This window comes from Aegilops tauschii, chromosome 6, assembly GCF_002575655.3.
Source record: "Aegilops tauschii subsp. strangulata cultivar AL8/78 chromosome 6, Aet v6.0, whole genome shotgun sequence".
Taxonomy (NCBI): Eukaryota; Viridiplantae; Streptophyta; class Magnoliopsida; order Poales; family Poaceae; genus Aegilops; species Aegilops tauschii.
Genome location: NC_053040.3, coordinates 340,477,734 through 340,549,822, shown reverse-complemented (window position 1 = coordinate 340,549,822; position 72,089 = coordinate 340,477,734). Strand labels below are relative to the sequence as shown.

The following is a 72,089-nucleotide window of genomic DNA, read 5'->3' as shown; positions in this document are numbered from 1 at the left end:
CACTAGCATGTGTAGGAGTTGATTGAGACATGTTTGTGTTTCCTACCATGCTATGCCTGCTATGCTTAGAGTCGTGTCAGGTCTGGTTCATCTGGGAGATGGGCTAGAGGGAAATGGTTGTGTCGGTGATGAGAGTGAAGTGTTGAACATGTTTTGGTAAAGGTATCGATGAGAGGCCAGGTAGGATTACATGGTGGGTTGTTTCATTGGAACCGTCCCTAAGAATTCGGATCTGTATGTGTGATTTAAGATCAGCTACTACCACACATTGGGCCCTGAAATATGACCCCGCTCGACTTATTAACCCCCTTGTCCTCTGTCCAGGAGTTGCAAGTAGTTTCTGGTGTTTGTAGTTTACTAGAGGCCGTGTGCAGCGCTGACCCTCGGGGTGGGCTGTGATGCGGCAGGTACGTGGCCAGGTGTACCGGGACGCCCGTTTGGTGCCTCGGGAACCCTGCACACATTGTTCGGGGCCGTAGTGGAAACCTCGGTCGGACTCCCTGTGATGGAACCTGAATAGGCGATAAACCTGGACTAGGGACTTGTGTGGTTAGTCAGGTCGTGGTCTACACCCACGTTGGCTTTCGCTTGAAGTCTGCCAAGCACATGTCAAGTGCAGACGCTAAGTGGTGGAAACATGTGTGAAGAAGTACACCCCTGCAGGGTTAACATCATCTATTCGAATAGCCACTTCCACGGTAAAGGACTACTTGGTTGCCTATATAGTTCATAGACAAGTTAATGGATACTCCTAAAAGCCTCAAGACAAGTGTGAGTGCTATGGATGGCCTTCTCATAGGGAGACGGTAATGAATCCATAGTAGTGTATTGACGTGGTGATTAGTGGACTCGTGTGTGAAAAATCATTTACAAGATACTGTCAATCGTAGGGTAGAATAGCCAAGAGTCAAAGCTGGCTTGCTGCAATAAACTCCACTACCCTTGTTGACAATGTTTCATGTATGGTAGGATCTGATGTAAGTCTTGCTGAGTACCTTTGTACTCATGTTTGCTTAATAAACTGTTGCAGAGGAGAACACTGCCCCCTCCGATGGGTTCTATGTAGATCTCGACGTTGACGAGTAACTTGCCGCCCAGGTGGTGACCCTGAGCTTGTGAAGGGCCTTTGTAGATAGACAGGCTTCGTCAAGCCTTCTTTCTTTCTAGTTGTCTGTACTCAGACAAGTTTTCTTTCGCATGTGCTTGTATGTTTGTATGACTTGAGTGTCGGGTCGTGTGACCCCTACCTGTATGGATATGTTATGTATGGCTCTCCAGAGCCTTTTAAAATAAAGTACTTTGAGTTGTAGAGTTTTGTTGTGATGCCATGTTGTATTTGCACATATCGAGCATATTGTGTGTATGTGTTGAAATGCTTGGTATGTGTGGGATCCGACAACCTAGTTGTTTATTCTTGGTAGACTCTCTTATGGGGAAATGTCTCCTGGTGCTTCCACTGAGCCATGGTAGCTTGCTACTGCTCCGGAACACTTAGGCTGGCCGGCATGTGTCCTTCTTCGTTCCTGTGTCTGTCCCTTCGGGGAAATGTCACACGTTGTTCCTTTAAGTCCTTGTAGCTTGCTACGACTTGGGTTCATACAATGATGACCGACACGTTCGTTGCTGGGTCATGTATGCCTGTCCTTGTAAGTTAGTGCCACTTTGGATTCATGACTAGTCATGTCGGCCCAGGTTCTCTGTCATATGGATGCTAGCGACACTATCATATACGTGAGCCAAAAGGCGCAAACGGTCCCGGGCCAGGTAAGGTGGCACCAATGGGAATACCGTGCGTGAGGCCGCAAAGTGATATGATGTGTTACATGCTAGATCGGTGTGACCTAGGATTGGGGTCCTGACAGGCATTTGTAAATCAGATCTAAAAGGGGGCATCAATCTTTGTTGTGCGTTTGAACATGCTATATATTCATATGCATGTCTAACTATTTTTTGCAATCAAGGAGATTATATCTAGAACCATGCATGAACTGAGGTTAGTTGCATATTTTTTAATATATACCCGTGTACAACGTATATTCAAATGTACCCCCTCCATTCCAAAATAATCGTGGTTTTAGGATTTTCAAGAGTCAAGATTTGTGAAGTTTGGCAAATACTGAAAGTTCAATTCAAGAGAACCGAAAACGTTAATGCTTCTGCTCCCAAATATTGAACGAAGCGCCAAATAAGCCTTTGGTCACCCGAGACCGCGCGAGACTAATGTTTGCTGGTAGGAAATTACTGTCCTGACTCTGGCCCATGTAGCCTATCGGCCCGATGTCCAAAGGTATAAACCGGGGGTAGGTCTGTAACTTCACCAAGACGCCAGTCTCAACTGCCTCCGAGAAGCATTCACATGCCGTGGGCGCCTAAACACCCATGCACTCGGTCGAAATCTATCCCGCCCACCATTTGGGACACCTGAGCTTACTGTCCTACACCCAACCCGCAATATGTTCGAAATTTTAGATGGGGGCAAAGTTTGTAACTTTCCCAAAAATTTCAAACAAGCGCGTCCCAAACCGAAACATTGTTCCCCCTTAGTTCACCCTCCCTCGGTTTCCCCATTCATACTCTGTGGGCGCCAAAACGCCCTCTCCACCAGCCGCGAAACCCCAGCCTCCTCCGTCCTCCACCCCATTGCGCCCAATCCACCGCCGCCCTCCTCCATCACGCCAAAGCTGGTACCCCGACATCGTCATCCAACGCAACCGCAACCGCAATGCCCTCAAGGACTTAGTAGCTGAAGTCGAGGCAGAGTTGCCTCCACGACGTCGATGCCGACGTGCGCCGTACCAGAACCACTTCGACCACACCGTCATGTGCCTCACCGCTGCCGCTCCACTGTCGCAACCGTCCACCGCACTAGAGCTGTTCCCGCTACGCCGTCGTTCTCCGCCTCGGATCTAGTTCCCCGCCGCCGAGAGACGGCCATCGCACCACACTCAACAACTTGGCCATGGGTTCGTCCAAGGCTCCACCGTCCTCCACAACTTCTCGTTTCCAGTGAAACACAAGAATATTGTTGGAAAAACAGAAGGAGGACACAGCACTGCTAGCAGAGAGAGGTACTCCTCTTCCCTTATTCGTGCAAATCCTACATCTCTGCTCACACCGTATTCATCCCACGAAAGAAACTAGTTGAGTTCTTCTTACTGCATCTTCTTTGTGATACTAAATGCACAAGGTTTCCTCCCATTTACTATTTCACCTTGGCTAGAGGTCAATAGCTCTCCTGCATTTCAATTCAGGGTCAGTTGATTCGCAACTAAAACAAGCAGCACCCTCTTAGGCGCGCGGAGCACCTAGTCCGCCTGTTCGCCGGGGAAGCGGCGCATCGGTGTCTATCATAGGGGTGTGGGCGCAGGAGTTGCTTGCGCCCGATTCGGAGGTCGGCGGGGCTTGAAGGTATGGCCGGCGGGCGGTGCCAAGCACGGCGGTGCGGTGAGGTCGAGGGGGCGGAGGCAGGGGACTGGGTCGGTGGTCGCTGGCATTTCGAGGAAGATCGTCAACACTGGCTGGCTGGAGGTAGATGAAGGTGATTTGCCCGTTCTTTGTACATCGGACGGTGCAGAAAAAATGGACTGACCTATTTATTTTCAGTCAACTGTTATTTTCATAGGACCACACCTTGTGGTGTGCTGGAGGAGCATCTGCATTTCCCAGCCATCCCTGTGCTCATATTTCAAAATCCTAGAATCTGGTAATTTCGTGTGCCATGCATGTTGTAGAGCTATCATATATCTCCCGTCATTTATTTCTCACCGACCTGCTATCTGCTACTTTTACAATGTACTACTTGTGCACACACTTCACCCATACTCACACTATTTTTTTATGCATGGGTATTTCAGACTCTGACGCAGTGTTGATGAATACACAAAAGAAAAGACAGAAGTTGCTCCAGTGTAATTCGAAGATAAGCACTAAGCATTTCAGCGCTCTAAAGGGTGTAGTGTCAGCAGATGGAGACAGTAAACATAGCTCTGCAGTTGATGATCTCAATTGCCACACACAACCATCCCAGGTGCTTGCTTTAACATCGCGCTGTCAAATGTGGTTGCATGTTGCATATGGTGTCTAGCTTGTATTGCTTCCAATTTGGCTAAATTGCATCTGCTTACTTTACACATTATACCTTTGATAATGACATGCCTTCCTGTTTTTGATACATACTGCATATTTCTATTAACCGTGTTCGTACATCAAACTAATGTTCTACTGTATCCCTCATCAATCACTTATGATGAGACAGTCACCCAGTGGGTTACCGTGAGATGCGCTACTCGTTTAAAGAGTGCAGTGTCATCCTCTCCACATGATTCTTAAGAAACATCAAGGCTAAATGAAGATAGTCAACGTATCTCTCTAGTTGATGACCGCAATTCCCCTACACCACCATCGCAGGTGCTTGCTCTTACTTGGCAATGTGATATGTGGTTGCATGTTGCATATGGTGTCTACCTTGTAATGCTTCTAATTAGGGTAAATTGCATCTGCTTAGTTAACACATTATACCTATGAATATGACATGCCTTCCTGTTTTTGGTACATACTACATCTCTCTATTAACCATGTTCTTACATCCAACTAATTTTCTTGTGTATCCCTCATCAATCACTTCTGACGAGACACCTTGAAGTTGACAGTGTAATACTGGTTGCATCTTGCATATCATTTCAAACATGTATTGCCTCTAATTTGTTGAAGTGCCACTTATAATGAGACACATCTAACTTGGTAGAGTGATTTTGGTTGGATCTTTCATATGGTGTCTAGATTGCATTGCTTCCAATTTGTTAAAATGCCTTCTGCTTAGCGTTTTTCGTACATATTCCATCCTCCTACAATATGGTTGCCATACATAAAAGTTGTGTTCGTCAGTATCATGCATCAACGAATTTAGAAGTGTGAATTTCATTCCTTTTTCTTTTGTGTTTACTTGACAAGGCAAATTTAAATGGATGAAGGCACGGAATGATGGTGGTCCTCTGGAGCAATCGAAACAGATGATCTTTGCAGATTCTCCTGCTACTCCTACTGCAGTGCAAGTTCCAAATCTCATCTCCCCTACTCCACAACCCCACGTGCTTGCTCTAACATGGCAGTGTGATATCTGGTTGCATGTTGCATATGGTGCTTAGCTTGTATTGCTCCTAATTTGTTAAATTGCATCTTCTTAGCTTACACAATATACATGTGAATATGACATGTCTTCCTGTTATTGGTACATACTACATCTTTTTGTCACACCATGTTCTTACATCAAACTACTGTTCTTGTGTATCCTGCATCTATCGCTTATGATGAGACAGTCATGCCTGTGGGTTAGTATGAGACACGCTACTCTTATAAAGAGTGCAGTTTCATCTTCCCCACATGATTCTCAAGAAACAGCAAGCCTAAATGAAGATATTGAACGTAGCTCTATACTTGAAGACCGCATTTCCCCTACACCACCATCGCAGGTGCTTTCTCTAACTTCGTAGTGTGATATGTGGTTGCATGTTGCATACGGTGTCTAGCTTGTAATGCTTCTAATTAGGGTAAATTGCATCTGCTTAGTTTACACATTATACCTATGAATATGACATGCCTTCCTATTTTTGGTACATACTACATCTATCTGTTAACCATGTTCTTACATGAAACTACCTCTCTTCTGTATCCTGCATCAATCACTTACGATGAGACACCTTTATTCATTGCATATTGCATATTATTTCTAGCCTGTTGCCATGTAATGCTCCTATTTGGTCAAATACATTTATGAGGCCACCCTTTTAATTTGGCGGAGTGATATTGGTTTCATCTTTCATATGGTTTCTAGCTTGCATTGCTTCTAACTAGTTCAAACACCTTGTGCTTAGTTTACACTTTATACATCATACATGTCAATATGTCATGTCATCCTGTTTTTCATACATATTCCATCCTCCTATCATGCGGCTGCCTTACCTGAAAGTAGTGTTCGTCAGTACATGCATCAATGAGTTCTAAAGAGCAAATTTTATTCCTTTTTCTTGTGGGTTTGACTTGACGAGGTAAAATCAAAAAAGAGGAAGGAAAAGAGTAAGGAAGGCGATGATGGTGGTCCTCTGCAACAACGTAAATGGAGCATCTGTACGGATTCTCCACGTAATGCTAGTGCATTACAAGTTCCAAGTCTCCGCTCCCCTACTCCACCATCCAAGGTGCTTGCTCTAACTTCGCAGTGTGATATTTGGTTGCATGTTGCATATGGTGTCTAGCTTGTATTGCTTCTAATTAGTGTAAATTGCATCTGCCTAGCTTACGCACGTGTGAATATGACACGCCTTCCTGTTTTTGGTACATACTATATCTGTCTACCACACCATGTTCTTACATGAAACTACTCTTCTTGTGTATCCTGCATCAGTCACTTATGATGGGACACCTTTAAGTTAGCAGTGTGATATTGGTTTGCATCTTGAATATGATTTCTAGCATGTAGTGCTTCTAGTTTGATGAACGCCACCTATGACGAGACAGTTTTAACTTGGTAGAGTGATATTGATTGCACCTTCCATATGGTGTCTAGCTTGCAGTGCATCTAATTTGTTGAAGTGCCTTATGCTTAGTTACCACATCATAGGTGTGAATATGTTAAGCCGTCCAGTTTTTCGTACATATTCCATCCTCATCGTGACTTTTCCTTTCATCAGAGTAGTGTTCGTCAGTATCATGCATGAATGAGTTATGAAGAGCGGATTTTATTCCTTTTCTTGTCGGTTTGACATCACAATGCAAAATCAATAAAGCGGAAGGAAATTGGTAAGGCATTGGATGATGGTGGTCCTTCCGAGCAACTGAAACGGAGGGTCTCTACAGATTCTACTCCGCCATCCTCCCAACAAGATTCGCAAGACAACACAAGGCTAGACAGTCAATGTAGTTGTGTAGATGATGAGCACATCTCCCCAACTCCACCATCACAGGTGTTTGCTCTAACTTGGCACTATTATATGTGGTTGCATGCTGCGTATGATGTCTAGCTTGTATTGCTTCTAAATTTGTTGAATTGCATCTGCTTACTTTACACATAATGCCTGTGAATATGACACGTGTTCCTGTCTCTAGAACATACTATATCTGATCACACCACGTTCTTACATCAGACTACTGTTCTTGCATATCCCGCATCAGTCACTTATGATAAGGCACCTTTAAGTCGCCACTGTGATATTGGTTGCGTCTTGCATATGATTTCTAGCATGTACTGCTTCTAATTTGTTGAAACGCCAGACAGTTTGAACTTGGAAGAGTGATATTGGTTGCATCTTTCATATGGTGTCTAGCTTGCAGTGCTTCTAATTTGTTGAAATTCCTTCTGTTTAGTTACCACATCATAGGTGTGAAATGTCACGCCATCCAGTTTTTCGTACATATTCCATCCTCGTATCATGTGTTTGCCTTTCATCCGAGTAGTGTTCGTCAGTATCATGCATGAATGAAATTTGAAGAGCGAATTTTATTCCTTTTTCTTCTCGGTTTGACTTTACAATGCAAAATCAATACAGCCGAAGGAAATTAGCATGACAGTGGATGATGGTGGTCCTTCGGAGCAACTCAAACAAAGGGTCTCTACAGATTCTACTCCGCCATCCTCCCAACAAGATTCACAAGACAACACAAGGCTGGACAGTCAACGTAGCTGTGTAGATGATGGTCACATCTCCCCTACTCCACCATCATAGGTGCTTGCTCTAACTTGGAACTTTTATATGTGGTTGCATGTTCCATATGATGTCTAGTTTGTATTGCTTCTAATTTTGTTGAATTACGTCTGCGTATCTTACAACTTATACCTGCAACAATCACTTACCCATAAGACACATTTAACTTGGGAGTGTGATGTAGGTTGCATCTTGCATTATCTTCTAGCTTGTACTGCTTCTAATTTCTTGAAATGGTGTAACATCCCAAAATTCTAAATTTTGGAATATTATAATAAATAGATAGATTTGATTGTTTGTTGGATTATTGTGTGATTGATTGACTGAAAGTGAGTGAATTCGAAATCTTTTGAAAGTTAAATGAGAGGGAATAAAAGGACTTTCCCAAACATTCATTTTGCTTTTATGATCTCCATGAATTCAAATTCTTTTCATCACAAAACCCTCGAGAAAAGATGACATGACTTCTTCCATTTATTTAAATGAAAAGGGGTGTTGAAAATATTTGAATATCATTTGAAAATATTTCCAATTCAGAAACTTCAAGCAACTCAATGATTTTCATGAGAGAAGATAAAATGACTTCTTCAAAACATATGAAATATGAGTTGGAAGTTTAAAAGGATCTAATTTAAAGTCCTTTTGGAAATTATTTTCAATTTGGAGTATTTGGGTTTTATTCAAATTATTTTTCTCCAAAATAAAAATATATGGAAAATAGGGTAACATGATTCCCTACAACAGAAAATTGGAGAGAAATAAATTTGAATTAATTTTGGTATTTTGAAAATGATTTTCATTGGATTTTAGTAGAGCAGTAGCACTCTTTGATTTATTTGAATTTTTTGTGGATTTTATTTAATGCTAAAAAATGCCCATGCTGTAGAAAATCTTTTTCTGAAAATTCTGATATATAATATGCCTATGTACAATTTTATTTTTGTTTTCATTATACAGTTTTCCTTTCTGTTTCTAATAAAAAAACTGTACGTGCCGCCCAAATTTTATCCGTCGCCTACGTGCACAGTGCACCCATGCCGGCCCATGTTGTTTTTTTGGTTATGTTTGCAGAAAAAAAATATTTTTTTCTTTTTCTTAAATTTTTTTTCCTTCTTTTAGTGTTTGAAAAAAAAACTGCCGCACGCGCGCGCGCGGCCGGCTGAAGCTTTAGGCCCATGCGTTTTTCTCTTCTCTTTTTTGTTTTTCGTCTACGTTTAGTCCCACATTGCCTAGCCTTTGACCTTTAAGCATTTTTTCCACCAATAAATATAGACCCATAGAGCCTCCAAAAATCATCCGATTCGGGTTAAATCAAAATTTTGGTTTGACTAGATTCCTTAAAGAAAAATATATTTCTCCTCTCCGGCGGGACTTTTGGAAGTTGTCTCCTCACTCCGAAGTCGTATTTTAGGTATATTTATTCGTTCTCTGTATTTATGCGTTAGACCTAAATTTTTTTAGCCGTAGCTATTTTTCTTCTGCAAAACAGCTTGACCCTGATTTTTCAAATAGCATAACTTTTTACTCGTTTATCCAAATTAGATGAAACCAGCGCCTATAGTTTCGTCTTGTTTTCACCTATCCAGTTAACCTATCACGTCAACTTTTTGAAATTTTGAAATTTCGAAATTTGTTCAAATTCATATTCAAACTTCTTTTGTTCATAACTTAAGTTCCGTAACTCCGTTTGAGTTGATTCTTTTTGCAAAGCGAAGCTCTTGATCTAAACTTTCTGATAAGGCCAAATCCATTTAATTTTGGTACTGTTAGAAATTGTTTTATGTTGCAAGAGTTATTTGCTTGGTTTTGAAGTTTTTCCGAATTGTTTTCCTCGTTCTTTCTAATCTTTTGAGTGATTGCTTATGTGTGGTTACCATTGCTTGCTTATGATAGATTGACCGGAGTGTGACGAGTAGATCTATCCAGAGTATTGAGTGCGAATCATCTTCATCAACATTGCAGGCAAGTAACACTTTGATCATACCTCTTTTACTACCCGGTTTTATTACATTAGACAAATCCTCAAACATTGCATGGTTAGGATCTAATTAAATTGTGGGTATTGGGAAGTAGTTGAGGTAGTACCTATTACCTGTTTTATTATCAAACCCTTGGGAGTTACTTCTACGTTTGCTTATATTGCTATGCTATGCTAGTAGACGTGGATTGGGTTTGAGTGTATCCATGACAGATGTGAGATTGTTAATATATGGTTAAACTTAAGGTGGCAACTAAAACTCACATCTGGGTGGATTGAGGTACCTGGGTATTCCAGGATTGCCGGTTTTTCTAAGGACCGCCACCCAGGCTCAAAGGGATCATGAGATTATTCATGCTAGAAACTTCCGTGTGTAGCCACAAGCTATTATGGGCTCTAGCATAGTTGATTAAGTTGTGTGAGCTCTTGAATAGGTAGACTAGCAGATGTAGGGGTTGTAGGTGGTACTGTCTACCCGGAGTAGAGAGTTAACGCTTCTGAAAGACTGTGTCTCGGTCATCCGTTTCTCAAACATCATGTAGTGCGAGAATCAAGCGGAGGCGATCGAGTCTTGTGGGGAAAAGTGCACAAACCTCTGCAGAGTGTACAAACTAATCATGATTAGCCGTGTCCCCGGTTATGGACATCTTGAGTATCTAGTTCTTGGATTATCCCGTTGATCTCATCATGTTACTTTAATTAATATTGTTGGGTTAATGATGATACTTAATTGGGATTGAGATGCTGTCAACCATCTCAATGTTTCACAACCACCATCATAGTTAAATAAAATTTATTCCTTTGCAGTAGGGAAAATTTGGCTTTTCGCAAAAACATTATAACCATAGAGCTTTTCCACCAGCCATATATGCATGTAGTGATAGCCCTTGTTCATCATTTCTCTATGGTGTGAATTTGCCAGCATATTCCATGTGCTGACCCGTTTTCGGGCTGCAACGTTTCATGTTGCAGGATTCTTACGACGAGTAAGTGATACGTTAGGGTTACGATTTCTACACTCAACTTTGCCGTTGGTGTTGATGGGAATCCACAACCTTGTTACTTCCGCTATTTGGATTGAGGTAATAGTATTTACGTTACTTTATACATGTGATTTACCTCTGTTATAAATCCTCGAGTACTGTGTGTGTCAGCATACCGATCCAGGGATGACACTTAAGCACAGAGACTTGATCCATTCGGGTCTGGTCGCTACAAGATGGTATCAGAGCACATGTTGACTGTAGGACGTGACCCTAGAAACTGGCAAGCCCATAGGAAGGATTTTCCCTAAAACTTTCCTTTTCAAAAAGATCTTTTACCTCTCTCCTTTTCTGAGTCTTATTCAAATATTCCCTTTTAGTGAGACCATACCCCTTTCCCCTTTTGACCACACGAAGATTCGACGGATAAGACCACTTCAAGAAGTACAAGATATCGGACAACTAAGACCATTCGGAATGAAGAGGATTTTACCGTGCATTATGATAATGGAAACTACAACAGTTGAAGACTCCGAAGACTGGGAGAATTTGAAGGCTCTAAAGAATTGCCAGATGTGTATGACCTAGGAAGGTTACCCTTATGGAACGTGGCAGACTATGGAAGCCGTCAATGCCCGAGATCAAGGTGTATCGGAGAAAGACCGAAACATGGAGAGTTAGAAACTCAAAGTTTTTGTTAAGAAAACCCAAAGACAGGAGATATCAGTTATGGAATGAAAGCTCATGGCAGTAACATGGGCATAAACACGGCTATCCATGATGTTATCGTCCGCTTATGCTATTGTCACCGTGCCGAGTTAAGCATGCATATGCATGGAAGGATTGGATGGTAGAAGGCTGATGGAGCACCTATCAGCAAGATGAAGTTTTAACTTTAGACCGGTGTATCACCAGGATCTGGAGTATTACATCAAGAAGGTTTTGACAAAGAAGTGTTTCGTGAAGAACTCAGAACCCAGAAACTGAAAGTAGCCAAGCTGGGAAAGCAAAACCTCGAGATAACGGAGACTCGTCAGGAACTGAAGGACAGTAGGATCATGGTTCATGTCAAGGATGTTGAGACCCAGAAGTTGGAGCGCAACTCCAGACATATTAAAGGACGCCACGAGAGACTTCGCGTCAACAGAGATGATTTGGCAAAAGAACTTGAGAAGGACAAGCATGATTGGAAGAAGCCATCGGAGACATTAACAAGACTTGAAGAGTTTGGCGATGTTGAAGACTTATTGACCTTTAGAAGACCAAACCCCTGTTATACCTACGTTAGATGCGACGTTTGTGAGCTGTCATTTGTTTGTTGTTTTTCCGACAGCCACAATAAAAACCTGTCTCTTCAAAACTATTGTTTGTATTGTGTGCATCCCTCTCGACCTCTCTTATCTCACCCCAAACCCATGGACCCAATAGAGGAGGAATGGAGATGAGCTTTTATTTTCTGGACCGATGAGTCAATTGGAGACGGACCGATGGATTCAGAACATGGAGGATCACATGAAGAATAACCCTATAGTCGGAAAGGATATGACCCGGCATGCTCTTCAATGTTTTGAAAGAGGTGCTGCTACTTGGTGGAGGATGTACCAAACCATCAATGGATGGCAATGAGTAACCACTTGGAAAGAATTTAAGTGGACTCTACAAAGATCTCGTCTTGTGTCCCAGAAATTGAAGCCTTATGGAAAGGATATGAAGAAACCTTGTGCATACAAGCCTTGTGGAGAAATAGGACACAACCATAAGGAACACAAGGATGAATGCCCAAATTGTGAAGGAAGTCACCCAGTTGAAGAATGCCCAACTAGGCAGATCACTTGTTTCTTGTGTGAGGGGACTACCCACTACCCTGCTCAGTGTCACATCTACCCCATGGTACAAAGGACCATCCAGCAGAAGAAAGAAGCAATGAAAAGAGACCTCATGGAAATTTTAGAGGAACCTGTGATGAAGGAAGAGGTGGAGGACACACCCAAAGAAGAACCAATTAAACCCTGCACCAAGTCATGCTATTCATGTGGAGAAGAAGGACACATCTCCCAAAATTGTCTGAATGGGGATTTAGTAGAATTCCCGACAGAGGAAGTAGAGTATGACCCACAGGAAATAGAAGCCCTGATTGGAACGGAAAAATCCAGGAAGAGAAGTAGATTGGATCCCAGGAACAACCCAATTTCTACAAAAAAAGACCTGAGTCATATCACATGTTTCAGGTGCAAAAATTCAGGACACTACTTCAATGATTTCCCAAAAGGGAAGATGAGGACCCCAGGAGGCTATATAATCACAAGGAAACCTCGAGATATGTCAGAAGTAATATGTTTCCGTTGTGATGAAGCAGGGCACTTTGCCAGAGAATGCCCCAAGGAGACGGAGACTTGTGATAAATAGTTGAGTGCAACGAGAAAAATAGTAGTAGTAGTGTGGACATTTCTTTTATTAGTGAGGTGTCGGGTTGAGGCATGTAATGGAATGCAGGAGATTGTAATAATTTGAGAATCAATAAAGTTAGCATCATTGGTATTGATTTGGATTTTATGAGTTGTTACTCTATGAAGAAAGATTTTGACCATTTTCGAGGATATGAGAAATATGGTCTATGGAAGATTGTGCATTTTAAAGGTGGTAGTACCCTGTGAGGAAACTTGACCCTTGGAAAAAGGTAATGATATTCCACGAAGTGGATTTCGAACAAAATAAGTATGAGTTTTATCTCGATATGTTGGATACCCCAAGAATATGAGGGTATGGAGTATTATTGGATGTAAAGGAGGTAGTCTATGAAATTGGAGAAAGAACATGTCTTCGTGTGTTCCCTCTGCGAGGAGTTAAACGATTTGGAGTTAAGGGAAAGTTAGCCCCGAGATTTGTAGGACCATACCGAGTTTTGGAGCGTATGGGAGAAGTGGCCAACAAGTTGGAGTCACCCGAAGGACTGTCAGGAGTTCATGATGTGTTTCATGTTTCCCAGTTGAAGAAGTGCCATGCAGAGATGGCCAATATTCCCCTGTAAGGACGCTTGACCCTGGAAAGGATAATGATGTTCCACGAAGTGGAGTATGGACTTCATAAAGTATAAGTTTTATCTCGGTATGTGGGATATCCCCCGAGGATGAAGAGATGAAGTACTATTGGATATAAAGGAGGTATGATGTTGGAAATATGGATCAATGGAAATTCCATGATGAGTCTGAGTAATCATGTCTTAGTTTGGTGCCAATAGAAGGAAGGAAGACAGTATAATTGGATGGATTTAAGAATACCAGGAAGTTGGATGTTGGATTAAGGATCAGTTGCCCGATGATGAGTTCAAGGTTTACAAGTGATGAGATGGGCCATAACCCACAGGCCCCAGGACCTGCCAAGAAGCAAGCACATTCTTGCTGAAGGAAAAACCCTGGAAGAAGTTACGATTTTATCGACAAACGATCTTATAGGAGTTACGCAAAACCTGAGGGTTGGGAAGGAACGATAGATGTTTGTTTGGCTTGCAGAATCCATGGATTTATCCGAACTTGGTTCGTCGACAAGAGAAATTCTGCAATGCTTGCGAGGATGACCGAGTGTTAGAATGCGAGATTCGCTAAACCATATACAAGGTAATGATTTGGGTGCGGGATGGATTGATCACCATACCGACTTACTCTTATTGTTCGCTTTGCTATATGGGATGGTAAATCTGAGTGACCTACCTATAGTAGAGAGACAACGGTATTAAACCTTGCTTGAACCTTAGAATGGTATAAGAATGTTTCCCTTGTACACGGCAGTTGATGCCAATCGTAGGTTATATGGTGAGGATCAACCAGACCCATTTCCTGCAGGAGAAACTATAAATCGTTGACCACCATGAGATATCGATAGTTGTTTAGTTTTGGCGCCAGACCCGTCAGCTAAGAAGACCCAGTCATGGAAGAACCATACCAAGATGAAAGGATAACGAAGAATTGAGGAAAAAGGTTATGCCACTACCGGAAGAGCCCATTATCCTTACGATCTGAGAAGACCGACACTGTCAACAATAAGGATGGAGTATACGAGTTTTGGTGGAACCGTAACAATGTTTCTAAGGGTGGTAGCACCCCAGACCCCTGAGATGATCGATGGATTTTGAGAAGACCCCAAACCTAACTTATTTCTTTCTAGCCTCTCCGAATCTCGAGGACGAGATTCATTTTAAGGGTGGTCGGTTTGTAACATCCCAAAATTCTAAATTTTGGAATGTTATAATAAATAGATAGATTTGATTGTTTGTTGGATTGTTGTGTGATTGATTGACTGAAAGTGAGTGAATTCGAAATCTTTTGAAAGTTAAATGAGAGGGAATAAAAGGACTTTCCCAAACTTTCATTTTGCTTTTATGATCTCCATGAATTCAAATTCTTTTCATCACAAAACCCTCGAGAGAAGATGACATGACTTCTTCCATTTATTTAAATGAAAAGGGGTGTTGAAAATATTTGAATATCATTTGAAAATATTTCCAATTCAGAAACTTCAAGCAACTCAATGATTTTCATGAGAGAAGATAAAATGACTTCTTCAAAACATATGAAATATGAGTTGGAAGTTTAAACCGATCTAATTTAAAGTCCTTTTGGAAATTATTTTCAATTTGGAGTATTTGGGTTTTATTCAAATTATTTTTCTCCAAAATAAAAATATATGGAAAATAGGGTAACATGATTCCCTACAACAAAAAATTGGAGAGAAATAAATTTGAATTAATTTTGGTACTTTGAAAATGATTTTTATTGGATTTTAGTAGAGCAGTAGAAATCTTTCATTTATTTGAATTTTTGTGGATTTTATTTAATGCTAGAAAAATGCCCATGCTGTAGGAAATCTTTTTCTGAAAATTTTGATATATAATATGCCTATGTACAATTTTATTTTCTTTTTCTTTTTCTTAAATTTTTTTCCTTCTTTTAGTGTTTGAAAAAAAACTGCCGCACGCACGCGCGCGGCCGGCCGAAGCTTTAGGCCCATGCGTTTTTCTCTTCTCTTTTTTGTTTTTCGTCTATGTTTAGTCCCACATTGCCTAGCCTTTGACCTTTAAGCCTTTTTTCCACCAATAAATATAGACCCATAAAGCCTCCAAAAATCATCCGATTCGGGTTAAATCAAAATTTTGGTTTGACTAGATTCCTTAAAGAAAAATATATTTCTCCTCTCCGGCGGGACTTTTGGAAGTTGTCTCCTCACTCCGAAGTCGTCTTTTAGGTATATTTATTCGTTCTCTGTATTTATGCGTTAGACCTAATTTTTTTTAGCCGTAGCTATTTTTCTTCTGCAAAACAGCTTGGCCCTGATTTTTCAAATAGCATAACTTTTTACTCGTTCATCCAAATTAGATGAAACCAGCGCCTATAGTTTCGTCTTGTTTTTACCTATCCAGTTAACCTGTCACGTCAACTTTTTGAAATTTTGAAATTTCGAAATTTGTTCAAATTCATATTCAAACTTCTTTTGTTCATAACTTAAGTTCCGTAACTCTGTTTGAGTTGATTCTTTTTGCAAAGCGAAGCTCTTGACCTAAACTTTCTGATAAGGCCAAATCCATCTAATTTTGGTACTGTTAGAAAAAAAATATGTTGCAAGAGTTATTTGCTTGGTTTTGAAGTTTTCCGAATTGTTTTCCTCGTTATTTCTGATCTTTTGAGTGATTGCTTATGTGTGGTTACCATTGCTTGCTTACGATAGATTGACCGGAGTGTGACGAGTAGATCTATCCAGAGTATTGAGTGCGAATCATCTTCATCAACATTGCAGGCAAGTAACACTTTGATCATACCTCTTTTACTACCCAGTTTTATTGCATTAGACAAATCCTCAAACATTGCATGGTTAGGATCTAATTAAATTGTGGGTATTGGGAAGTAGTTGAGGTAGTACCTATTACCTGTTTTATTATCAAACCCTTGGGAGTTACTTCTATGTTTGCTTATATTGCTATGCTATGCTAGTAGACGTGGATTGGGTTTGAGTGTATCCATGACAGATGTGAGATTGTTAATATATGGTTAAACTTAAGGTGGCAACTGAAACTCACATCTGGGTGGATTGCGGTACCTGGGTATTAAAGGATTGCCTGTTTTTCTAAGGACCGCCACCCAGGCTCAAAGGGATCATGAGATTATTCATGCTAGAAACTTCCGTGTGCAGCCAAAAGCTATTATGGGCTCTAGCATAGTTGATTAAGTTGTGTGAGCTCTTGAAGAGGTAGACTAGCAGATGTAGGGGTTGTGGGTGGTACTGTCTACCCGGAGTAGAGAGTTAACGCTTCTGAAAGACTGTGTCTCGGTCATCCGTTTCTCAAACATCATGTAGTGCGAGAATCAAGCGGAGGCGATCGAGTCTTGTGGGGAAAAGTGCACAAACCTCTGCAGAGTGTACAAACTAATCATGATTAGCCGTGTCCCCGGTTATGGACATCTTGAGTATCTAGTTCTTGGATTATCCCGTTGATCTCATCATGTTACTTTAATTAATATTGTTGGGTTAATGATGATACTTAATTGGGATTGAGATGCTGTCAACCATCTCAATGTTTCACAACCACCATCATAGTTAAATAAAATTTATTCCTTTGCAGTAGGGAAAATTTGGCTTTTCGCAAAAACATTATAACCATAGAGCTTTTCCACCAGCCATATATGCATGTAGTGATAGCCCTTGTTCATCATTTCTCTATGGTGTGAATTTGCCAGCATATTCCATGTGCTGACCCGTTTTCGGGCTGCAACGTTTCATGTTGCAGGATTCTTACGACGAGTAAGTGATACGTTAGGGTTACGATTTCTACACTCAACTTTGCCGTTGGTGTTGATGGGAATCCACAACCTTGTTACTTCCGCTATTTGGATTGAGGTAATAGTATTTACGTTACTTTATACATGTGATTTACCTCTGTTATAAATCCTCGAGTACTATGTGTGTCAGCATACCGATCCAGGGATGACACTTAAGCACAGAGACTTGATCCATTCGGGTCTGGTCGCTACAAATGGCACTTACGACGAGACCCTTTTTACCTAATAGCTAGAGTGATATTGGTTGCATGTTCATATGGTGCCTAGCTTTCATTTCTTTTAGTTTTGTTGAAATGCCTTCTGCTTACTGTCTTTCATACATATTCCATCCTCCTATCGTACGTGTGAATATGCAATGTTGTATTTTTTTGTATATATTCCATCCTCCTATCCTGCGCTTGCCTTACATCAAAGTAGTGTTCGTCTATATCATGCATCAACCAGTTATGCAAAGTTAATTTTATTCATCTTCTTGTGGTTTTGACTTCATAAGGCAATATCAGAAAAGAGGAAGGAAAAGAGTAAGTTAGGGAATGTTGGTGGTCTACCGGACCGACGCAAACAGAGACTCTCTAGATTTGCCACTGCTACTGCTAATGCAGTTGAAGTCCCAAGTCTACATGATGAGTTCACCTCCCATACTCCACCATCGCAGGTGCTTGCTCTAAGTTGACAGTGTGATAATTTGGTTTCATGTTGCATATGTTGTTGATAACCCACAAGTATAGGGGATCGCAACAGTTTTTGAGGGTAGAGTATTCAACCCAAATTTATTGGTTCGACACAAGGGGAGCCAAAGAATATTCTCAAGTATTAGCAGTTGAGTTGTCAATTCAACCACACCTGGATAACTTAATATCTGCAGCAAAGTATTTAGTAGCAAAGTAATATGGAAGTAACGGTAACGGTAGCAAAGTAATATTTTGGGTTTTGTAGTGATTGTAACAGTAGCAACGGAAAAGTAAATAAGCGAAGAACAATATGTGAAAAGCTCGTAGGCATTGGATCGGTGATGGAGAATTATGTCGGATGCGGTTCACCATGTAACAGTCATAACATAGGGTGACACAGAACTAGCTCCAATTCATCAATGTAATGTAGGCATGTATTCCGAATATAGTCATACGTGCTTATGGAAAAGAACTTGCATGACATCTTTTGTCCTACCCTCCCGTGGCAGCGGGGTCCTAACGGAAACTAAGGGATATTAAGGCCTCCTTTTAATAGAGTACCGGACCAAAGCATTAACACATAGCGAATACATGAACTCCTCAAACTACGGTCATCACCGGGAGTGGTCCCGATTATTATCACTTCGGGGTTGCCGGATCATAACACATAGTAGGTGACTATAGACTTGCAAGATAGGATCAAGAACTCACATATATTCATGAAAACATAATAGGTTCAGATCTGAAATCATGGCACTCGGGCCCTAGTGACAAGCATTAAGCATAGCAAAGTCATAGCAACATCAATCTCAGAACATAGTGGATACTAGGGATCAAAGCCTAACAAAACTAACTCGATTACATGATAAATCTCATCCAACCCATCACCGTCCAGCAAGCCTACGATGGAATTACTCACGCATGGCGGTGAGCATCATGAAATTGGTGATGGAGGATGGTTGATGATGACGATGGCGACGGATTCCCCTCTCCGGAGCCCCGAACGGACTCCAGATCAGCCCTCCCGAGAGAGTTTAGGGCTTGGCGGCGGCTCCGTATCGGAAAACGCGATGATTCTTTCTCTCTGATTTTTTTCTCCCCGAACACGAATATATAGAGACTCGTGGAAAGGGTGTGGGCCCCCTGGCCTTGATTCTTTCGCCAGTATTTTTTATATTTTCCAAAAAATAATCTCCGTGAAGTTTCAGGTCATTCTGAGAACTTTTGTTTCTGCACAAAGATAACACCATGGCAATTCTGCTGAAAACAGCGTCAGTCCGGGTTAGTTCCATTCAAATCATGCAAGTTAGAGTCCAAAACAAGGGCAAAAGTGTTTGCAAAAGTAGATACGACGGAGACGTATCAACTCCCCCAAGCTTAAACCTTTGCTTGTCCTCAAGCAATTCAGTTGATAAACTGAAAGTGATAAAGAAAAACTTTTACAAACTCGGTTTGCTCTTGTTGTTGTAAATATGTAAAGCCAGCATTCAAGTTTTCAGCAAAGATTATGACTAACCATATTCACAATAACATTTAGGTCTCATGTTTACTCATGTCAATGGCATAATCAACTAGCGAGCAATAATAATAAATCTCGGATGACAACACATTCTCAAAACAATCATGATATGATATAACAAGATGGTATCTCGCTAGCCCTTTTTGAGACCGCAAAACATAAATGCAGAGCACCTTTAAAGATCAAGGACTGACTAAACATTGTAATTCATGGTAAAAGAGATCTAGTCATACCCAATATAAACTAATAGTAATGGATGCAAATGACAGCGGTGCTCTCCAGCTGGTGCTTTTAATAAGAGGGTGATGACTCAACATAAAAGTAAATAGATAGGCCCTTCGCAGAGGGAAGCGGGGTTTGTAGAGGTGCCAGAGCTCGATTTTGAAATAGAGATAAATAATATTTTGAGCGGCATACTTTCATTGTCAACATAACAACCAAGAGATGGCGATATCTTCCATGCTACACACATTATAGGCGGTTCCCGAACAGAATGCTAAAGTTTATACTCCCCCTCCACCAACAAGCATCAATCCATGGCTTGCTCGAAACAATGAGTGCCTCCAACTAACAAGAGTCCCGGGGGAGTTTTGTTTGCAATTATTTTGATTTGATTTGCATAAAGCATGGGACTGGGCATCCCGGTGACCAGCCATTTTCTCATGAGTGAGGAGCGGAGTCCACTCCTCTTGAGAATAACCCGTCTAGCATGGAAGATACAGACAGCCCTAGTTGATACATGAGCTATTCGAGCATGCAAAACAGAATTTCATTTGAAGGCTTAGAGTTTGGCACATACAAATTTACTTGGAACGGCACGTAGATACTGCATATATAGGAAGGTATAGTGGACTCATATGGAATAACTTCGGGGTTTAAGGGATTGGATGCACAAGCAGTATTCCCGCTTAGTACAAGTGAAGGCTAGGAAAAGACTGGGCAGCGACCAACTAGAGAGCGACAACAGTCATGAACATGCATTAAAATTAATAACATTGAGTGCAAGCATGAGTAGGATATAATCCACCATGAACATAAATATCGTGAAGGCTATGTTGATTTTGTTTCAACTACATGCGCGAACATGTGCCAAGTCAAGTCACTCAAATCATTCAAAGGAGGATACCACCCTATCATACCACATCACAACCATTTTAATAGCATGTTGGCACGCAAGGTAAACCGTTATAAACTCCTAGCTAATTAAGCATGGCATAAGCAACTATAATCTCTAATTGTCATTACAAACATGTTTATTCATAATAGGCTGAATCAGGAACGATGAACTAATCATATTTACAAAAACAATAGAGGTCGAGTTCATACCAGCTTCTCTCATCTCAATCAGTCCATCATATATCGTCATTATTGCCTTTCACTTCCACGACCGAACGATGTGAATAATGATAATAGTGCACGTGCATTGGACTAAGCTGGAATCTGCAGACATTCAATAAACAGGAGAAGACAGGGCAATATGGGCTCTTGGTTAAATCAACAATAATGCATATGAGAGCCACTTCAACATTTTCATTATGGTCTTCTCCTGTCGACCCCCAAAGAAGAGAAAAGAAATAAAACTATTTACATGGGAAAGCTTCCAACGAGCAAAAGAAGAACGGGAAATCTTTTTGGGTTTTCTTATTAATTATTACTACTACAGCAAGAAAATAAACTAGCTAAAAGCTATTACTATTTTTTTTGGTTTTCTTAAGGTTTTTCAAACACACAAGAAGAAAGCATAAAAAGGAAAATAAACTAGCATGGATATTACAATGAAAGCGTATGAGCACCGACAACTAGCATGAGTGTGTGAACATAAATGTAATGTCGGTGAGAAATACGTACTCCCCCAAGCTTAGGCTTTTGGCCTAAGTTGGTCTATGGCCACGGCTGGCCTGGCGGATATCCAAAGTTGTAGTTGGGGTCGTACTGAGATGCAGCGGCTATTGCATCGTGGGCTGCAGCTTGGAGGCGAGCTGCCCTCGTCCTCCTCTCGTACTCAATTGCCTCCTCCCTGGTTATGACATATCTCCCCTTTGTCTGAAAATCAAAGAGAGTGGGAGCAAGGAGAACAATATTGACGGCGTGACGCCTGTCAAAGATTAGTCGGTACTGGAGAGGCGGTTCATTCCTCTCAACAAACCGATGGTGAACCATGGCATTAAAATCTAGATAAGGAGGCAATTCCATATCATGATCACGAATGGGTATATCAAGAAAATTAGCTAGACAGGATGCATAAATTCCACCAAAGAAATCTCCATTAAATCTATTATTATGCAACCTACGTGCAACAATGGCTCCCAAATTATAATGTTTATCTCCTAATACAATGCTCCTGAGAACACTGAGATCAGGGACACACATGTGACATGCTTCATCCTTACCATTTATGCACCTACCTATGAAGAGAGCAAAATAATGTATAGCAGGAAAATGAATGCTCCCTATGGTAGCTTGTGTTATGTCTCTAGATTCCCCCACAGTTATACTAGCAAGAAAATCTCTAAACTCAGATTTGCGAGGCTCACTAGTGCTACCCCATTGTGGAAGTTTGCAAGCAGTATTAAAATCCTCTAAGTCCATAGTATAAGAATTTTCATAAAGATCAAACAGGACAGTTTGAGAATTGCGTGATGATGAAAATTCAAACCTCCTCACAAAGGAATCAGTGAGATAGTGGTACTGACGGCACTTATCCGCCTCGAAGCTCACAAGATCAGCGTTATGCACATATGCGTTAAATTCTTCCTTGATTCCTGCTCGATCCATGAAGTCCTATGATGGCCATTCACAAGCCCGTACTTGAGCTTCCCGTGGTGGTTCATCGTCGGCATCGTGCATTGCGAGCCTGGGTCCTTGCTTCCTTGAAGGGCCACATTGGTACATTTTCCTAAACATATTTCTTCCTCTGAAAAATTTCTGAAATTTTTAGTAACTTCAAATAAAAGTGAACCAAACTCAACAAAATTGATAGCAACTACTCCTACAAGTGCCTAGAGACTATATCATGCATTAGAACTGCTTGGAACCATATAAATTTGACATGCAAGCTCAAGAACATGGTCACCTAGGCAGCAAAAAATTGCAATGAATAAAGCACTAGAACAAAAACTAATTGGACCATTGGAGGAGTCACATACCAAGGAACAATCCCCCAAAGCAGTTTTGTGAGAGGTGCTTTGAGCAAGGAGATCGAAAATCGCAGCAAAATGAGCTAGAACTCGTGCTTGAGCTGGTTGGTGATTTTTTTGGGAGGAAGAAGGAGTGTGTGGTGGCTGGAATAAGTGGAGGGGAGCCACCATGGGCCCACGAGGCAGGGGCGCGCCCTACACCCTCGTGGCCAGGTGCTTGCTCCCCCTGCTGTGTTCTCAGTGCCAGATATTCTCAAATATTCCATAAAAAATCATATTAAATTGGCAGGGCATTTGGAGAACTTTTATTTTCGGGGTATTTTTTATTGCACGGATAAATCAAAAAACTGACAGAAAATACTATTTTTGCTTTATTTCAACTAAATAACAGAAAGTAAAAAAAGGGGGTACAAAAGGTTGTGCTTTCTAACTTCATCCATCTCATGCTCCTCAAAAGGAATCCACTAACAAGGTTGATCAAGTCTTGTTAACAAACTCATTCCGAATAACATGGAACCGGAGAAATTTCGAATAACACTATGTTACCTCAACGGGGATGTGCACGTCCCCAATAATAAGAATATCATATCTCTTTTTGACAGTAGGAAGAGGAAATTCAAAACCCCCAAAAATAATCGATGGAATTTTTCCAATAGAATTGATACTGTGGACTTGAGGTTGTTTCCTCAGAAAGTGTACCGTATGCTCATTACCATTAACATGAAAAGTGACATTGCCTTTGTTGCAATCAATAACAGCCCCTGCAGTATTCAAAAAGGGTCTTCCAAGAATAATAGACATACTATCGTCCTCGGGAATATCAAGAATAACAAAGTCAGTTAAAATAGTAACGTTTCCAACCACAACAGGCACATCCTCACAAATACCGACAGGTATAGCAGTTGATTTATCAGCCATTTGCAAAGATATTTCAGTAGGTGTCAACTTATTCAAATCAAGTCTACGATATAAAGAGAGAGGCATAACACTAACACCGGCTCCAAGATCACATAAAGCAGTTCTAACATAGTTTCTTTTAATGGAGCATGGTATAGTTGGTACTCCTGGATCTCCAAGTTTCTTAGGTATTCCACCCTTAAAAGTATAATTAGCAAGCATGGTGGAAATTTCAGCTTCAGGTATCTTTCTTTTATTTGTAACAATTTCTTTCATGTACTTAGCATAAGGATTCATTTTGAGCATGTCAGTCAAACGCATACGCAAGAAGATAGGTCTAATCATTTCAGCAAAGCGCTCAAAATCCTCATCATCCTTTTTGTTGGATGGTTTGGGAGGAAAAGGCATGGGTTTCTGAACCCATGGCTCTCTTTCTTTATCGTGCTTCCTAGCAACAAAGTCTCTCTTATCATAACGTTGATTCTTTGATTGTGGGTTATCAAGATCAACAGCAGGTTCAATCTCTACATCATTATCATTGCTAGGTTGAGCATCAATATGAACATCATTATTAGTATTATCACTAGGTTCATGTTCATTACCAGATTGCGTTTCAGCATCAATAGAAATATCATTAGGATTCTCAGGTGTGTCAACAACAGGTTCACTAGAAGCATGCAAAGTCCTAACATATTTCTTTTTCTTCCTTTTAGAAGGACTAGGTGCATCAACATTATTTCTTTGAGAATCCTGCTCAATTCTCTTAGGGTGGCCCTCAGGATACAAAGGTTCCTGAGTCACTTTACCCCTTCTAGTTGCAACTCTAACAGCAAAGTCATTATTCTTACTATTCAATTCATTGAGCAAATCATTCTGAGCTTTTAGTACTTGTTCTACTTGAGTGGTAACCATAGAAGCATGTTTACTAATGAGTTTAAGTTCACCTTTAACTCTAGACATATAATCACTCAAGTGTTCAATCGTATGAGCATTATGTTTTAATTGTCTACCAACATAAGCATTGAAGTTTTCTTGATTGACAATAAAATTATCAAACTCATCTAAGCATTGGCTAGCAGACTAATAACGAGGAATATCACCTTCATCAAATCTATAGAGAGAATTTACCTTTACTACCTGTGTCGGGTTATCATGACCATGTATCTCCTCAATAGGTGATGGATTAAAACAATGTATTTCTTCAACAGGCGGTAAATTAAGACATGTATTTCTTAAACAGGAGGTAAATTCTTAACATCTTCAGCTTTTATACCTTTTTCTTTCATAGATTTCTTTGCCTCTTGCATATCTTCAAGACTCAGAAATAGAACACCCCTTTTCTTCGTAGTTGGCTTAGGAATTGATTCAGGAAGTGTCCAATTATTTTCATTGGTCAACATATTATTCAATAAAATTTCAGCTTCATCAGCTGTTCTTTCCCTGAAAACACAACCAGCACAACTATCCAGGTGGTCTCTGGAAGCATCGGTTAGTCCATTATAAAAGATATCAAGTATTTCATTTTTCTTAAGAGGATGATCAGGCAAAGCATGAAGTAATTGGAGAAGCCTCCCCGAAGCTCGTGGGAGACTCTCTTCTTCAATTTGCACAAAATTATATATTTCCCTTAAAGCAGCTTGTATCTTATGAGCGGGGAAATATTTAGCAGAGAATTAATAAATCATATCCTGGGGACTACGCACACAACCAGGATCAAGAGAATTAAACCATATCTTAGCATCACCCTTTAATGAGAACGGAAATATTTTAAGGATATAATAGTAGCGAGTTTTCTCATCATTAGTGAACAACAGTTTCAGATTCATAGCCATAGAAAGGATCAGATTCAACCAAAGTAATTATATCAGGGTCGACAGAGAATTCATAATCCTTATCAGTAACAAAGATAGGTGAAGTGGCATAAGCAGGATCATATTTCATTCTAGCATTCAGAGATTTTTGTTTCGGCTTAGCTAATAATTTCTTAATATCACTTCTATCATTGCAAGCAAGAAAGTCCCTAGCAGTTTCTTCATCCATAACATAACCCTCAGGCACAACAGACAATTCATATCTAGCAGTTCCTTACCTCCCCTCGTAGTTGAGGGAAAAATCTTAGTTCTTTCGTCTTTCAAGTTCCTCATAGTGACCAGCAGATATAAATCCCAAGTGACTCAAAGAATAGAGCTATGCTCCCCGGCAACGGCGCCAGAAAATAGTCTTGATAACCCACAAGTATAGGGGATTGCAACAGTTTTCGAGGGTAGAGTATTCAACCCAAATTTATTGATTCAACACAAGGGGAGCCAAAGAATATTCTCAAGTATTAGCAGTTGAGTTGTCAATTCAACCACACCTGGATAACTTAATATCTGCATCAAAGTATTTAGTAGCAAAGTAATAGGGAAGTAACGGTAACGGTAGCAAAGTAATATTTTTGGGTTTTGTAGTGATTGTAACAGTAGCAACGGAAAAGTAAATAAGCGAAGAACAATATGTGAAAAGCTCGTAGGCATTGGATCGGTGATGGAGAATTATGCCGGATGCGGTTCATCATGTAACATTCATAACATAGGGTGACACAGAACTAGCTCCAATTCATCAATGTAATGTAGGCATGTATTCCGAATATAGTCATACGTGCTTATGGAAAAGAACTTGCATGACCGTGGCTGCGGGGTCCTAACGGAAACTAAGGGATATTAAGGCCTCCTTTTAATAGAGTACCGGACCAAAGCATTAACACATAGTGAATACATGAACTCCTCAAACTACGGTCATCACCGGGAGTGGTCTCGATTATTGTCACTTCGGGGTTGCCGGATCATAACACATAGTAGGTGAATATAGACTTGCAAGATAGGATCAAGAACTCACATATATTCACGAAAACATAATAGGTTCATATCTGAAATCATGGCACTCAGGCCCTAGTGACAAGCATTAAGCATAGCAAAGTCATAGCAACATCAATCTCACAACACAGTGGATACTAGGGATCAAAGCCTAACAAAACTAACTCGATTACATGATAAATCTCATCCAACCCATCACCGTCCAGCAAGCCTATGATGGAATTACTCACGCACGGCGGTGAGCATCATGAAATTGGTGATGGAGGATGGTTGATGATGACGATGGCGACGGATTCCCCTCTCCGGAGCCCCGAACGGACTCCAGATCAGCCCTCCCGAGAGAGTTTAGGGCTTGGCGGCGGCTCCGTATCGTAAAACGCGATGATTCTTTCTCTCTGATTTTTTCCTCCCCGAACACGAATATATAGACTTGGAGTTTAGGTCGGTGGAGCTCCAGGGGGCACGAGGCAGGGGGCGCGCCCTAGGGGGCAGGCGCGCCTCCCACCCTCGTGGAAAGGGTGTGGGCCCCCTGGCCTTGATTCTTTCGCCAGTATTTTTTACATTTTCCAAAAATAATCTCCGTGAAGTTTCAGGTCATTCCGAGAACTTTTGTTTCTGCACAAAGATAACACCATGGCAATTCTGCTGAAAACAGCGTCAGTCCGGGTTAGTTCCATTCAAATCATGCAAGTTAGAGTCCAAAACAAGGGCAAAAGTGTTTGGAAAAGTAGATACGACGGAGACGTATCAGTTGTTAGCCTGTATGTCTTCTATTTTGATTAAATTGCACCTGCTGAGTATATACATTATACATGTGCATATGACATGCCTTTCTATGTCTAGAATACACTTCATCTATCTATCATACCATTTTCTTACATCAAAGTACTGTTGTTGTGTATCCCGCATCAGTCACTCATGATTGGACGCTTTTAACATGGCAGTTTGATAGTGGTTGCATCTTGCATTGATTTCTAGGTTGTACTGCTTCTAATTTTTCGAAATGTCACTTATGACAAGACACTTTTAACTTGGCAGAGTGATATTGGTTGCATCATTCATATGGTGTCTAGCTTGCATTACTTCTATTTTCTTGAAAATTCTTCTGCTTAGTTTAAACATCGTAGCTGTGAATATGTCACGCCATCCTGTTTTACTTACATATTCCATCCTCATATGATCATCTTACATCAAAGTATTGCTTGTCTATATCATGCATCAATGAGTTTTGAAGAGCGATTTTATTCTTTTGTGTTGTGGGTATGGCTTGACATGGCGAAGTCAAAAAAGAGCAAGGAAAAGAATATAGTAGGGAATGGTGTTACTCGTCGGGTGCAACGGAAAAGGATCTGTCCTAGAGATTCTACTGGTACTTATAGTGCAGTACAAGGTCCAAGTCCACCGGCACTGCTGACACAACATGACTTGGCAAGATCAGATGAACCTCATGAGCATCAACACCAAGACGGTACCTGACCGAGTCAAGTCGCAGTTGCATGCTCCTTTATATGTACTCTCACAGTTTGATGTGCACTAACACTTTCCATATTCGTTGTTGAATTAGCACCACGGTGCAAGCGGAAACAGACATCAGGGATAATGCTTGACAGATTTGTTGGAAATATGCCCTAGAGGCAATAATAAATTGGTTATTATTATATTTCCTTGTTCATGATAATCGTTTATTATCCATGCTAGAATTGTATTGATAGGAAACTCAGATACATGTGTGGATACATAGACAACACCATGTCCCTAGTAAGCCTCTAGTTGACTAGCTCGTTGATCAATAGATGGTTACGGTTTCCTGACCATGGACATTGGATGTCGTTGATAACGGGGTCACATCATTAGGAGAATGATGTGATGGACAAGACCCAATCCTAAGCCTAGCACAAGATCGTGTAGTTCGTTTGCTCAGAGCTTTTCTAATGTCAAGTATCATTTCCTTAGACCATGAGATTGTGCAACTCCCGGATACCGTAGGAATGCTTTGGGTGTACCAAACGTCACAACGTAACTGGGTGGCTATAAAGGTGCACTACAGGTATCTCCGAAAGTGTCTGTTGGGTTGGCACGAATCGAGACTGGGATTTGTCACTCTGTGTAAATGGAGAGGTATCTCTGGGCCCACTCGGTAGGACATCATCATAATGTGCACAATGTGACCAAGGAGTTGATCACGGGATGATGTGAGTTACGGAACGAGTAAAGAGACTTGCCGGTAACGAGATTGAACAAGGTATCGGGATACCGACGATCGAATCTCGGGCAAGTAACATACCGATAGACAAAGGGAATTGTATACGGGATTGATTGAATCCCCGACATCGTGGTTCATCTGATGAGATCATCGTGGAACATGTGGGAGCCAACATGGGTATCCAGATCCCGCTGTTGGTTATTGACCGGAGAACGTCTCGGTCATGTCTGCATGGTTCCCGAACCCGTAGGGTCTACACACTTAAGGTTCGATGACGCTAGGGTTATAGGGAAAGTATGTACGTGGTTACCGAATGTTGTTCGGAGTCCCGAATGAGATCCCGGACGTCACGAGGAGTTCCGGAATGGTCCGGAGGTAAAGATTTATATATGGGAAGTCCTGTTTTGGTCACCGGAAAAGTTTCGGGTGCTATCGGTAATGTACCGGGACCACCGGGAGGGTCCCGGGGGTCCACCAGGTGGGGCCACCGGCCCCAGAGGGCTGCGTGGGCCAAGTGTGGGAGGGGACCAGCCCCAGGTGGGCTGGTGCGCCCCCCCCCCCCACAAGAGGCCCAGGGCGCAGGAAGGGGGGAAGGGGGAAACCCTAGGCTTAGATGGGCCTAAGGCCCATCTAGTGGGGCGCCCCCCTCTCTTCCCCCCTTGGCCGCCCCCAAGCCCCATCTAGGGCTGGCCGCACCCCTTGGGGGGGAACCCTAGATGGGGGCGCAGCCCCTCCCCCTCCCCTATATATACTTGAGGTTTTGGGGCTGCCAGAGACATGAGAACGTCTCTCTCTTGGCGCAGCCCTACCCCTGTCCCTCCTCCTCTCCCGCGGTGCTTGGCGAAGCCCTGCGGGATTGCCACGCTCCTCCATCACCACCATGCCATCGTGCTGCTGCTGGATGGAGTCTTCCCCAACCTCTCCCTCTCTCCTTGCTGGATCAAGGCGTGGGAGACGTCACCGGGCTGCACGTGTGTTGAACGCGGAGGCGCCGTGGTTCGGCGCTTAGATCGGAATCAACCGCGATCTGAATCGCTACGAGTACGACTCCTTCATCCGCGTTCTTGCAACGCTTCCGCATCGTGATCTACAATGGTATGTAGATGCACTCCCCTTCCCCTCGTTGCTAGATTACTCCATAGATTGATCTTGGTGATGCGTAGAAAATTTTGAATTTCTGCTACGTTCACCAATAGTGGCATCATGAGCTAGGTCTATGCGTAGTTTCTATGCACGAGTAGAACACAAAGCAGTTGTGGGCGTTGATGTTGCCAATTCTTCTTGCCGCTACTAGTCTTATCTTGTTTCGGTGGCATTGTGGGATGAAGCGGCCCGGACCGACCTTACACGTACGCTTACGTGAGACAGGTTCCACCGACTGACATGCACTAGTTGCATAAGGTGGCTAGCGGGTGTCTGTCTCTCCCACTTTAGTCGGAACGGATTCGATGAAAAGGGTCCTTATGAAGGGTAAATAGAAATTGGCATATCATGTTGTGGTTTTACGTAGGTAAGAAACGTTCTTGCTAGAAACCTATACAAGCCACGTAAAAACTTGCAACAACAATTAGAGGATGTCTAACTTGTTTTTGCAGCATGTGCTATGTGATGTGATATGGCCAAAAGGATGTGATGAATGATATATGTGATGTATGAGATTGATCATGTTCTTGTAATAGGAATCACGACTTGCATGTCGATGAGTATGACAACCGGCAGGAGCCATAGGAGTTGTCTTAATTTATTGTATGACCTGCGTGTCAATGAAAACGCCATGTAATTACTTTACTTTATTGCTAATCGTTAGCCATAGTAGTAGAAGTAATAGTTGGCGAGACAACTTCATGAAGACACAATGATGGAGATCATGATGATGGAGATCATGGTGTCATGCCGGTGACGAAGGTGATCATGCCGCGCGTCGAAGATGGAGATCTAAGGCGCAAGATGATATTGGCCATATCACGTCACTTTATGATTTGCATGTGATGTTTATCAAGTTTACATCTTATTTGCTTAGAACGACGGTAGCATAAATAAGATGATCCCTCACTAAAATTTCAAGAGACATGTTCCCCCTAACTGTGCACCGTTGCGAAGGTTCGTTGTTTCGAAGCACCACGTGATGATCGGGTGTGATAGATTCTAACGTTCGAATACAACGGGTGTTGACGAGCCTAGCATGTACAGACATGGCCTCGGAACACATGCAAAACACTTAGGTTGACTTGACGAGCCTAGCATGTACAGACATGGCCTCGGAACACAAGAGACCGAAAGGTTGAGCATGAGTCGTATAGAAGATACGATCAACATGGAGATGTTCACCGATGATGACTAGTCCGTCTCACGTGATGATCGGACACGGCCTAGTTTGACTCGGATCATGTATCACTTAGATGACGAGAGGGATGTCTATCTGAGTGGGAGTTCATTAATCAGATGAACTTAATTATCATGAACATAGTCAGAAGGTCTTTGCAAATTATGTCATAGCTTGCGCTTTAGTTCTACTGGTTGAGATATGTTCCTAGAGAAAATTTAGTTGAAAGTTGGTAGTAGCAATTATGCGGACTGGGTCCGTAAACTGAGGATTGTCCTCATTGCTGCACAGAAGGCTTATGTCCTTAATGCACCACTCGGTGTGCTGAACCTCAGCGTCGTCTGTAGATGTTACGAAACATCTGACATACACATTTTGATGACTACGTGATAGTTCGGTGCGTATTGCTAACGGTTTAGAATTGTGGCACCAAAGACGGTTTTGAAACGTCGCAGAACATATGAGATGTTCCGAAGACTGAAATTGGGATTTCAGACTAGTGCCCACGTCAAGAGGTATGAGACCTCTGACAAGTTTCTTAAACCTGCAAACTAAGGGAGAAAAGCTCAATCGTTGAGCATGTGCTCAGATTGTCTGAGTACCACAATCGCTTGAATCGAGTGGGAGTTAATCTTCTAGATGAGATAGTGATGGTTCTCCATAGTCACTGCCACCAAGCTATTAGAGCTTCGTGATGAACTATAACATATCAGGGATAGATATGATGATCCTTGAGTTATTCGCGATGTTTGACACCGCGAAAGTAGAAATCAAGAAGGAGCATCAATTGTTGATGGTTAGTAAAACCACTGGTTTCTAGAAGGGCAAGGGCAAAAGGGATACTTCATGAAACAGCAAGTCATTTGCTGCTCTAGTGAAGAATCCCAAGGTTGAACCCAAACCCGAGACTAAGTGCTTCTGTAATGAGGGGAACGGTCACTGAAGCAGTACTACCCTAGATACTTGGTAGATGAGAAGGCAGGCAAGGTCGACAGAAGTATATTGGATATACATTATATGAATGTGTACTTTACTAGTACTCCTGGCAGCACCAGGGTATTAGATACCGATTCGGTCGCTAAGTGTTAGTAACTCAAAATAAAAGTTGTGAAATATATGGAGACTGGATAAAGATGAGATGACGATGTGTGTTGGAAGTGTTTCCAAGGTTGATGTGATCAAGCATCGCATGCTCCCTCTACTATCGAGATTTGGTGTTTGCGTTGAGCATGATTGGATTATGTTTATCGCAATACGGTTATTCATTTAAGGAGAATAATGGTTACTTTGTTTATTTGAATAATACCTTCAATGGTCTTAAAGTGAATCTCGATCGCAGTGATACACATGTTCGTGCCAAAAGATATAAAATAGTAATGATAGTACCACATACTTGTGGCACTGCCATTTGAGCCATATTGGTATAGAACGCGTGAAGAAGCTCCATGTAGATGGATCTTTGGACTCAGTCGTTTTTGAAAAGATTGAGACATGCGAACCATGTCTATTGGTTTATATGCATGAAGAAACTCCATGCAGATGGATCGTTTGGACTCACTTGATTTTGAATCACTTGAGACATGCAAATCATACCACATGGGCAAAATGACTGAAAAGCCTCATTTTCAGTAAGATGGAAAAAGAGAGCAACTTGTTGGATGTAATACATTTTGATGTGTGCAGTCCAATGAGTGCTGAGGCATGCAGTGGATATCGTTAAGTTCTAACTTCACAGATGATTTGAGTAGATGCTGAGTGTATTTACTTGATGAAACACAAGTCTGAATTATTGAAAGGTTCAAGTAATTTCAGAGTGAAGTTGAAGATCGTCGTGACAAGAGGATAAAATGTCTGTGATATGATCATAGACATGAGTATCTGAGTTACGAGTTTGGCACACAATTAAGACATTGTGGAAAGTGTTTCACAATTAATACCGCCTGGAACACCATAGTGTGATGGTGTGTCCGAACATCATAACTGCACCCTATTGGATATGGTGCATACCATGATGTTTCTTATCGAATTACCACTATCGTTTATGGGTTAGGCATTAGAGATAACCGCATTCACTTTAAATAGGGCACCACGCAATTCCGTTGAGACGACACCGTTTAGAAAAACCTAAGTTGTAGTTTCTTAAAAAGTTTGGGGCTACGATGCTTATGTGAAAAAATTTCAGGCTGATAAGCTCGAACCCAAAGCGGATAAATGCGTCTTCATAGAATACCCAAAAACAGTTGGGTATACCTCCTATTTCAGATCTGGAAGCAAAAGTAATTGCTTCTAGAAACAGGTCCTTTCTCGAGGAAAAGTTTCTCTCGAAAGAATTGAGTGGGAGGATGGTGGAGACTTGATAAGGTTATTGAACCGTCACTTCAACTAGTGTGTAGCAGGGCACAGGAAGTTGTTCCTGTGGCACCTACACCAATTGAAGTGGAAGCTTATGATAGTGATCATGAAACTTCGGATCAAGTCACCAGCAAACCTCGTAGGACGACGAGGATGCGTGCTACTTCAGAGTGGTACGTGATCCTGTCTAAGATATCATGTTGTTGGACAATACTGAACCTACGAGCTATGGAGAAGCGATGGTGGGCCCATATTCCGACAAATGGTTGGAAGCCATGAAATCCAAGATAAATGGAACTTTGAGAAGAAGACGGACGTGGACGGTAATGTTACCGTCTATGAAGCTCGACTTGTGGCAAAGAGTATTTCCACAAGTTCAAGGAGTTGACTACGATGAGATTTTCCCATCCGTAGCGATGCTTAAGTCCGTCGGAATCATGTTAGCATTAGCTTGTTGGAAATCTGCCCTAGAGGCAATAATAAATGGTTATTATTATATTTCTTTGTTCATGATAATTGTCTATTGTTCATGCTATAATTGTGTTATCCGGAAATCGTAATGCATGTGTGAATACATAGACCACAACGTGTCCCTAGTGAGCCTCTAGTTGACTAGCTCGTTGATCAACAGATAGTCATGGTTTCCTGACTATGGACATTGGATGTCATTGATAACGGGATCACATCATTAGGAGAATGATGTGATGGACAAGACCCAATCCTAAGCATAGCTCAAGATCGTGTAGTTCGTTTGCTAGAGCTTTTCCAATGTCAAGTATCTTCTCCTTAGACCATGAGATCGTGCAACTCCCGGATACCGTAGGAGTACTTTGGGTGTGCCAAATGTCACAACGTAACTGGGTGACTATAAAGGTACACTACGGGTATCTCCGAAAGTGTCTGTTGGGTTGGCACGGATCGAGACTGGGATTTGTCACTCCGTATGATGGAGAGGTATCTCTGGGCCCACTCGGTAATGCATCATCATAATGAGCTCAATGTGACTAAGGCGTTAGTCACGGGATCATGCATTGCGGTACGAGTAAAGAGACTTGCCGGTAACGAGATTGAACAAGGTATTGGGATACCGACGATCGAATCTCGGGCAAGTAACATACCGATTGACAAAGGGAATTGTATACGGGATTGATTGAATCCTAGACATCATGGTTCATCCGATGATATCATCGTGCAACATGTGGGAGCCAACATGGGTATCCAGATCCCGCTGTTGGTTATTGACCGGAGAGGCGTCTCGGTCATGTCTGCATGTCTCCCGAACCCGTAGGGTCTACACACTTAAGGTTCGGTGACGCTAGGGTTGTAGAGATATGAGTATGCGGAAACCTGAAAGTTGTTCGGAGTCCCGGATGAGATCCCGGACGTCACGAGGAGTTCCAGAATGGTCCGGAGGTGAAGAATTATATATAGGAAGTCAAGTTTCGGCCACCGGGAAAGTTTCGGGGGTCATCGGTATTGTACCGGGACCACCGGAAGGGTCCTGGGGGTCCACCGGGTGGGGCCACCTATCCCGGAGGGACCCATGGGCTGAAGTGGGAAGGGAACCAGCCCTTAGTGGGCTGGGGCGCCCCCCATGGGCCTCCCCCTGCGCCTAGGGTTGGAAACCCTAGGGTGGGGGGCGCCCCACTTGCCTTGGGGGGCAAGTCTCCCCCCTGGCCGCCGCCCCCCCATCCAGATGGGCTCCTGGCCGGCGCCCCCCCCCCCCTCCTAGGGGGCCTATATAAAGGGGGGGAGGGGGCAAAAAAAACAGCCTTGGGCGCCTCCCTCCTCCCCTGCAACACCTCTCCCTCTCGCAGAAGCTCGGCGAAGCCCTGCCGAGACCCCGCTACATCGACCACCACGCCGTCGTGTTGCTGGATCTCCATCAACCTCTCCTTCCCCCTTGCTGGATCAAGAAGGAGGAGAACGTTGATGCTCCGTACGTGTGTTGAACGCGGAGGTGCCGTCCGTTCGGCACTCGGTCATCGGTGATTTGGATCACGGCGAGTACGACTCCATCAACCTCGTTCATTGGAACGCTTCCGCTCGCGATCTACAAGGGTATGTAGATGCACTCCTTTCCCCTCGTTGCTAGTATACTCCATAGATGGATCTTGGTGAGCGTAGGAAAATTTTAAAATTCTGCTACGAACCCCAACATAGCTGCATTTATGAAATCTGGCAGATGGATGTCAAAACAAGTTTCCTTACCAGTTTTCGTAAGGAAAGGTTGTATGTGATACAATCAGAAAGGTTTTGTCGATCCTAAGGATGCTAAAAGGTATGCTAGCTCCAGCGATCCTTCCATGGATTAGAGCAAGCATCTCGGAGTTAGAATATACGCTTTGATGGAGTGATCAAAGTTTTTGGGTTTATACAAAGTTTGTTAGAAACTTGTATTTACAATAAAGTGAGTGGGAGCGCTGCAACATTTCTGATAAGTATATGTGAATGACATATTGTTGATCCGAAATGATGTAAAATTTCTGGAAAGCATAAAGGGTTGTTTGAAAGGAGTTTTTCAAAGGAAGACCTGGATAAAGCTGCTTACGTATTGGGCATCAAGATCTATAGAGATAGATCAAGCCGCCTGATGATACTTTCAAAGAACGCACACCTTGACATGATTTTGAAAGAGTTCAAAATAGATCAGCAAAGAAGGAGTTCTTGGCTGTGTTACAAGGTGTGAGTATTGAGTAAGACTCAAGACCTGACCACAGCAGAAGAGAGAGAAAGGACGAAGGTCGTCCCCTATGCTTTAGACGTAGGCTCTACAGTATGCTATGCTGTGTACCGCACATGAAGTGTGCCTTGCCATGAGTTGGTCAAGGGGTACAATAGTGATCCGGGAATGGATCACATGACAGCGGTCGAACTTATCCTTAGTATCTAGTGGACTAATGAATTTTCTCGATTATGGAGGTGAAAAGGAGTTCGTCGTAAAGGGTTACGTCGATGCGAACTTTGCCACTAATCGGGATGACTCTGAGTAGTAGACCGGATTCGTATAGTAGAGCAGTTATCTGAAATGGCTCCAAGTAGCGCGTGGTAGCATCCACAAGATGACATAGATATTCGTAAAGCACACACGGATCTGAAAGGTTCAGACCCGTTGACTAATAACCCCTCTCACAAGCATAACATGATCAAACCAGAACTCATTGAGTGTTAATCACATAGTGATGTGAACTAGATTGTTGACTCTAGTAAACTCTTTGGATGTTGGTCACATGGTGATGTGACCTGTGAGTGTTAATCACATGGTGATGTGAACTAGATTATTGACTCTAGTGCAAGTGGGAGACTGTTGGAAATATGCCCTAGAGGCAATAATAAATTGGTTATTATTATATTTCCTTGTTCATGATAATCGTTTATTATCCATGCTAGAATTGTATTGGTAGGAAACTCAGATACATGTGTGGATACATAGACAACACCATGTCCCTAGTAAGCCTCTAGTTGACTAGCTCGTTGATCAATAGATGGTTACGGTTTCCTGACCATGGACATTGGATGTCGTTGATAACGGGATCACATCATTAGGAGAATGATGTGATGGACAAGACCCAATCCTAAGCCTAGCACAAGATCGTGTAGTTCGTTTGCTCAGAGCTTTTCTAATGTCAAGTATCATTTCCTTAGACCATGAGATTGTGCAACTCCCGGATACCGTAGGAATGCTTTGGGTGTACCAAATGTCACAACGTAACTGGGTGGCTATAAAGGTGCACTACAGGTATCTCCGAAAGTGTCTGTTGGGTTGGCACGAATCGAGACTGGGATTTGTCACTCCGTGTAAACGGAGAGGTATCTCTGGGCCCACTCGGTAGGACATCATCATAATGTGCACAATGTGACCAAGGAGTTGATCACGGGATGATGTGAGTTACGGAACGAGTAAAGAGACTTGCCGGTAACGAGATTGAACAAGGTATCGGGATACCGACGATCGAATCTCGGGCAAGTAACATACCGATAGACAAAGGGAATTGTATACGGGATTGATTGAATCCCCGACATCGTGGTTCATCCGATGAGATCATCATGGAACATGTGGGAGCCAACATGGGTATCCAGATCCCGCTGTTGGTTATTGACCGGAGAACGTCTCGGTCATGTCTGCATGGTTCCCGAACCCGTAGGGTCTACACACTTAAGGTTCGATGACGCTAGGGTTATAGGGAAAGTATGTACGTGGTTACCGAATGTTGTTCGAAGTCCCGGATGAGATCCTGGACGTCACGAGGAGTTCCGGAATGGTCCGGAGGTAAAGATTTATATATGGGAAGTCCTGTTTTGGTCACCGGAAAAGTTTCGGGTGCTATCGGTAATGTACCGGGACCACCGGGAGGGTCCCGGGGGTCCACCAGGTGTGGCCACCGGCCCCAGAGGGCTGCATGGGCCAAGTGTGGGAGGGGACCAGCCCCGGGTGGGCTGGTGCGCCCCCCCACAAGAGGCCCAGGGCGCAGGAAGGGGGGGAGGGGGAAACCCTAGGCTTAGATGGGCCTAAGGCCCATCTAGTGGGGCGCCCCCCTCTCTTCCCCCCTTGGCCGCCCCCAAGCCCCATCTAGGGCTGGCCGCACCCCTTGGGGGGGGGGAACCCTAGATGGGGGCCTAGCCCCTCCCCCTCCCCTATATATACTTGAGGTTTTGGGGCTGCCAGAGACATGAGAACGTCTCTCTCTTGGCGCAGCCCTACCCCTGTCCCTCCTCCTCTCCCGCGGTGCTTGGCGAAGCCCTACGGGATTGCCACGCTCCTCCATCACCACCATTCCGTCGTGCTGCTGCTGGATGGAGTCTTCCCCAACCTCTCCCTCTCTCCTTGCTGGATCAAGGCGTGGGAGACGTCACCGGGCTGCACGTGTGTTGAACGCGGAGGCGCCGTGGTTCGGCGCTTAGATCGGAATCAACCGCGATCTGAATCGCTACGAGTATGACTCCTTCATCCGCGTTCTTGCAACGCTTCCGCATCGCGATCTACAATGGTATGTAGATGCACTCCCCTTCCCCTCATTGCTAGATTACTCCATAGATTGATCTTGGTGATGCGTAGAAAATTTTGAATTTCTGCTACGTTCACCAACAAGATTAACAAAATCTAAAGGAGGGAGAATGGAGATCCATTTTCAGGCAGGTTTAAAAAGGCCACGTGATGCTACAGATTCAGCAAAGTTAGTATCAGAGGTAGCCGTTGATGTTAGGTGTCATGCACGTATCCTCCCAACGTGGATCCAGTATAGGAATGAGAAAGACGATACCAAGTTTAACACCTTACTTGAAAATTTATCCATAGGTAATGTTATTCATCACAATTTGTAATATTGTCTTACTCTGTCCCATACTTTCTAGCTTCCTCCTAATAAGACTCACATTCTTTTTTCAACAGATGAGGTTCAAGTTGGATCTGAAAGATGATGCAACTAAACAAGCATGCACTCATGTTTTTCAGTCTGCTCTGAGACAATAACGGTATCACCTTAGAAAACTCACTCTGAAGGCAAGTATAACAATGAAATCGCCCAAATATCTCTAGTGGAATATATTACAGATGAAGACTGGACAGCCCTTGTTAAACACTGGTCCGATCCAAAGTATCAGGTAGGGTATATGTATTTGATCAGATCACATATTGAACTTGTATTTTCGTATGTGCCTTACAAGTGTATATTCTTCTAGGCTAACTATTTGAAGAACAAGACCAACCGTTCTAAAGTGAAATTCCAACAGACAACAGGATCTCGTAGCTATACTGCACACTACGAGGCTCTTATAAATAGCTGCTACTTCCTTCTTTTTTATGTGCCATATTATCGTATCTATATTGACTTGTTCCAAATACAGAGGAAAGCCCGTGCAGACCAAAAAGAACCTGGACCGAATGCAGTGCAAATCTTCAAGGATTGCCACACCAGCAAGATGAAGGGCATGAGCACACCAGTTCAAGCCGCTGTTGTAAGTCCTTACTCCTCCTGCCTTTGAACTGCTTGTTACTTTGACGTGTTCATTTAACTGCTTGGTTTGCAGCCAATGTCAGTTACTCTGTTCACTTTTATACACAGTTGTCTTAACATATCATTTCACCTTACACGGTTTAAAAGATATGAAGGATATTCTTTTGGTCTTGATCTGTAATCTAGTTGTGATGTTCACGTGCCCACACAATGATACAATAGCCTGTTTGTTTTATATCTGTTTGCCCATGATATGAATGATCTCATACTATGTTCATCCTACTTTAAACCATGTCTCTTTATCCTTACATGTCAACGAATGTGAGGAAATAGACAATACAGTAGGCATGCTACATGGACATATGTTCCGAAAGTGATTTTATTATGTAGTTGGCACTACAATACATGCTAATGTATTATAGTAGTTCACCAAAATAAGTTATGTATAAATGTGAAACCTACTTTGCTTGTTTTTGTCTCATTAGTAACTTATCTGGTACAGTAATCTACAAGTTCAAGCTTTCAGCAAGCTATGGAACAAATGATTGAACAACCACAACCACCTGAAGGTGACGAGGCTACCACAGGCACAATGTCACCTCTTGCTGCAGTGTGTCAGTATCTCTCCACTAACAGTGCAAAAAGCACCTTCCTGCGTAATTCTGGGTTGGTTGTCAAGGTAACCTCAACCAAATCGCCTACTGAACAAAATCTTCCGGCTAGACAGAGTGATATATTTGTGCTCCAGACACAAGTCCAATCCCTAATGGACGTCGTTTCGGAAACAAGAATAGTGGTTGACAAATGTCGTCAAGATATGAATGGTTTTGAAACCAGACTATCAGACATTTGCTTCGTTGTTCAAGAGCAATGGCGGGAAAAAGGGGATGATCATGCTGCTCCATCAGATTCTACAGCCTGAAACATTAGTACTCAGGTCAAATGATAAGTGCTTCTATACATCTGATGGTGCTTTTATCTGCAAGGACTGTAAACTTTATGCCAACAGGCCTTTTGTTGTATGGCTGGAATTTATTTTGTTGTGATACAGCATTTATCGTGCTGCCAAAGGCTGTAGAAATTACGACACTATTTTTGTATTGTGTAGGTTTATCTTAGTAATGTATTCGGCCGAAAGCTTCGTAGGAGCCCAACGTGCCAACATTCGTTAGGCCCATTCCAATTGGGCTAAAAACGATTACGGGCCGTAATTTGCATGTAGCCCACTAAAAATATGTGGGCCTAAATCAGCATAAGCTTTCATATTTTTGGTAGGCTTGTGCCCCTAGTGGGCCTTTAACAAGCCTAAACATAATTTGGGCCCTCGGTAACAATAGGCCGTTAACATGTGTAAATATCTCGAGCCCATAAATAACATGGGCCTTTAATAGGCCGAAAGTGAGATTGGGCCCTGATTGTGCCAATAACCCACTGGTCATTAGCAGGCCGAAATGTATCTCAGCTCGTGGTGGCCCATTTACAATGCAGATTGTTCACATCCCGAAATTCAGAAGGCCGTAAATGCGCCGACCTACTACACGGGCCTTTAATAGGCCGGAAGTTCGGTCGGGCTTGATTAGTATCAGTTTTATATGGGTCGTTAATAGGCCCGATGTGACGTTGGGCCACATATGGCCCATGGATTTCGTCTCACGTTAAGGTCGAAAATCATAACAGGCTGGAAGTGGCCCAAATCTATAGTGGACCTCTAACAGGCGGAATGTCAGACATGGCCGAATATTACCCAAATCCTTCACGGTCGTTTATGGGCCACAAGTTTCAATGGCCAATAAATGGGCCCAAATTAAGCAAGACTTTTAACAGGTCGGAAACACATCGGGCCGTAATTCGGCCCAAATACTTAGCGGACTATTAACGGGCCAGAAGTGACCATGGGCCGCGATGATGACAAGTTTAGAACAGGACGTTGACGGGCCAATTTGACAATAGTCGTACGGGCCTTAACTGCGAATGGGTCGTTTGTCTGCAAGCAGACCGTTAATGGGCCAGCCTGCTAATTTTGACTGGGCCAGCCTTTTTAACCTAAATGGGCCGCTGTTGGGCCTTACCACGTGTCGACGTATCATAGGCGCCTCCTGTCCATTGGGCGGTTGACATCTGTCCTTTTCGGGTACTGACACGTGGTTGCTATAGCCAATGATAATTTTACACGTGGAAAACCTCATTGGTCCCAGCTGTTAACGGGTTATCGGATCCAAACCGGAACCCGATAGCTTAACGGCGACCCGTTACGGTGGATGTCACGTGTCGGTCAACCTTGACGAAAGCACTTCTATGACGCGCGATTTATCATCATGGAAGTGGACACTTCCGTGATGATAATTTTGGTATGTCATGGAACACTTCTACGACAGCACATGTATGACTATCTTGATTCTGTCATAAAATCGTCATGGATGTACATGCATGACAGAAAACGTGACCTACTATGCCAAACACGTATCATCACGGAAGTGTATTTTTTGTAGTGTATGTTCCTCGCCGCCTCCCTTGGCGCGGGAACGCCACCGTCCGCGCTGGTCTTCGTCGTGTTGTCGGGTTCCTCGCCTACGTCGAGCACCGCCGCCGCTCTTTTTTGCCCGCCGCCGCTGCTACCCCCATAACCGCCGCCTGTCCACCTCCTTCATCTTCGTCCAGCACCAGCCTGTTGCCAGCTTCGCCGTCATCTACTCCGACCACCGTTGGTGACATCGGCCCCGCGTCGATGGATGCCGCAATCGTCGTCGAGTTCTTCTCTGCTGGCCCCTCCGACTTCTCCGAGATGGCCTACAGCTCGTGCAGGTCCCTCGTCTACGCATGCCCAGTGCTGGCAACACCGATGCGTGCCTTCGTCCACGACGTGTCCCCAGGCCTGGCAAGCCTGGCGTGATGCTTCGTCAACTTCGTATTCGTCCGTCTACGCATGCCTGGTGCTGGCAACACCGATGCGTGCCTTCGGCAAACCCAGCGCGACGCGTCGTCAACAACGTCTTCTTCCTGACACACCACTACTTCGACACTACTGCGCCCATGACTAACTCGGCGCCTCCTTGCGCCCGGGGCTCCACGGCGACTTCCTCGACACCGGTCACCCCGACTCAACATCGACCACGAGATTCTTCGCACGGCTACCTCAACCACGGCTCAACCACACATGCTCTCGGCTACCTCGACAAACGGCACAAAGGGCTACCGCCTTGGTTGAGCAACCTCGTCGGTTTTCACTCCAGCGACGCCTTCCGCGATGCGTCGACCATTACGACTGTGGGGGGGTGTCCGTCGGCTTGCCTTCGGATTCTTATCCAGTCTCACCGTATGCTTCGTTACCGTTGTGACTGCGGGGGGATGTTGAGTATATGATTATTAGGAAGTATAGGATAGACTAGGATTTGGTCTTGTCTTGTCTTGTACTCCAGTTGATCATTGTACTTCTATATATATATATATATGCCCACGAGGCTCAAGCAATACAACAAAAGATTCCACCAATCCCCCTCTCTCCCTTCTAACACTAACAGTGTATATACGAATCATATCGTGGACAGTATTGCGAAAAGTAATCTCTGTGTGAGAACTGAGAAGTCACTGAAGATAGTCGGTCAGTCTCCTGGCTCTGTAAACCTTGAATAGCACTCTGTTCGTGTTTTATCAGTTTCTTGGTTTAGAAACGTTTACTTTAGCCCCCTAGAAAAACCAGAAGATAGTCTTGGATTAATGGTCGTTACCAACACTCCGGTTTGTGCTACTCATCACGGTTCCGTCGCGTCGTCAGCGATCTACCACGTGTCGTGTTTAGTCGCTGGCTGACACTTGCACGGCATTTACCAATCGGATCACACCGCACTGCTCAGGATTGATTTTATTGGTTTAGTCTCACGTCCGTGTCAGACAAAGCAGCGCTTATAAAGATGACGACGGCGTCGATGATCAGATAGTAGTGTTTTGATGAGCGGAAGAGAGAGGACTCACAGTCTTTAAGACTAGCCTGGGTAGTAACATGACTAGTAACATGCCTATGTTACTAGTCTATGTTAATACTCACTCCTTTTAGGTGTAAGTCATCTTAGGTTGTGCACCGCGACCAAGGCGGAGAGGAAAACGAGAGAACTTAATGTTTTTTGCTAATTAATAGCATTGCACGCAATGAACTAACCACTACTGCATGTCATGTTTGATAGTCTCAAGTAATTGAAAGCACGCATGACCCACATCTCTTATTGGTTGATATGTCACGAAACAAGAAACGAGGAGGGAGTTAATGTACCGTGTCTAAGTGTTTTGGAATTATTTGATTTTCGCAAGGTGACTTACACACCTAACGGGGAGAGTACCTCTATAGTGGGGAGTAACATATGTGTGGTAACATGCAACACTTCATTTATTAGGCTATAGACTCAGAGCATCTCCAGCCCTTGGCCCCCCAAGAGGCGCTAAAAATCGCCGCCTGGGGGCGTACCGGCGCTAACCGCGTGCTGGGGGCGTGATGCTCCCCAGTCGCCGCGCCCACGTTTTTTTTTTTGAAAAACAAAATCCGGCCCACATTCGCACAACCAAGGCGCAAATTTAACCAAACTTCGGCGGTTCATAAAATATTTTACAAAAGAAGAAAAAAACGCTACTAGAACCCGTCGTAGCCCGCCGCCCTGAAGCTCTACATGCCGAGGAGCCTGTAGAACTGCGTGTAGTCGCCGCCGTCCCTGCTGCTCCCCTGCCCGGGTTCGCCGACGTGCGGCGGGTTGGATGGTCCGGGGGCGTCCTCGTCCTCATCGCTGTCGAGGATCACCACGCCGTGCTCGTCCTCGCGCCCACGCTGGCGGGCGGCTATCTCCTGCAGGGCTCGGCGCTGCCGGACCATCTCGTCGCGGAGGTAGTCGTCCCTCACCCACTTTAGGGCGTCCTCGTCGAAGAAGCCGCGTCGGACTATGGCCTCGTACTCCGCGGGGAGGCCGGGCTCCACCTTCGGCCTGACGAGCCGGGCAGAGGTGGGGGAGGACTCGGCAATGCGGACGCCGCAGCTGCGGGTGCGCCGGCTGATCGGCGCGTCCTGGGGCTCCGGCTTGACGGGGAGGAGGGAGGGAGAGCCGGACGAGGAGGAGGACGTCGGGTCCATGCGTCTCGGCGTCCATGAGCTCCCACGTCGGCGGGAGAAGGTGGGGGAGCGGGGTACTCCAGCCTCGGCGTGTTGCCGCCCTCGATGTACTCGAGGACGGCCTCCAGCGTGCGGCCGGGCACGCCCCACCATCGGCGGCGCCCGTCGGCGTTGAGCCTCCCGGAGGGCACGACGCCGTTGGTGGCCTCGAGCTGCTCGGCGTGGCGGCGGCGGAAGTACGGCTCCCACAGCGTGCTGTCGGGGGTGTACCTCGGCCCCTCTCTCGCCTCCTGCGGCAGAGAGGCACGGATGCGGGCGATCTCCGCACGACGCGCCGCCCCGGTGGGCGGCGGTGGCACGGGGACCCCGCCGGCGCTTATCCTCCACGCCCCGGGCACCCGCATGTCCGGCGGGACCGGATACTCGGCCTCATAGAAAGTCGGGTTTCGTCCTCGTGAAGGTGGCGGCGGCCGAAGCCGTTCACCGCCGCGGCATCTCCTGGGTATCGCTCTGCCATTGGGTGAACTAGGAACGGTGAGAAGAAAGGGAGGAACGGGGGCGCCGGCGGTGGAGAAGAGAGCGAGGTCCGTGCGTGGCTCACCGGTGCGGGAGGGGGCGGCTTATATAGGCGGCGCTCGCGTGGCCGCCGTGTGTACGCGTGGCGGGCGAGGTACGCGCGTCGCCCCGTCTTCACTGCGCCGCTCGTGAGGCATCAATGGAGGAGGCTGACCGGCGCGGCAGCGCGCGGCAGCTTTGGCATTGATTCCCCCGCGGGAACCGAGGCGATGAGGACGACGAAGCGACGAGAAGAGCCGAGTCGCTGCCAAGGAGGGCCCGCCGATTTTCGCGCCAAAAACGATTCGGCCGGCGCCCCCAAGCGCCCCCAGCGCGCCGGGTTCGGCCTGGGTCCGCCGGCGCCAATTTCGGCCCTAGCCGGCAAAAAAAAGGCATTTTGGGACGCGACTGGGCCGATTTTTCGACGCCGGCGGCCAAAAAATCGTATGGGGGGCCTTGCTGGGGCACGGCTAGAGATGCTCTCATATTGCCCTGATATGTGTGATATTACTCATCTTTTACTAGTAACTAGTAGCTATGTTACCGCTTTTCTCTCTTTATTTATTATTTGCCACATCATTTATTTTATCTAGATATATGTGGTCTATCTATCTATCTATCTATGTTGTGGATAGTCTAAGCCTTTTCTTAAGTTCCGAGGAGAGACTTGCCGTTACTGTCCTTCCCTCAGCAGTGCGCTTCGTACTGCGTCTGCGCCTCTTGTGTTTCAAAAGGAAACACTGGCAAGAGTCCGAACCGCACAGAACTCTCGAAGCAGGCAAGGCACTGGCAGCAGCGCAGTTGGATTCCTGCACTGCACGGAAATGCCGCATGCCTTTTGCGTTGCCCTGCTCCGAGCCATCGCGTTGGAATGCGACCGTGTGCGGCTGTGTCGTTTGCGGAGCTGCAGGCCGGCAGGCCCGCGGTAGTTGCAGCCATCTTCTTGCCAGATACTAGTACTTACGTCCAAACATTGCGTCTACGCGCCCATCCGCTGCCTGCATCACTACTCCTTTTTGACGGGTGCCCGCACCATCATATTACTACTTTGTTCGATTGCCCGTGAAAACACCCCTGACCATATACATCAAAGCAGACCGAGATCGATCGGTCGGTCGGTCGGTCTTCTCCTTCGCTTTTGAAGCAGGGTTTGATCTGCTCTGCTCTTGCCGCGTAACCCATGGGCGATTTCCGTCTAGTCCTCAAGGGATTATTATAACATGATGAAAAAAATTGACCGTGCGAGCGCAGTGGAGTTACCGGTGAGGAGCCAGGGAATTTACCGAGAGATCTTCCCATCACAGCGCTGATGGCCTTTGTTGACTTGGATCCGTCGCCATTCGCCAGTCTCTTGCGCCGGAGCCAAATGTCTCGGCATGTGATGTGAGCCTCCTCCGCTAGAGACTCGGCGTGGCGCCAGGTCAAAGCCAATTCGCCGATCATCCACACGTGACGCGACCGCACTGCACGTCTTTGGAGACCAGACGGCAGCGCGGTCCGACACGCACGATGTATATATACACCGCCCCGTGCCTAGCCCTGCTCCCCTCATCTTCCAGAGGTCCAAAATTCAGCAGCAAACAGCATCTAGTTTCTTGATCCGGTTCTGTTTACCCTGAAGGCTCGGCTTCCGCGGGTGGCTGCGATGGCGGGAGGAGGGAAGGTGTACTCGTTCCAAGAGGTGCGGAAGCACAGCCAGCGCAAGGATTGCTGGCTCATCATCTCCGGCAAGGTCGGTTTGTCATGTCATAAACCCTTCTTGCATCTACCCATCACCACTTCACTGTAGATTTCAAATGAATTTTGTGTCGATGCACGTGATCTGGGTCATCTGGCCATGCTTTACTTTACCTCTGCTCGCTGCCTCAGGTGTACGACGTGACGCCGTTCATGGAGGAGCACCCCGGCGGCGACGAGGTCCTGCTGGCGTGCACCGGTGAGCCCTCCCCTCCCATCCCCCGCGTGCTCTCTCTTTGTTCCGGTCGGCCGGGAATGATTTGGCACGTCCTGCTGGCCGTGGCCGTGCAGGCAAGGACGCGACGGCCGACTTCGAGGACATCGGCCACTCGGACGCAGCCAAGGAGCTGATGCCGCAGTACTGCATCGGGGAGGTCGACGCCGCCACCATCCCGGCCAAGCTCGCCCACGCCGTCCTCCCCGCCAAGGGGGCGGCGGCGGCTCCGGCGCCACGCGCGAGCGCGGGCCAGGGCGTCTGGCTCACGGTGCTGCAGCTCGCCCTGCCCCTCCTGCTGGTGGCCATGGCCTTCGCGCTTCAGAACTTCGCCAAAACCAAAACAGAGTAGACGAGAAGGACAGATGCCGTCGCGGATACCGGCCTGCGGCCTCTTGGAAGTATCTGCACGTCCAACCACTTCCTGTCGACGTCTCTACCGCTGCAATCGTTGTAATTCCATCTCCCATATGTGTACTGACGTCATTATTGGTGGAATTCATATATCTATAATCGCCGAGTTTCAGAAAAGATATAAGACTATAATACTATGTAGTGTGGGAATAACTCAAAACGTGAGCCGCTGGATGCACTCAGTCCGATGGTGGAAAGTTGGCAAATCCTTTTTTTTTCGAAACGGAGGCAAAAAATTTGCCTCATCTCATTAATTAAGAAGAGTTTTGAATTACATGACTGACCGCCCGTAGACGGCCCGAAACCGATAAGCCTACTCTCGCGGCATAAGAGAACTCAGACGTTCGGCCCCTGCCAACCCCCAAAGTCTGACCTCCGCCTTGATTCTAGACGTGATTACATTTGGCATGGCGGACACCATCCTAAATACTCTCGCATTCCGCTCGTTCCAAATTTCCCGTGAAACCAACATGACGAAAGTTGGCAAATCCTTACACTTCTGTCTTCTGACCATTTGGATTGCTCTTTGCGCTAGATTGTGCACGTGAAGTTCAGTCCTAAACTTAAATCCAAACCCCTTAATGTCTCTGCTCAGCCATAACCTTTTAGTTGGGGCTTCTCAAAAGTCGAGAACCATCTAGAAGACGCCAAACGAAAGGTAAGTGTGAGAATAGCAGCAGATGCCAGCGGTACAAATGATGCATGACATGTTGGTCGTTTGCTAATCTGTTTTCACTACCCTTGGCCTTTTGGAAGCTACATCTAATGAAAAAAAATGCAAGTGTTTTGACATGTTATCAGTGTTTTTTAAGAACACTTCAGTTAAAAACTATAGGAGTTCCACACAGCAATCGCAATTTGTTTTTGTAGTATATATATCTTCCGGTTCCATGACCGATTCAGCATGGACTGGCTAGACAGAAACCGGAGAATCTCCTATCAGAAAACCTCAGATGCACATCTTGCTTTACAACCAAGGGACTTCTTTCTAGAGAAGAAACAAAACACTTCAAAGTTCAAAAAGCACCAGTGGAGTATCATTTCGCATTAGTGCACCTCGTAAATGCTGAGAAGTGAACGATTCTGCTCAGCAAAATAACAGCCGACGCAGGTAGATGAACAAAGTAGTGCAGATGGACAGTCGAGTATACCAAGGCAAGGAATATTGTATGCAAACCGTATATGAATTATTTCTATTAATATTTGATGACATGATAATGTAACATGAATCTTTCACTGGGAGGGCTGAAAAAAAAAAGAATGTATGAAGAAAAAAGAATGTTCTTTTACATGTGCACCACCCGCCTAATCCCTATAACAACATTGTAGAGCGAAGGAGCAAACGGATGGACTTACAATATTGTGGAGGTTAGAACTCGATAATCAGTTCTGGAATTCCTTGAGTCCAGGGCAACCGCGACCATACATATACACAGCATCTTGGTCATGAGGACTTTTTTTTTTCACTGAATCCCTCTGGATTTACAGAGTTTTAGCGGTTGGCGCTAGGTTAAATTAATTAAGTCTAAGACTCCAATTTATACTCCTGATGCTAGAGGCCTACTTCCAGCTGAAGAACATGTTCTTGCTTTCCTGTAATAAAAGAGGACAATTCTTCTGGGGCAACGACAGACTTAAGCCACTCTTGTAGTTCCTCGCCTTCAACCTTTTCATTCTCTGGAAGGAGCATAGAGATGAGCAGTTAGACATACCACACATCAAACAATTTCAATTTCAGCATTTGTGATGCATAGCTCATGAAGAAAAGCGCACCATAAAAAACATAGGCGGATAATATGTCAAATTACCTTCTAAATATGCTCCAAGTCCTTCCAAAACTGCTGGATTAGCACGGATAACTGAAAGAGCAACTTCAAGTGCTGATTGTAGAAGTGCTTTTACTTCCCCTTGGACAAGATCAACCAGATGACCCTGTCATTAGTTTTCCAATGTGAGCTTAGTAGGCAGCTTAATAGTTTGATCTGCAATTGTATGGAACTTTGAGACAGACCTGGTCCCTTCCAAATGGGGAGCCTCCAGAATCATCTAGCCCACCATTTGACAATGTAGCTAGTGATATTGGACCTATGCGCTGATTAAGACCATACTCTGCCACGGCTTTGTAAGCCATGTCAGTTGCACGCCTGATGTCATCAAGTGCCCCAGTAGAAACCCGTCCTGCTAGAACTATTTCCTCTGCTGCCCGCCCACCCAGAAGCGTTACCAGACGTCCACGCAGTTCATCAACAAAGAGCAAATATCTATCTTCTGTCGTGGGAGGAGTGTATGTAAAGCCTAATGCACCTCCTGACCTCGGCAGTATACTCAATTTCTGGGAAAATAAACAGAGAAAGAAAGTAAGACCAATTTAGAATTATACCGACTGTTCTTATCAATAGTTGTTTCAATTCAAACCTCCACACGTGGCTGGCCTGGCAACAGATTTGCTACAGCAGTTCCCACAACTGCATGACCAACTTCATGCCGTGCAACAACAGCCTTTTCATTGCCCTTCAGCTTTACATGTTTTTTCTCTATGCCCTAAGAAATAGACTTCACAGTTAACTTCACAGTAGCATAGAGAACTATAATGACTAACCGGAACATCTTTCTCTCACGGCAATATCAAAATAGAGCAAAGAACAACAATAAGGCCATGCCCTGAGGGCACAACTCATACAATAGAGATGATTAGTATTGTGCAGCTAGTATCCCTTAAGGAATAAGGATACGACTAGCAGTAGTTGCAGCATGTACATGGACAGGAAACCTGCTAGATTAGGAAAGGTCTTAAATCTTAATTACCTTTGGTACATGCTGAGTTTGTATTCAGATCCGACTTGTGGATCAAGTTGGTTGTCCTACATAAAGGACCCGTATGTCGTACATGTTTTGGCTAGGAAAAAATTATTGAAAACACGCTAAATGCATAGGACAGAATGCATGGGGAGGTTAGAATTTTATGCTAAAAAGTGTACTGGAGAAGTTTAGTGCCAAGAACTAAACTAATGCTTTCCTTTAAGGAAACTGCAGAGACCCTTCAACTGAGTCCACGGAGACTTGAACCCAGGTGGTGGGATTGCACATCCACTCCCCCACCAAAGTGATATTTGAGTGCCACCAAATATATTTTTCTCCCAAAAAAATCTACCACGAAACCAGCATGGATGTGAATAGGTAAAATTCACCATACATGAGTTAAGCATTTAACAGACAAAATGCACTGTTTGCTTGTTTGCATATAAAAATCACTTCTGGACACAATTTTGAATATTCTTTATGTGTGTTATCATTAACTGCCGTTTTTTTCCGGTGATTAACTGCCGTTTTAACCAAAACAGAACCCAAAAGGACCCGCAGGACTGGAAGAGCTTCTGGTCCTTAGTGCAATTCCATGGCCAGGGGGAGCGCGGTCCTACTGGCTGCTGCTTTGGCCCCGTGGCCGGCGCTGGTAGAGAAGGGTAGGGGGGATTCAGGAGGAGGGAAGGAGATTAGGGATTCCAGAACTACTGAATTATTTCCTGAAGTCCTAATACACACTCCTGCTCCTTATATAGGAGATGACCAATTTTAACACAAGGAAAGTAAAAACTCAATCAGAAACAAACAGGAACACACCTCCACCAGGGATTCAATCCTGCACAAATACAACTTGGTCCTAAGTTGATTCTAATCAGATTTTGGTTTAGTCCGACATTTGTATGGAACACCCCACATAACAAACACAGTTTTACAGATGGTGCTGTTTAGATATCCATATTATGTATGTTGGGCAATTGCTCTTTATGTAATCCTCTGCGCATTGCACAGTTAAGGACTAAGATAGATATAACTTGAAGCTGAATACAATATAGTTGGGACTGCATACACATCATATTCTACTTCAATAAAGAAAGTAATAGAACGAGATTTGAGATAACAGAAAAACATACAGCTATAGAGCGCTCAACCGCGCTGATGAAGTCGATCTTTTCCACTATTTCTTTATTTGATCTTCCAGCCAACAAAGCAGCTTCATTCACTAAATTAGCAAGGTCTGCCCTGCATAGGGTACACACAAGTCAAATGTAAAGTGGTACATGGTTAAAAAGATTAACTAGAAGAGAAATTGTTACCCTGTAAAACCAGTTGTCATTGCAGCAATGCCGCTGAGATCTACATCTTTACCAAGCGGAAGCTCTTTTCTGTTTGCATGAACTTTCAGGATAGATTCTCTTCCAAATTTATCGGGAGCTTCAACCTGTCATGAAAATATCTGTCACCTCTGAAAACTAAGAAGCAAGTGATACACTTGTGTTGAGAATAAAAGCTAACCGTGACTACACGGTCAAATCTCCCTGGGCGCCGAAGGGCAGGATCCAAAACATCTGCCCTGTTTGTTGCTCCAAGTACAATGACAGCTGAGTTGGTATCAAAACCATCCATTTCCTAAAAAAAGAGAAAATTAACAATGGCTAAACAAAGAATAGGGTGCCATGGAAGTAAAGACTGGAGAGTAAGAAACTATTGTCATTATCCTACCGTGAGCAGTTGATTTAGTGTCTGCTCACGCTCATCGTTGCTGACGATACGGTACCGGCCATCACGACTTTTTGCCACGGCATCAATCTACAAAGAGCAGACGAATGGAAAGGGTTAGCATGCATCTGAATAGAAAACAAGTAATTATATCCACAAATGCTAGATTACCTCATCAATAAAAATAATTGACGGTGATTCCTTTTTGGCCCTAGCAAATAGTTCACGCACTCGAGCTGCTCCCATGCCTACATATAGCTCCACAAATTCACTTGCAGAACAACTTATGAAAGGAACTTCCGCTTCCCCTGCTACAGCTTTAGCAAGGAGTGTCTTTCCAGTTCCTGGAAGGCCCACCTGTAAAAAGGATTGCACTGTAAGTAACAAACGCAATAACCAAGCAACACTCACTACTATAAATAAATGCAGAACTAACCAACAAGACACCTCGAGGAGGACGTGCACCAAGACGAATATATTTTTCTGGGTTCCTTAGGAACTCCTGAACATGATGAAAAGATAAAACCAGGTTATTTTCCTCCAATCAATAGATAGACCAGAACATCACTGCACATACTAGAATACAAGATTACCGGTAACAAGTCATCATAAAACCCATACCACAATTTCTTCCAACTCTTCTTTGGCCTCGTCAACTCCAGCCACATCAGCGAATGTAACTATATCGGCAGTTTCTGAAACTTTTGCCCCACCAGAGTTCAAATTCTTTCGATTCCTCAGCTGGCCTGTTGATTGCTGGTAATACACAAGAAATAATGTCTATAAAAAAATCGAATTTAAAGACCATATTCGCCAGTTGACTGGGGTAGAAAAATATACACACACGTCAGTACCTGAGAAAAACTTATTGGCAGTCGCTGAAGAACTACTGCAATTAATACAACATAAATAAGAGCCACCTGCACAATATAAGAGTGTAATTAGGGCCAAAAGCACAGGTTGAAGAGAGACTTGTACACGTGGACATGAACACTGAACGATGTAAACATACACAAACATCTTACAAGATTACCCCTTGCGCCTATCAACACGCATCGGTACAATATTTGGAGGATTGCATATTCCTGTATTAGACTAGGTACATAAGTTCACATATCAAACTGGGGTTCAATTTATATTTTTTTCATGTGAGGAAATCCATGTACCTAGCCTATCCCAAACAAGTTGGGGTAGGCTAGAGGTGAAATCCATAAGATCTCGCGACCAACTCATGGCTCTGGCACATGGATAGCAAGCTTCCACGCACCTCTGTCCATAGCTAGTTCTTTGGTGATACTCCAATCCTTCAGGTCTCTCTTAACGGACTCCTCCCATGTCAAATTCGGTCTACCCCGACCTCTCTTGACATTCTCCGCGCGCTTTAGTCGTCCGCTATGCACTGGAGCTTCTGGAGGCCTGAGCTAAATATGCCCAAACCATCTCAGACGATGTTGGACAAGCTTCTCTCCAATTGGTGCTACCCCAACTCTATCTCGTATATCATCATTCCGGACTCGATCCTTCCTCGTGTGGCCACACATCCATCTCAACATACGCATCTCCGCCACACCTAGCTGTTGAACATGTCGCCTTTTAGTCGGCCAACACTCAGCGCCATACAACATTGCGGGTCGAACCGCCGTCCTGTAGAACTTGCCTTTTAGCTTTTGTGGCACTCTCTTGTCACAGAGAATGTCAGAAGCTTGGCGCCACTTCATCCATCCAGCTTTGATTCGATGGTTCACATCTTCATCAATACCCCCATCCTCCTGCAGCATTGACCCCAAATATCGAAAGGTGTCCTTCTGAGGCACCACCTGCCCATCAAGGCTAACCTCCTCCTCCTCACACCTAGTAGTACTGAAACCGCACATCAGGTACTCGATTTTAGTTCTACTAAGCCTAAACCCTTTTGATTCCAAGGTTTGTCTCCATAACTCTAACTTCCTATTTACCCCCGTCCGACTATCATCAACTAGCACCACATCATCCGCAAAGAGCATACACCATGGGATATCTCCTTGTATATCCCTCGTGACCTCATCCATCACCAAGGCAAAAAGATAAGGGCCCAAAGCTGACCCCTGATGCAGTCCTATCTTAATCGGGAAGTCAGCAGTGTCGACATCACTTGTTCAAACACTTGTCACAACATTATCGTACATGTCCTTGATGAGGGTAATGTACTTTGTTGGGACTTTGTGTTTCTCCAAGGCCCACCACATGACATTCCGCGGTATCTTATCATAGGCCTTCTCCAAGTCAATGAACACCATATGCAAGTCCTTCTTTTGCTCCCTGTATCTCTCCATAAGTTGTCGTACCAAGAAAATGGCTTCCATGGTCGACCTCCCAGGCATGAAACCAAACTGATTTTTGGTCACGCTTGTCATTCTTCTTAAGCGGTGCTCAATAACTCTCTCCCATAGCTTCATTGGGCTCATCAGCTTAATTCCATGGTAATTAGTACCAACTCTGAACATCCCCCTTGTTCTTGAAGATTGGTACTAATATACTCCATCTACATTCTTCTAGGATCTTGTTTGCCCGAAAAATGAGGTTGAAAAGCTTGGTTAGCCATACTATCGCTATGTCCCCGAGGCCTTTCCACACCTCAAGGGGATACAATCAGGGGCCATCGCCTTGCCTCCTTTCATCCTTTTTAAAGCCTCCTTGACCTCAGACTCCTGGATTCGCCGCACAAAACGCATGCTGGCCTCATCAAAGGAGTCGCCCACTTCAATGGTAGAACTCTCATTCTCCCCATTGAATAGCTTGTCGAAGTACTCCCGCCATCTATGCTTAATCTCCTCGTCCTTCACCAAGAGTTGGTCTGCTCCGTCCTTGATGCGTTTGACTTGGCCAATATCCCTTGTCTTCCTCTCTTGGATCTTGGCCATCTTATAGATGTCCCTTTCGCCTTCCTTCGTGCCTAACCGTTGGTAGAGGTCCTCATACGCCCAACCCCTTGCTTCACTGACAGCTCGCTTTGCAGCCTTCTTTGCCATCTTGTACTTCTCTATGTTGTCGGCACTCCTATCCAGGTATAGGCGTCTGAAACAATCCTTCCTCTCTTTAATCGTCTTCTGGACATCATCATTCCACCACCAGGTATCCTTATCTTCGCTTCTCCTTTCCCTGGACACCCCAAACTCCTCCAATGCCACCTTACGAATGCAAGTCACCATCTTCATCCACACATTGTCCGCATCCCCTCCTTCCTCCCAAGAGCCTTCCTTAATGACCCTCTCCTTGAACGCCTGAGCTACCTCCCCCTTGAGCTTCCACCACTTCGTTCTAGCGACTTTGGCACGCTTATCCCGCTGGACACGAATCCGAAAGCGGAAATCAGCAACCACCAGCTTATGCTGAGGTACAACACTCTCTCCAGGTATCACCTTACAATCTAGGGACGCACGCCTATCTTCTCTTCTCGAGAGGATGAAATCAATCTGGCTAGAGTGTTGGCCACTACTAAAAGTCACCAGATGTGACTCTCTCTTTCTAAAGAGGGTGTTAGCTACAATCATGTCGTAGGCTAGAGCAAAGCTTAAGACATCTTCCCCTTCTTGATTCCTGATGCCATAGCCAAAGCCCCCATGCACCCCTTCAAAACTTGTGTTAGATGTACCCACGTGGCCATTGAGGTCTCCTCCTATGAAGAGTTTCTCGCCAATCGGTACACTCCTAACCATATCTTCCAGGCCTTCCCAGAACTCCCTCTTGGTGTTCTCATTGTGGCCTATTTGCGGGGCATATGCGCTGATAACATTGAGAACTAAGTCCCCAACTACCAGCTTGACCAGGATAATCCGGTCCCTACGTCTCTTGACGTCTACCATTCCATACTTGAGGCTCTTGTTGATCAAGATGCTTACGCCATTTCTGTTTCAGCCGTCCCCGTGTACCACGGCTTGAAGCCGGTATCCTCCACCTCCTTCGCTTTCTGTCCCTTCCATTTGGTTTCTTGGACGCAAAGGATATCAACACCTCTCCTCACCGCTGCATCAACTAGCTCCCGAAGCTTCCCTGTCAAAGACCCTACGTTCCAGCTACCTAAGCGAACCCTTCTTATTATTAACTCGGTCGTATGTAGTAGTTCTGTAAAATCTTGAGTGTACAGTTACTAGGAAGCTAGATTAGAGTTTTTGTTACCTAGACTTTTGCTATGCTACAGTCGACACATGATTACTGAACACAATAGCATTCAAGTGTGGTGGCCCAGCAAGGGTAGAAAAAAACACCGAGGAAAATGCTTGTGAGTTGCGATTCTCAGCCTCAGTATTGTTAATTTGTACTATTTGTCAAACTGATATCAGCGCAGAATGATGGAACTTAATTTTCTGCATAGGATTGGGAGAACGAAAGAATTAATGAAGTTATAGTTGCTAACAGGAAACAAAATCAAAAGAGAAGCGTCTACTTCTACATTACCCTTGACAATAGTTTAACCCTTCCTTTTGCACGTGAAAGCAAGGAAATAGATGTACCAGGATTCAACTTTAGGGATAACCAAAACACCAAAGGATGCTAGATTGCTTAAGCATCTACAACGATTGTAGGGTTGATTAAATATGTAGTTATAGAGTACATACTAACAAAGTTTAGCAACAAGTACTTCTGTTTGCTTGCTATAAAAAGCAGCCGCTGGGAGAATTGAACAAATGTTATGCTTTTGTTTCAAGCAGAACAAAAAATATATTGGATTCTAATCTCTTGCGAGCATCTCTTAGTATTGACACATAACAAAACACTGATTTTCTTTTCTCCTTCATTGCCAGTACGTCACATCTAACTAGTTAACGTATATAAAATCTAGATTGCTGAAACAAACCATACTAAAGGAAATAACATTACAAATTATTCCTCCTTATTTAAACTAAACACCATCTCTAATTCTACAATCTCAGTCACCATATGTTGTAAGTCATATTTCCCCTGTTTCCTATTGACATGCCACTAATGGTCTAAAATGCTATTACTGCAACAATTTTCAAGCCACAATAATCAAACGTGTAAGGTGTAACACAGATAATTTTCAGCTGAAATGCCTTACCAAAGCTGAATTGAGCATGCCGCCGGACCTCCTATCTGGCGACCCAAACTCAACACTATTCTCCACCATCTTCTCATATGGAGTCTTAATGTCCACTGGCCGTGTCGTCGTGAAGACGATTCTCCTCGAAATGGCAGCATTATCAGCAACGCCATCTGTTTGTGTTTGTGGCTGCTCCACCACACTGGCCTCAACCTCCGGACGGAGCCGGAACATTACGTGCACCCCATCCACCTCAACCTTTTTCACCTGGTCCTTATCAATGCTCGCCAGGAAGTCGCTGTAGGGGACGCTGATGTAAGTGGTCTGCGGCCGGGGCTCTGAGCCAGGCAAGGTGATCTCCGGCCGCAGCATGCGGAGGGCGAATATGGCAAACCCGAGCTGTAGCAGGAGGAACCCCATCTCCCGGCCCTGCACTATGGGCTCCCAAAACCATCGGCCAACACCGCCGCCCTTAGCCACCCGCCGGCGCCACTTGTTTTCCCCCCTCTTGGACGAAGAGGGCGGCGACGGCGGCGTCGCGGCCGCGCTGGTGGTGCTCGTGCCCGCGCTATCACTACCTTGCTCCGCCGCCGCGTCGCGGTCGCCGTCCCCGGTGGACGAGGCCTCCCCCGACCCGGAGGCGCCGTCGCCGTCGCGCTCGACGTTGGCGCGCGCCGCGGGCGGGCAGCGAATGCGGCGGTGGATGAGGGCGAACCCGAGGCCCCGGGGCGGCACGGCAGATAGGCGGACCGACGCGGCGCTGCCTCTATAAGCAGGACGCCTGCGGAGGGGGCGGAGGAGCGACCGGGAGGGGGCCACGATGGGGAGCGAGACGAGGGTTTCGGCGGCGGCGGAGGCCATGGGAGAGGCAGGGGGGCGGGCCCCGAACCCTAGATTCGCGACCGGGAGGACGGGAGCAGCTCGAGGACCTCGCGTGGAGGAATCGGTGGGGAGGGGGGGCGGAGTGAGGCGGGGAGATGAGGAACAGAGGAAGGCAGAGGACGAGACGAACCGAGACGGGGAGCGAAGGGTGTCGCCGTTGCCTGCGTGTCTCGCCGTCACGCCGGGCTGTTAATCCGGTCCGTTAATCCGGTTCGGGTGAATAACCTGCGGTCACCGGGAGGTGCACGTATTATTCACTGATGCAAGGGTCCCATTCGTGGGCCGCGTTTTCATGGGCCCACTCTCAGTGGAAAAGCTGCGACGTTTCTTGGATTTCAGTGGCTTATCCGTTCCGTGGAGATATGGCACGAAGCCGGCGGAGTGGGAGGGGGCTTAACGGGATTGGTGGGGACGAGCTCTTCGTTGTCAGTGGGAGCAGGGGACGTGAGTCAGAACGTGGGGTCACTCGAGATATTTGGCAAGTCGGATGGTGCAGGGCGGCGCGCTGCCCATGTCCACAGAAACGATGAACGACTGCCGAATTTGGAAGCATATCTATCCTCCACGGCAGAGAAAGAAAAACAATGGATTTGCTAATTTTGTGTGGATTTCTGAACAAACGTACACCTTCTTTGTCACTGAACTAAATTGGACAACGCTAACGCTCACACGTATGGTGGAAGCCAAACCCGCCCACACGCCCTATAACACACAGACTACGCCATGTCACCGCATGTATGCATGTGAAAATCTTTTTGGATTTTCTGTTTTTAAAATGTTTTATCTCTTAAATGAAAATCCGATTGAAGATCCGTTTTCACCATTAAATCCCTCGCGACGAGATCTTCGAAACTAGATCTCATATCAATATATTTCGACAAAAAAAATTTTGTTAAAAGTTGTCGTGTCTATTGCACATGATTGCCATGTTGTTTACACTGTAGTTGTCATGATATGTTTCAGCTATTTTCTTCTACATTTAAAAGTAAATTTTGACATATTATAAAACGGGGAATTAAGAAACTAGACTTGCCATGCATCATAAATTAAAATTGTCATGATACATGCACTTAAAATTGTCATGGTTCATACAAAAAAATCATGGTCAAAGTACTAGAATTGCCATCATAGAAAAACTAAAATTGCCATGATCTACAAACTAAAATTGCCACATGGCAACTTTAGTTTAAGCACTATGGCAACTACAGTGTAGACGTCATGGCAACTTTTGGGCAAAAAAAAATTATCGAAACATATCAACATGGAGTCTAGTTTTGAAGATCTCTTCGAGACGGATTTGATGGTGAAAATGGATTTTTAATTCGCTTTTTTAATTAGGAGATAAAAGATTTTTAAGCTGAAAACCAAAAAAAATTCTGCTGATGTCATCTGTTCATACGTGGCAAAATGAGTGGTGACGAAAGCGTGTGGACGATGTGCAAACGCCCACACGTGTGAGTGTTAGTTTTTCCGAATAAGTATGAGTACTACTACTACAGTGGAAGGGTTTATAAGATAATCAAATTTGCAAGACGCTGCAAAATTGTAGGACTTTACAAACATTGCAAATAGTAACCGGTAAATTTACAATCTATATACTTGTACTGGTTGTTTTAGGTTTACTATAGGTAAGTGCGAGGGTGTTGCAACTGAAGATGGAATAAAGGTCTCTCCGCCTAGCCCCCGTTTCGGCGGTGCGTCTAGCATCGTTGGTGGGCGTGTAGGGGTGTGTCTCCGGCGGATCTATTTTTGGTGGATTTGCTCGGATCTCGTCGTTGTTCGTCTACGTTCGTGTGTCTTTGGATTGGATCTTTCTGATCTACGCTATTCTTCATCTGCGGCGGTTGCTGTTCTGGTGCGCTGGTCCTACGGGGCCTTAGCACGACGACTTCCCGACTATCTACTACAACAAGTTGTGCCCGACTCCGGCAATGGAGGGGCGATGACGGCGGCGCGCCTTCGGCTCGCTTCAGTGCTGGTAGTCGTCGTTAGGTGGTCTATGGATCTGGATGTAATTTCTATTATTTTCTGGTATTCGTTGTACTGCCATGATTGAAGATGAATAGATCGAAAAATTTCTCGCAAAAAAAAAAAGTATGCATGGCTCGTATATTCAAATCATTCAATCAAAAATCAACTCAACCAGAACTTAACTGGGCTTAATCCTAATTTTGTTAAGGACCATACATGGGCAATGCATGTATTTATATATATATATGTATGTATGTATGTATGGTATATGGTTGAATGCAACATGCTATATGTCTTAGAGAGCCTAACTCAATTTCCTTTCCGTCAACAAAACCAATATAATATGTTGAATACATATATCGCAAAATTACTACAAGTCCACGCAGCATGAGCAACTTCTTGCAATGTTACCTAGCTATTGTCAAGGCTGGCCTATAATCTGGCATGTTGCCTCGAATTTGCGTCCATTTTCAGGAAGTCTTCTCTACTGCTACCAATTTTTGCCTGATAAAAATACGTCAGAAAACAATAAAACACATGCAACAAAGAATAATCTCAGCTTTAGAAATTCCTTGCTCGGAATTCAGTCATTTACCCTAGAAAGAGGTGAGCCAGAACTGCACGGAAGAAATAATAGCATCTACACCAAAGGATCGATGCATGACTAAATTTTACGAAGCGCTGCAGTCGTGCAAGCATACATTCGTTGGAATAACAGAAGATGATGTGCGGCGTTGTGAAGGTGTTGTAGGCCAACTTGGCAAACTCGAGCAAAAAATGATGCAAAAAACAAAGCATTCCATAACTTGACGTTGTGAGGGATGTGTTTTCTGTTTATTTGAATCCCGAATGTTACTTGGTAGAATGAACATGAACAAATAATCAATTGTAAGTTGATAAAAGTTTATTGTGTGATGTCATGTACAGAACTTTATTCAAAGAATTGAATATGTTGAGTGCATTGTTCCAATGGTAGTTATGTGAGTAGTTTTTTTAATAGCAAAACATTCGTGCACAACGTTTATTTATGTTCTTAATGCTCGTGATTACTACTTGCAGAAAGTACTGCACAACTATTTTCATAGTATTGCGGTTCTAGACAAAAGCCATGGACGTAACGCTTCACGAGGGAGCTAAGATGATCAACATACCCTAGCCGCCTCCATCTGCCTTCCCCCCTCGCCACCATTAGGGCGTGTCCCCGGGCAAAGCCTGCGCGGCGACGGCATGGAGGTCTGGTTGAGGGGCGGTTTGCTAGGAAAGTCTTGGAGGGGTGCTGCAGTTGAACAAGTGAAAGGGCATGTAGCCCCTAAGTATGGTTTTGACAATTAATGACAATCTCTATAGACTAATGTTTTCACATAGATATGTTTGAAGGTATTGTCCATAGATGGTGCATCAAGGATACTAGATGGAATCAAGGATGAAGTCCATATATACGAAGATAAATTTGCTCTAAGCTTGGTACTAAATGACAATTCCTATGAAGCATAAAGTGTACTGAATCTTATATGAAGATATGTTCCATAGTGATGCTTGAAGTGCATTGGGTTGTTTTGTGAAGAATGCCATCAAAGCACCCGAAGAAGTCCTCATGGTATACTTCTCTGGATACCCCGTGCTCACGGGCTTGTACCGTGCGCACGGGTCGAGTGTCAACTCTCTGGATACCCCGTGTAACGGGGCCTAGGTTTTTGGCTTTCGAGATCCCATGTTCAGTGAGGTTTCAAGTTGGTCTTCGGGGACTTCTATTGAATCCATCAAGATTGATTTCCATGTCCAACCTAATTTGTTCAAGGTGGAGTTCATTGGAAGATCTCAAAGATTAACATATTTGGGCTTTTAAGGATCAAGGGCTTGAGAGAATAGTTAAAGAGAAGAATTCAAGTTATGGCTTCAAGACAAGATCATGGTGAGCTCATATGTTGGGTTTAGGTTGATCAAGTCTTGAAGCAAGCAACTAGAGTGAAGAATTCATTGTGCCTCTCAAGAGATTACGATGGAGTTTTAGGATAGAATGTGGTGACCAAGATGATATTCATAGTGGAACTTGGTATGGTCATGGAAGAGTCTTTGGTGATATAGTCTTGAAGCAATGAAGTGAAATGAAGAGTTCACTGTGGATTTCAAGAAACCAATATGGGGCATGAAGTAAAGATGTTGGTTGACCAAGATGAAGCTCGAAGATTATCTAGACGGTCAACTCACAAAGTGCAGCCTTTGTACCATGTGGGATCAAGTGATCTAGTGGTATGGCAAGTAATTGTAAATTGTGCTTTGTTACCTAACCCTTGCTATGTGTCTGCTATGTCTATGTGGGTTAGGTGTTTCTCATGGGCTTGCACAAAAGGAAAGATTGCAAGTAGCCTATGTGTGGATGACATCAAGTGGTGATGGTCATCGGGTTCGAGGACAAGTGCAAGATGAGAAGCCAGAGGTTACATGCTTTGAAGCTTGCGGTCCACATCATGATAATGTCCATCTGAAGATGGCCTTAAGTTAAGGCTTCCCTCATTGCAATATGAGGAAGCATTTCGAGTATCTTCACCAAGTGATTGTGGACAAGAAAAGGACTCCAACTTGAGGCAAACATTAAAGTCAACATCAAGCTCAAGTGGAATGTTCAGGCAAAGGTATAACTTAGCTAGGTTTTCCTATTTTTCCTGGTCTCATGGTGCTTGGAGGGAGACCGTATTATAGGTTTGATAGCCGTACTATCAAGAGGGACTTTTGGGCGTATAGCTTGATCACGTCACATGTAGAGAGCTCAAAACTTTGCATAATTTGCATCATTATTTCTTGTTGATCTTGGGTGGTTCTCTATGTGAGGACCTTGGGATTTTCCATAGCTTTAAAACGAGTCCGAGATCATCGAATTCGGAGTTCGTATGACAAAGTTGTGCATGTTTTAGTGGGCTGCTGCAGGCTGTTTCTGGGTACCCCGTGGGCACGGGGTTTGAGGCCGTGGGCACGGGGCATCCATCCGCACGGGGCTTGTACCGTGGGCACGGGACCCCGTGGTCATGGGGTCTTGACCCCCGTGGGCACAGGGTGTCCATGAAGTGTTCGTTGGAGCCCCAACGACTAGTTTTGGGGGGTTGGCTATAAAAGAGCCCTTCCTCACCACCGGTTTGGCAGTTGTTTATACACTTTCTAAACATCATTTTGAGCATCATACCACCTCTACCAAACCCCTATCTCCCATCTATGTGAAGGGAGATTTGTGGATGGATCTTAGAGTCATTTGTTGATTTCCTCTATTGCATCCCCTTTCTTCAATCTCCTACTTTCGAGAGTGCATCTTGTGAGATTGAGAGAGTGAGTTGAGCATTTGTTGCTTGACCTTGCATTGCATTTGTTGCATTGGTTTGATCTTGTCGCATCGATTTGTTCGAGTGAGAGCCCATGAGTTTATTACTCTTGGAGGCTTCTGCCTCCTAGACAGTTTGGTGATATGTTGAGAAGTTTGTGAAGAGGCCTAGGTGGCCAAGGTTCCTCCGGAAGCTTCCTTTTGTGGTGTGCTTTGGGGAAGGGTGTTAAGTGGCAGTTCTTTCAGAAGCTTTCATGTCTGTGGTGTGCTCCGGAGAAGATTGTAAAGGTGTGGTGGCCGCCTTCAAGACCAACCCCGAGTTAATCGAGGCTCATCCGCTGGGGGTGACTCGAAAGGGAGAATACGGTGAGTCACTTGGTGACGCCCCGGAGCTTTGGCTTCGGCACCGCTCTAAAGGAGATTAGCACTCTCACGAGTGTGAACTTCGGGATAAATCCGCGTTCCCGACTCGCTTGTGGTTATCTCATACCCACACTCTTTACTTTTCGCAATTCATACTTGCTCACATTGATATATCTTGTGCTAGTTGAATTGCTTAGTTGTTCCTACATTTCTGTATCTTGTGATATAGTTTGTGCTTGCTAGTTTGCTTAAGTGCCTATCTTGTTTAGCGTAGGTTGTTGGTGCACTTAGTTGAGCCTAGCATATTTAGGATTTGTGCTTGAGAGGTATCCGTTAGTTTAATTCCGCATTAGGATAAAGCCAAATCCGTAAAAGTTTTAAAATGCCTATCCCCCCTAGCCGTCATATAGATATTTCAATTGGTATCAGAGCTCTGGTCTCTCCATAGTAGGCTTCATCGCCTAGAGAGTAAGGATGTCGACTAGTGGTATAGTGCATGATGACACCTTTTGTTTTAGTGTCACAAACTATCACTTATGGAAAATTCGGATGCTTTGTCATTTCCGGACCATGGGTCCAAATTTTGTGCGAATTGTTCTTGTAGGGTCTTCTCCATGGAAGGACAAACTTTTTCCAACTATTTAGGGAAATGATGATATGCTTTGTGGGTATGGTGCTAAAAATGCCATAATCCGGTCTATATCCCTCGAAGTGTTTGAGTCAATCATGATTTGTGTGACGGCTCATGAGATGTGGACCAAACTTGAAGAAATATATAGTGGGTCCAATCTTGGTGAGGTTCATCATATTTTGGAGGAGTCAACTGAGGAGATCTCCACATCTACAAATCATGAAGAACTCCATATTGCTTCTTCCTCCGTGTGCTTGGACATTTCTACTTCTTCCACCTCACCATCATATGGCATGTCCCAAGGTAATTACATGGTGAGTGGAAGTATCATTTGTGATGATGATGTTGTGTTAAACATTGATGATCTTTCATGTGTACATGCTAGTGTTGTAGCTTCCATGGACTTGAGCATATCTTGCAAAAATGACATACAGTCTCGTGTTGATAGTCCATGCATATCATTTAGAGATTCCTTGAATACTTTTTGTGATGATATGCTTGATTCTCCTTATTCCCATTATCTCTATGCTTCTATTTCTCTAGTTGTTGTTTGGCTAACAATGTAGAGGAAATAAGGAAAAATTGTGCACACATCATTAATGAGGAAATTGCTAGAAGAGCAAAGAAGGACATCGCCACGTTGGAGAGGAAATGCTATGAGTGTCAAGAGGACGGACATGGATATCCTACTCTTGATGATAAAGAAACTCCCTCTCCAAAAGAATCATCATCAACCTCCAATGTTCACATGTGCCTCATGGAAAGAGGTAATACCGAGGTATCATCTACTCTTAGTAATGATATTGATGAGAGTGATGATGAATGTGATAGGGATATGAGTCAAGAAATATATGAAATTGGTCTTTGTGCGGTAAATAAGAATACTTATGTGATGTTTAAAGATCTTATTACTCATTTTGGTAAGTGTAATGATTTACTTTACGAAGAGCAAGAACAAAATGTAAAACTTGATTGTAACCTTCTTGATGCTCTAGAAACTCTTAGAGACTTAGAATCTTCTAAAGAAGAGATTGAAGTTGCCCATGATCAACTTAAAGAGGATTTTGAGCACCTTGACCTTGGCTACAAGAATGTCAAAGGAGAGCTCATCAAACTCTCTAAGTCTTATGAGGAACTTCAAGTTACTCATGTGAAGTCTCTAGTTTCTTCTAGCTCCTCCCATATTGTAAATGATGCTTGTGCTACTAACTCTACTTCTTGTGAAGCATCTATCTTGAAGGAGAATGTTGAGCTAAGGGCTCAAATTGCCTTGCTAACTAGCAATTATGGAAAATTAGAAGAAAGTTATGAAAAGCACTCGGGCTCTCATGATGACTTTCTAATCTCCCATGAAAGGCTAAAGTTAGCTCATAAGGCTATTTTGACTAAGGTAACATCGTGTGAGCCTCATGTGGACATTGGCACTAGTTCTACTCAAAATGCTTTATTATTTTGTGCTAGTCCTTGTGATTCATCTAGACATATTGTTGCAAAATCTTGTGATGAATTGTTCTCCTTGTCTTGTTGCTCTAACAATGAAGCTTCCTCTAGTATTTTTGTTGATACTAACCTTGTAGAGGAAAACAAAGAGCTCAAGTCTCAAGTAACTAATTTGAAGAAAGACTTGGAAATGTGTCATGACGGAAATACCTCTCTCAACGCTATCTTGAGTGTTCAAAAATCCACTCATGACAAGGGCTGACTTGGTTTCATCCCCAACACCAAGAAGTCCAAGAAAAATAAGAAGGGACCAGATCAAATCAAGAATCCGGCCGACATTACATGCTTCAAGTGCAAGAATGTTGGACACCATGTGAGATCTTGTCCATTGAAGAAGAAGGCTTCAATGTGAAGCAACAAGGGAAGCGGCCTCAAGTTCAATCTCAAGGTCAACCTCATGTTGAAGAAAGGCAACTACCAATCATGAACAAAGATAACGCTCCCCAGGTTGAGAAAATAAAGAAGAAGAGAAGGGGGAGCACATGTTGCTATAATTGTCGTGAGAAGGGAAACATATCCTCATCTTGTCCCAACGGTAACATCCCTAAGCCTCCTCTAGTCAATGATCATTATTTGCTTAGGAAGGATGTTGTTGGCAATTTGTTTGCCAAGTTTGTTGGTGTCGAAAGTGGTATGGAAATGGAAAAGACCATTTGGGTTGCCAAGCCTATTGTGACTAACTTCTTAGGACCCAACTTGGTTGGGGACCATCAAGCTCAAACTTGATCAATAGGTGTGTGGAGGACATTGGAGATTTGGCTAGTTCATGAAGAAAAGGACATCCAGCAGCTTCAGCCACGCGAATTCTCGACATTCCTTTTTATTTCTCATCAAACGAATGGCATCTTCTTCTGGAAATCCTAGCTATTATTTATTTGTTCAAGCCAAATCATGTGGATTATCTTCATATTATCTATCCAATGTTCCTCTTTGCGGTAACTTGTATTTCTATTGCTTACATTGAAAGTTACTCGCCCCTTGCTTGCTTAGGTTTTGTATCTAGCATGTGCATTTTGCATTGCGCATCATATAGTGGTGTTTGTTGTCTTGAGCCTTTAGTGTATCATATTTGAATCTTTTTGGGGGGATTTTGTGAGATATTAGTGGATCACCACATTATGGGTGAGTGTTATGTTTTGTGCACATCACAACCCAAAATGTGAATATGAGAAATACCACCTAGTATTGATATTCAATATTATCTAGTTACTATGTGGTATGTCAAGATCATTTGAAATTCAAATTATCAAAGTGTCCATTAATTATCTCTCGTTAGTTTTTATTTGCCCTTATAGCATGCTTGCCGTGGTATCCAGGAAGTTATAACAGAAAAAGTTCTAGATACCCCCTGAGCATAGGGTCTTCTGACCCCCGTGCGCACGGTTCTGGGTACCCCGTGCCCACGGGGTCTTGACCCCTGTGCGCACGGGGTACTGCGTAACTCCCTGGGTACCCCGTGCGCACGGGGTCCATTGGGCAGAAATGCCCACCCGACCAAGTACAGTATGAATCTCTTTTCTTATGCTTTCGATTATGATTTTGATCTTATGCATCTTCGGAATCTACCACTGAGTGTTAATTCCAAATACCATTGTTATTCTCTTACAATTGGCATTTCTTCATGTGGTAGAACTTTATGATCATCTTCTTCTCGGCTCATGCTTCAACTTGCCTTATCTCATTGCTTGCACTATATATCTTTATCTACTTGAGTGAGATAAGCCTTTGAGCATGTGTGTGGTGTATATCCTTTATGCTCTTTGGATCTTGGTAGACTTGTGCATGCATATTAGTTTATATTCTTCTTCGTGCCTTCCTTGCTCTACTTGATCCTCTCTATAGGGTAAACTCCATCATATCCTTAACAGTTAAAGATGTGCTTGAATTTCGAGTTCATATCCATATGCACATATTTATTGTGGAGTTTGCCCTATGTATTGTAGTTGTCTAACTACTTCGGACCCAATAAGTTTGGGGACCAAAGTGTACCTTAATGTGTTTTAGGTACTTTGGAGAAGTATTGGATGCTTGGCTTATTCATGAGGAAGGTGGAGACAACGTGGAAAAATTCTAGAGCCAAGATTGGTTGATTCTTTGTTTTGAGGGAGAAGATAAATGAAAACCTGGTTCGGTTGTAAGTGTTTCATTCTCATCATGAAAACCAGGTTAACCAAAATTTGGGTCAATTTGTTGGATATGCATCAAACTCACACACTTACTATAGTCTCAATAAATCCACGGGATGTATTGAGGAAATGGCGAATGTGGAGTGTGATGATAATAACAGATTCCACGAGGAGCAATTTGTTTCAAGTGTTGTAGGTGATGAGGCTCCTTTCCAAGCTACAGGTACAATGGGGATCGATCATATTCTTCCACAAGAAACACCCCAAGTCCATGTAGAAGAAGAAGGAGTAAGCGCCCCTCTTGTGGATCCACCACAAGGGAAGTCATCACCCCCAACACAAGAGCAAGATGCTATGGGAGATCATCTACCTATCCAAGAACAAGATCAAGTCCACCAATGCTCTCTCGGTAACAAGTACTCACCTCATGCATTTATTTAAATTAGAGTCAACATTGTGTATGTTGCATATTGGCATGATTAGTACTTGTTCAGTTTGTGTTTCTTGCAAAATCTTAAACCTCCTTTTTGCATCTATGAGCCATTTTGAGAAGGAGCATATCATGGGGATCTCTAAAACCATGCTCATGGTTCACTTCCCAAATATGCCTATTAAGCAATGTGCATACCAATTCCTCGGAGTGCTCTTATATGTAATATTGGTAAATTTGCAAAAACACTCAATTTGGTTGTGGTATTTTCTCTCATGCTTAGTAATTCATTTTTATGCAAATGAGATCAATTTACGCCATGTGCCTTGTGCCATGTGCCATGTGACAAAATCTCTTATGCTAAAGATCAAGTTTGTATAATAATGGATTCATTCAAGGATATCATGTTCTTATCTTTTGTATCTTTTTTGTGTGCAAGTTTCTTTGTGGATGCTTGATGTTGGCTTTAACTACGTCAGTATTTCCCCAAAGAGGAAGGGATGATGCAGCACAACAACGGTAGGTATTTCCCTTAGTGATGAGACCAAGGTTAGCGAACCAGTAGGAGAACCACGCAACACTACGTGAACAACACCTGCACACAAATAACAAATACTCGCAACCCGACGTGTTAAAGGGGTTGTCAATCCCTTTCGGGCAACGGCACCAGAAATTGGCAAACGGACGTGAGAGAGTTGTAAATATGGATAGATCGAACGCCAAATAAAATAAAGTGCAGCAAGGTATTTTTGTAATTTTTGGTTTAATATATCTGAAAATAAAAGCAAAGGAAAATAGATCGCGAAGGCAAATATAATAAAGAAGAGACCCGGGGCCCTAGATTTCACTAGTGGCTTCTCTCAAGAAAAATAGCAAACGGTGGGTGAACAAATTACTGTTGGGCAATTGATAGAACTTCAAATAATCATGACGATATCCAGGCAATGATCATTATATAGGCATCACGTCCAAGATTAGTAGACCGACTCCTGCCTGCATCTACTACTATTACTCCACACATCGACCGCTATTCAACATGCATCTAGTGTATTAAGTTCATGGAAAACTGAGTAATGCAATAAGAACGATGACATGATGTAGACAAGATCTATTTATGTAGAAATAGACCCCATCTTGTTATCCTTAATAGCAACGATACATACGTGTTGGTTCCCTTTCTGTCACTGGGATCAAGCACCGTAAGATCGAACCCATCACAAAGCACCTCTTCCCATTGCAAGATAAATAGTTGGCCAAACAAAACCCAAATATCGGAGAAGAAATATGAGGCTATAAGTAGTTGTGCATATAATAGATCAAAGAAGACTCAAATAACTTTCATGGATAAAAAGATAGATCTGATCGTAAACTCAAAGTTCATCGGATCCCAACAAACACACCGCAAAAAGAGTTACATCATATGGATCTCCAAGAGACCATTGTATTGAGAATCAAACGAGAGAGAGGAAGCCATCTAGCTACTAACTACGGACCCGTAGGTCTACAAACAACTACTCACGCATCATCGGAGAGGCACCAATGGGCATGATGAACCCCTCCGTGATGGTGTCTAGATTGGATCTGTGGTTTCTGGAACTTGCGGCGGCTGGAATTTATTTTTGTCGACTCCCCTAGGGTTTGTGGAATATTGGGGTATTTATAGAGCAAAGAGGCGGTTCAGGGGCACCCGAGGTGGGCACAACCCACCTGGGCGCGCCCTGCTGGGTTGTGCTCCCCTCGGAGCACCCCCCAGGTGCTTCTCCGGCCCACTGGATGTCTTCTGGTCCAAAAAAATCCACAAAAAGTTTTGCTGCATTTGGACTCCGTTTGGTATTGATTTCCCGCGATGTAAAAAACATGCAAAAAAACAACAACTGGCACTTGGCACTATGTCAATAGGTTAGTACCAAAAAAATGATATAAAATGGCTATAAAATGATTGTAAAACATCCAAGAATGATAATATAACAGCATGGAACAATCAAAGATTATAGATACGTTGAAGACGTATCAATGCTCATCTTGATGATTATTTACCACATAAGAAACTTATACATGTGAGAAAGTGCATATCTTTCTTTGATATCTGTTCTTTCTCTACCGATCCATGGGATTGTCTCCTTTTGATTCTTTGATGGATTCGATAAGAGGACGAGTAGTGAGTGCTTGTATGTAATTCTTATATCTTTGCACTCATGAGTTTTTGGATATATTTTAGACCCATTGATAACCCACAAGTATAGGGGATCACAACAGTTTTCGAGGGTAGAGTATTCAACCCAAATTTATTGATTCGACACAAGGGGAACCAAAGAATACTCTCAAGTATTAGCAGTTGAGTTGTCAATTCAACCACACCTGAAAGACTTAATATCTATAGCAAAATATTTAGTAGCAAACTAGTATGGAAGTAACGGTAACGGTGGCAAAAGTAACAGTAGCAATTTTGTAGCAATCGTAACAGTGGCAACGGCAATGTAACGAAGCAAAGATCAATATGAAACGAGCTCGTAGGCAATGGATCAATGATGGATAATTATGTCAGATGGCATTCATCATGCAACAGTTATAACCTAGGGTGACACAGAACTAGCTCCAATTCATCAATATAATGTAGGCATGTATTCTGAATATAGTCACATGTGCTTATGGAAAAGAACTTGCATGGCATCTTTTGTCCTACTCTCCCGTGGCAGCGGGGTCCTATTGGAAACTAAGGGATATTAAGGCCTCCTTTTAATAGAGAACCAGACCAAAGCATTAGCACTTAGTGGATACATGAACTCCTCAAACTACGGTCATCACCGGGAAGTGTCCCGACTATTGTCACTCCGGGGTTGCCGGATCATAACACGTAGTAGGTGACTATTACTTGCAAGATAGGACCAAGAACACAAATATATTCATGAAAACATAAAGGGTTTAGACCTGAAATCATGGCACTCGGGCCCTACTGACAAGCATTAAGCATAGCAAAGTCATAGCAACAATCTTAGAACATAGTGGATACTAGGGATCAAACCCTAACAAAAGTAACTCAATTACATGGTAAATCTCATCCAACCCATCACTGTCCAGCAAGCCTATGATGGAATTACTGACGCACGACGGTGAGCATCATGAAATTGGTGATGGAGGATGGTTGATGATGACGACGGCGATGATTTCCCCTCTCCGGAGCCCCGAACGGACTCCAGATCTACCCTCCCGAGGAAAAACAGGAGGTAGCGGTGGCTCCGTATCGTAAAACGCGATGAATCCTTCTCTCTGATTTTTTTCTCCCTGAATGTGAATATATGGAGTTAGAGTTGAGGTCGGTGGAGGTCCAGGGGGCCCACAAGGATAGCGGGCGCGCCCCAGGGGGCGGGCTCGCCCTCCACCCTTATGGATAGGGCGTGGGCCCCTTCGGTTGATTCTTTCGCCAATATTTTTTATTTATTCCAAAACTGATCTCCGTGAAGTTTCAGGTCATTCCGAGAACTTTTATTTCTACACAAAAATAACACCATGGCAATTCTGCTGAAAACGACATCGGTCCGGGTTAGTTCCATTCAAATCATGCAAAATAGAGTCCAAACCAAGGGTAAAATAGTTTGGAAAAGTAGACACGATGGAGATGTATCAACTCCCCCAAGCTTAACCCGTTGCTTGTCCTCAAGCAATTTAGTTGACAAACTGAAAGCGATAAAGAAAAACTTTTACAAACTCTGTTTGATCTTGTTATTGCAAATATGTAAAGCCAACATTCAAGTTTTCAGTAAAGATTATGAACTAACTATATTCACAATAACATTTAGGTCTCATATTCACTCATATCAATGGCATAATCAACTAGCAAGCAATAATAATAAATCTTGGATGACAACACTTTTTCAAAACAATCATGATATGATATAACAAGATGGTATCTCGCTA

The 72,089-nt window shown here is 43.9% G+C and overlaps 2 protein-coding genes across 2 annotated transcripts; one reads left to right on the top strand and one right to left on the bottom strand.

Moving 5' to 3' along the window:
• The first annotated feature begins 46,579 nt into the window (after positions 1–46,579).
• LOC109751755 (cytochrome b5) lies at positions 46,580–47,565 on the top strand. The gene is made up of 3 exons (XM_020310640.4): positions 46,580–46,772; positions 46,910–46,976; positions 47,069–47,565. The coding sequence occupies exons 1-3, from the start codon at positions 46,686–46,688 to the stop codon at positions 47,341–47,343; spliced, it is 429 nt and encodes a 142-aa protein (XP_020166229.1). The 5' UTR covers positions 46,580–46,685; the 3' UTR covers positions 47,344–47,565.
• Positions 47,566–48,570: 1,005 nt separating this feature from the next.
• On the bottom strand, positions 48,571–58,013 carry LOC109751756 (ATP-dependent zinc metalloprotease FTSH 7, chloroplastic). Its single transcript, XM_020310641.4, has 13 exons — positions 56,980–58,013; positions 52,778–52,843; positions 52,545–52,679; positions 52,360–52,425; positions 52,095–52,280; positions 51,927–52,013; positions 51,720–51,833; positions 51,521–51,645; positions 51,338–51,446; positions 49,821–49,946; positions 49,417–49,737; positions 49,214–49,337; positions 48,571–49,082 (listed from the first exon to the last, which is right to left on the bottom strand). Exons 1-13 carry the CDS (start codon positions 57,820–57,822, stop codon positions 48,958–48,960), a joined length of 2,427 nt encoding a protein of 808 aa, XP_020166230.1. The 5' UTR covers positions 57,823–58,013; the 3' UTR covers positions 48,571–48,957.
• Positions 58,014–72,089: the final 14,076 nt, after the last annotated feature.

Coding starts and splice junctions, on each gene's coding strand:
- LOC109751755 (XM_020310640.4), top strand. CDS start 46,686: ATGGCGGGAGGAGGGAAGGTGTACTCGTTCCAAGAGGTGCGGAAGCAC. Junction 46,773..46,909: donor GGCTCATCATCTCCGGCAAG/GTCGGTTTGTCA, acceptor TCGCTGCCTCAG/GTGTACGACGTGACGCCGTT. Junction 46,977..47,068: donor GGTCCTGCTGGCGTGCACCG/GTGAGCCCTCCC, acceptor GTGGCCGTGCAG/GCAAGGACGCGACGGCCGAC.
- LOC109751756 (XM_020310641.4), bottom strand. CDS start 57,822: ATGGCCTCCGCCGCCGCCGAAACCCTCGTCTCGCTCCCCATCGTGGCC. Junction 52,281..52,359: donor CTCCTCGAGGTGTCTTGTTG/GTTAGTTCTGCA, acceptor TCCTTTTTACAG/GTGGGCCTTCCAGGAACTGG. Junction 51,447..51,520: donor ATGACAACTGGTTTTACAGG/GTAACAATTTCT, acceptor TACCCTATGCAG/GGCAGACCTTGCTAATTTAG.